Source organism: Thamnophis sirtalis, unplaced genomic scaffold, assembly GCF_051295495.1.
Source record: "Thamnophis sirtalis isolate CommonGarterSnake01/CBP01778 unplaced genomic scaffold, rThaSir2_p1.2 scaffold_11, whole genome shotgun sequence".
NCBI classification, from domain to species: Eukaryota; Metazoa; Chordata; class Lepidosauria; order Squamata; family Natricidae; genus Thamnophis; species Thamnophis sirtalis.
This window is the reverse complement of record NW_028261391.1, coordinates 11,042,471-11,111,507: the sequence shown is the minus strand read 5'-3', so window position 1 is coordinate 11,111,507 and position 69,037 is coordinate 11,042,471. Positions and strand designations below refer to the sequence as shown.

The 69,037-nt window shown below is 42.9% G+C and overlaps 3 protein-coding genes across 4 annotated transcripts; 2 read left to right on the top strand and 1 right to left on the bottom strand.

The window, feature by feature from the left end:
- Positions 1–5,727: 5,727 nt before the first annotated feature.
- Positions 5,728–10,405, bottom strand: LOC148043537 (uncharacterized). The gene is made up of 2 exons (XM_087726133.1): positions 9,190–10,405; positions 5,728–5,796 (listed from the first exon to the last, which is right to left on the bottom strand). The coding sequence occupies exon 1, from the start codon at positions 10,356–10,358 to the stop codon at positions 9,225–9,227; it is 1,134 nt and encodes a 377-aa protein (XP_087582259.1). The 5' UTR covers positions 10,359–10,405; the 3' UTR covers positions 5,728–5,796; positions 9,190–9,224.
- Positions 10,406–12,863: 2,458 nt separating this feature from the next.
- Positions 12,864–27,891, top strand: ZNF639 (zinc finger protein 639). Its single transcript, XM_014056530.2, has 5 exons — positions 12,864–12,976; positions 21,782–21,859; positions 24,470–24,577; positions 25,791–25,922; positions 26,551–27,891. The coding sequence occupies exons 2-5, from the start codon at positions 21,802–21,804 to the stop codon at positions 27,699–27,701; spliced, it is 1,449 nt and encodes a 482-aa protein (XP_013912005.2). The 5' UTR covers positions 12,864–12,976; positions 21,782–21,801; the 3' UTR covers positions 27,702–27,891.
- Positions 27,892–32,708: 4,817 nt separating this feature from the next.
- Positions 32,709–68,374, top strand: MFN1 (mitofusin 1). 2 transcript variants are annotated; one of them, XM_087725210.1, is made up of 19 exons: positions 32,759–32,852; positions 33,000–33,154; positions 36,798–36,919; positions 40,736–40,871; positions 43,837–43,999; positions 46,505–46,629; positions 47,739–47,847; positions 50,239–50,346; positions 52,972–53,125; positions 53,683–53,750; positions 58,288–58,409; positions 59,561–59,687; positions 60,426–60,530; positions 60,791–60,893; positions 61,789–62,018; positions 64,470–64,622; positions 65,840–66,036; positions 66,145–66,279; positions 68,024–68,374. In XM_087725210.1, the coding sequence occupies exons 3-19, from the start codon at positions 36,805–36,807 to the stop codon at positions 68,100–68,102; spliced, it is 2,229 nt and encodes a 742-aa protein (XP_087581336.1). In that variant the 5' UTR covers positions 32,759–32,852; positions 33,000–33,154; positions 36,798–36,804; the 3' UTR covers positions 68,103–68,374. The 2 variants fall into 2 exon arrangements, with proteins under 2 accessions (XP_087581335.1, XP_087581336.1); XM_087725209.1 differs by lacking the exon at positions 33,000–33,154 and having other exon boundaries at positions 32,709–32,852.
- The last annotated feature ends 663 nt before the right edge of the window (positions 68,375–69,037 follow it).

Sequence of the window (69,037 nt, the reverse complement as noted above, 5' to 3'; positions counted from 1 at the left end):
TTTGTTCATGTGATGTGAAAGGGTTTAATTCCAAATGGAAGCATTCCATTTCATACCCCAATCTTCACTCAGCAGTTCGTCCCATCCCCCATGGCACAGATATACCAGTACCCAAGCCCCCTGCTACCTTGGAAGAGATACCTAGCTCCGATGAAGGTGAAGTCATACCTGAACCAGATGACGAATCAAGTACTGACTTTGAAGATGATACAAGACCAAAATTGTTTTCTCAGGAGGAGATGAATGATTTGGTAAGAGACTTGAATCTTCCCAAAGATGCCGCTGAGTTACTCGGATCAAGGCTGAAAAGCAAGAATTTATTGTTGCCAGAAGTGTCATCTTCATGGTTCAGACATCGTGAAAGGAGTTCGTTCCTTACTTCGCCCAGGAAGACAAGTTGGTTTATTGCATCAATGTCAAAGGTCTGATGGGTCAATTTAAAATCCAATATGATTCAGAGCAATGGCATCTTTTTATAGATTCTTCAAAAAGAAGTCTCAAAACAGTTTTACTCCACAATGGTTTTTATGCTTCCATACCTGTAGGTCATTCCGTACACTTGAAGGAAACCTATGAGAACTTGGAATTGGTTCTTCGTAAACTTAAATATGAAGACTATGGTTGGCAAGTGTGTGGGGACTTGAAGGTCTTGTGCATGCTGCTCGGGAAACAAGCTGGGTATACCAAATACCCTTGTTTTCTGTGTTTATGGGACAGTCGAGACCGACAAAATCACTGAACCAAGAAGAGTTGGCAGCCGAGAGTGCTAACAGTCGGTGTAAAAATTGTCCTCCGAGAAACTTTGGTACCTTCCCATAAAGTTCTTCTACCACCTCTCCACATAAAATTGGGATTGATGAAGCAATTCGTAAAATCACTTCCAAGAGATGGAGAATGCTTCAAATACTTGGTCAACAAGTTTCCATGCCTGTCGGAGGCAAAATTGAAGGAAGGTGTGTTTGTCAGACCAGACATTAGAAGGCTTATAGTTGATCAAAAGTTTGTCAATACTATGATGAATCCTCAAAAAGGGTGGATTGCATTTAAAGAAGTAGTACAGAAATTTTTAGGCAATAACAAAGATCCTGATTACAAAAAGATCGTCGGAAGAATGCTGAAAGCATTTCAAGCTTTAGGTTACCTGATGAGTTTGAAAGTGCATTTCCTCCAGTCCCACCTTGACTACTGTCCTGAAATTTTGGGAGCTGTGAGTGAGGAACAAGGTGAACGATTCCACCAATCGTTTAAAGAGATTAAAGAGATGGAAAGGAAATACCAGGGAAAATGGAGCATTACAATGATGGCAGACTACTGTTGGATGCTTCAGAGAGACATTCCAGATGCTACTCACGAGCGTAAATGCACCAAGAGGAGCCTCACAAGGAAGATGAATCGAGTTTAGTGTGTAGGTGAGCTCATTTCAGTTAAAAAAAGGATTTTCATGAAAATATTGTAATAAAACTTTAATTTTATAAGTCTATTTCCATTTATTTTGAGGTATTGCCTTATTTAACATAGTTACCTAAGTTGTCAGGAAACGTGATATCCTATGACATAATGGAGGTCATTTTCAGATTCAGCGCACCAAAAAACATAAAGATTACGTGGAATAACCAAAACAGCTCTCGAAAATTTTTTTTTGCAGACCTGTGTAATGTGTGTGACAATTATGCACAGCTCCTTGAAAAAATCATAAATCCAGACATATTGAAAGCTAATGTTGGTACAGATGATACCATAGGGCAGGAAAGAGGAATCTCCCACCTTCCTAATGTTTATGAACTATAATACCTACATTTATTCATTTATTATTTATTTTACTCTTTGTGTATTTAAACAATTTACATGTTTGCTTAAAATATCCCTAATCATTGATCATTTAAGGTAGAGTTGCTTAGGAACCATAATTTTACTATAAATACCTGCACAGTCATTGGATCCCTTAACCTGCATATAGCAATAGCAATAGCAGTTAGACTTATATACCGCTTCATAGGGCTTTCAGCCCTCTCTAAGCAGTTTACAGAGTCAGCATATCGCCCCCACAGTCTGGGTCCTCATTTCACCCACTTCGGAAGGATGGAAGGCTGAGTCAACCTTGAGCAGGTGAGATTAGAACCGCTGAACTGCAGATAACAGTCAGCTGAAGTGGCCTGCAGTACTGCACCCTAACCACTGCGCCACCTCAGCTCCACCTCATATATAATTGTGGAAACCTGGAAGTGGAGTAAAAATATTTCTTGGGTTATCTGGACTACCTTTCAGCATTTTGATATTTGCCTGAGGCATAATCTATATGCAGTTAGGATTCACCCACCTGCTACAAAAAAGTACCACTAATTCTATGCCTTTGATTTGTATTCCCCCCGTCCCCCCAAAAAGAAAATTCCTTCATGCTATATTGTAAGTTGAATGTGAAAACAAATACTTCAAAAACATCTCAGAAATTACCAACTGACCATTGCAATCACAAAACATCCTAAGTAAACCAAAAGATTCAACAGCCCCTGGAGGAAAAAACAGGAATCATCCACACTATACAATGTAAGGACTGCCACAGCCACTATGTAGGACAAGCCAGCAGTCAGAAGACATGATGAAAATTCTTTAATTTTGCAACATACGGATAGAGTTAACTGTAATTTCCATTGGGACACTGTGACCATCCTAGACCAAGCCAAGTCCAAAACTGCAAGAGAATTCTTGGAAGCCTAGAAGACAAACCAGCCATCAATAGGCACATCTATATACCATCCAAAAGAGACAATCAACAAGACAAAAAAAAAAGAGACCAGAACACCTCCACACCAGCAATCAACACCCAGATGAGCAGAGATTAACATCATGCTTATCATTAGACACCAATAATCAAGAAACAAATATTACCCCAATCAAGGAACTGCCAAACAAGCTAACAGTAAACAGCCTGACCAAAGAACCACCAAGATTTCTCCCAACAACAGAGAAAGATACTGTAAAATGAGAACAAACCTCACTCCCTAGTGGTTCCACCACAAAACCGCGGTAGACGAAAGCGCGCTCGACGAAAGCGCGTACCTGACGTCATCACAGCGCGACAAAAACATCACGCTGTGAGCGGTAAAGTTAAAATTAACGCGAAAACCTTACCCTAACCCCCCCAAACCTAACCCTAAACCTAACCCTTAACCTAACCCTAAACCTAACCCTTAACCTAACGCTAAAGCTAACGCTAACCCTTAACCTAACCCTAAACCTAACCCTAACGCTTAACGTAACCCTAAACCTAACCCTTAACCTAAACCTAAACCTAACCCTTATCTTTACGTGAATCGGCTTGCTTTAAAAGCGCTTTTTAAAGCGCCCTTTTTTCTCCGCGGTCGTATTTGTCGCGCTGCTGATGACGTCAGGTATGCACTTTAATCGGGCGCGCTTTAGTGGACCGCGGTTTTGTCGTGCCACGTCCCTAGTAGCACTGATTATATTACCCAGTTTGGGTGATGGAACATCTGCAAGAAACAACCAAGCTCAGAGAGGATCAAGATCCCCTCAAAACAAATCGACTTTCAAAAGCAAAATTTAATATGGTATTCTGGACTAGAAGGTTGTTAATCTATTTTTAGGTATCTAAAATTACAACTTTTCTTTCTTAGTCAATGTCTCCAATGGCTGCCTTGGAAAAGATCCTCATTTTGCATTACTGTTCAGTTGTGATTAGGTTTGTTTCTTTAATAAAACAGATACAAACTGTCTTTAGGAATTATTTATTTAAATGCCACGATGTGCCTGTTCCTACAAAGACAAGAATCATGCTAATCATATTCCCCGTGATATTCTGTGGAAGCAAAAGTTGAAGAAGCTGGATAGAAAGATGGACATCCTTAGAAGTTGGTGTTGAAACTGCTGGAAATATCCTGGACTGCCAAGAAAAGAAATAAATGGATTAATAAACCAACCCATAGTTCTGTCCAGAGGCACAAATGACCAGCTCAAATTATCCTTCCAGCACATGTTGAGACTTATCTCGTTGGACAAAGTGGAAGGAAAGGTGAAGACAACCAGAAACAAAGTGATTAGACTCAGTAGCAATGAGTAAAATTAGTGGACCAGAGGAATACTCTTCATATAATGTACTTGGACTTCAGTAAGGCATTTGATAAAGTAGACCATAACCTACTACTAGATAAAGTAGTTCTCTGTTGAAAGAGCTGAAAGGCCAGGTTAAGAACAAATTATGGAGAAACGGTTGCTAAGAGGTAACAAAGACCCATACATCTAATGTGGCATGTATGTATTTGCTTTATAGGAATAATGAAAATTACCTTATACCAAACTAGATATTCTATGTGCTTAAGTATTTTACTTACAGTATTTTACTTACAGTATTTTTTTTTGTACTAGTATACCGGATGTATCCAGGATTCTTTACATCTTTATCTGGAAACACCAGGAATTGAACCTATGAATTTTCTACAGGTCATTGCAGCTCTGCCGAACTAGAGCTCTTTCTGATCATAATGTATTTTTATCTATCATAAGAGTTGTGTTCTACTTTTGTACACTGATTGACAGCATTTTTACTTAGGAAATTATACATAAGTGCTTGAAAATATAGCTCTCCCAATATTAAATGATCAGTCATAACCTATAATTTGCTTTCTGGTGAAGGATTATTTTGGATAAAATATATAATATCTACTGAAAATCATTATAAACCTGGTTTGACTTCCACTTTCCCATTTGGTGTTCCAGTGAACAGAAGTATTTTATGGGCACTCCAAGTGCAGTTTAAAATTTGACATATATTATTGTGATATAGTGTCACATTATCACAGTTCTCAGTATTTTTTAAATAATATTTTAATTCCTTAATGCTGTTATGGTAACCCTTTTAAGGACTAAAAGGCAGTATTGAGATGTATGTAGGCATCGTAAGCAATAGTAAAGATTATCCTGGCTACAGTTTAATTTTAAAACAAAAATGAATGTTAGAGTGGTATTATTGTCTTTGAATATTCCATTTGATTTTTAAAAATTTCCTAGAAAAATAATTACAAAGTGTGATTTAAATTTCATTTCAGTTACAGCAACAGATATTACAGGTAAATCTTGACATACAACATAGTCCTGGAGCCTGTCCATTATGATTGTAAATCATAATCATAAAATGGATTGGTCATCTGACCAACCTGATTTTGTAACACTTTGTGGTCATTAAGCAACAGTGGTTGTAAAGTAGCCACCATGGTCATTAAGTGAACTAACCAGGATATATTGAGCAAAACATCAATATAATACACTTTAACTATGTGCAAATAACTCCTGGAGAGATGCAAAGAGCCATTCTCCAGGAAATTAGTCCAAACCAGTACTATCCAACCCCTGGTATTAAGAGCTAGGCTTTTTCATAGTAAACACATTTTTCAAGTCAAATTGATGCCAAGTGAGTTTCCATGAAGTGGAACAGAAATTGTTCCACTTCAGAAATTGTTTACTACTGTTTTGTTCCTGGATGGATGGATGGATGGATGGATGGATGGATGGATGGACGGACGGACGGACGGACGGACGGACGGACACTTCCCAAACTAGTCTCCAGTCTTGGAATCCCTGAGTCTTTCCATTAACCTTTAAACAGGCCTGACCTTGCTTAGCAAGCCCAGACAAGAACAGCTTGGTACTGCCACCTGTTGAGACATTTTCATATTGGTAAAAACAATTCCAAAATTAAAGAACACGCAGAGAACATTTGGAGGGAATAATCTGAATTTTAAATGATGTTCCAGGGATGGTGAGATCTTGCACATTACTGGAGATCTGTAAAGAAAAATGACAGACAAAAACATGATAAAATTGAAAGTTTAGGGAAGAAAAATTATTCAGCAAGGCAATTGTGCAAAAACTGAAGCTGACTCAACCTTAAGCTGCTGGGAATCAAACTTCTGGCAGTAAGCAGTCTGCAGGAATTAGCCTGTATTCTAACCGCTGTGCCACCATGGCTCACATCACCAGTTCTTCAGTATCTGGAATACAGATGTGGGTTCCTACCAGTCCGCACCTATTCGGTAGAACTGGTTCGTCAAATCTACTGAACCGGTTAAAAGAGGTTCCACCAGTGGACCCGGAAAGCAGGCCACACCTACAGAAGAGGTTCAAAAAAATTTTGAAACCCACCACTGGCCCTTGGATATGATTATTCTACACGATCATGCTCATATTTATAAAACTCAGTGCCTCTGTGAAAGGTAAGGATGACTATTGCGTTTGTGGTGCAATCAGAACATTGCGTGTGTTGAAGTTGTTTTAACGCAAACCAAAGATGCCTTTTAAAAAACAAGTTTACATCATATTCGTATGCATGCCAGTGCTGTGTGTGAGGTAATTTAAGGTGGCTCTGACAAGTGTCGTCGGCATCTTCATACCCGGTCACATGGGCGGCAAGCCTCTCCCATCCAGTCACATGGGTGGCAAGCCACTCCCACAAAGGCCACACCCACAGAGTAGGTTCGAACAATTTTTGAAACCCACCACTGCTGGAATATCAAGTCTCTAAAGTTATAATGGCAACAGCCAGCACTACGAAACTAAGGAAATTCGGCACTTTCTTCTCTGAGCTGTAGGATGAGATGAGTTATCCGAGTTTCCCAAATATATCTCTCTGGACACACAGGAAAAGTACACACAGCCGTTTAGTGACGGCTCAAAGTTATAACGGCACTGGAAAAAAGGTAATTTATGATTGTTTTTACACTTATCACCAATACAACATCCCCATAGTCACACGATCAAAATTCACCCGCTTTGCCAATATCACAGTTGCAATGTCCCATGGCCATGTGCTCCCCCTTTTGTAACCTTCGGATAAGCAAAGTCAGTGGGGAAGTCAGATTCACTTAACAACTTCCTAATTTAACAATTGTAGTGATTCACTTAACTCTGGCGAGAAAGATCATAAAATGGGCCAAAGCTCACTTAGCAAGCATTTCACTAAGCAACAGAAATGTTGGGCTCAATTGTGGTCACAAGTCAAAGACTGCCTGTAGAGAGAAGCTCCGCCCACCCACCCAGACGTCATCACGGATGCTCTGCACATGTGCAGGAGGCTCTGTGCATGAATACTTTTTTAAACTGGCTCTGACAGAGGATGATGCCTGAACCAGCCACCTTCGGTCTACTGCCGTGAATCTTTCAAAATAGGCATGGCCTAAGTGTGTGGATGGTTTATTATATTTCTCTTACCGCACAAAATTATTTCAGTTTCTTTCTCATTCAGATACCCGGTTGGCTCTTATTAGAACTGAGCACTTGCTCGCTACATGTTCTATGTCAGTGTTAGGTTCCGGCCGGTACGCCCCGGCACTGCGTACCAGTGCCTGCTGCTCCCAGCAGGCACCGTTCCGATACGGTGCTTCGGAGGGCCCGCCCGCCCTCCTTCCCTGTATTTGACCCAACTGAGCCATTTGCGCACGTACATGGAGCATATGGCACCTGCGCGATGCTCTGCCAAGCAGCTGGAGCATTGCGGGCAGTGGGTGTGCATGCGCATGCATGTAGACGCCCGGCCCCATCGCAGCGTACCAGTTGCGACGGGATCCAGAACCCATCATTGTTCTATGTCCTTCACTGATGTTAGGATTTTATTTATTGGTATCTTGCCATTATTATTTCTACAAATAACTCAGGGTGGTTTAAATATCTAACACATTCCCCTCCTCTGATCTTCTTTAATGCAACTCTGTGAGGTAAGTTGGGTTGAGGGCAGTGGTGGGTTTCAAATTTTTTTAGAACCTCTTCGGTAGGTGTGGCCTGCTTTGTGGGAGTGGCTTGCTGGCCATGTGACCGGGTGGGAGTGGCTTGCCAGCCATGTGACTCAGTGGGCATGGCCAACTTGTAAAATGTGGTGAAACTCACTTAACAGCGCTTTTGCTTAGCAACCAAAATGTTGGCTCAGGAACTCTGGTGTTTGAAGCACGCAAGTGTTAAAGCTGTCAAGTTACAAGACATTTGTACCCCTAACCCTTTAGGAAAAAAAACCAGGGGTGTTCAAACTTGACAGCTTTAAGACTTCAAGGTTTAGATAGGACTCTTAGAAGTGAGTGGGGCGATTGGTGAGCCAGCCAATCAGTGAGCGGCGGGCGGGGCAAATGTGGTGCGGATGGGCAGGGCGAGGGAGCTGGAAGCGGTTCTAAACAGCACAGTAGATTTGTGAAACATCTTCTATAGAAGAGGTTAGAACTGGCAGGAACCCACCCCTGGTTGAGGGAGACTGTCTGGTCACCCAACTGGCATTCATGACTAAGGCAAGACTAGAAATCACAGTTTCCTGCTTACTAGCCGGGTGCTTAAATCACTAGACCCAGCTGGAATATTAATTATTTCTGTTAATAAATCCCAAATTTGCTTGATATTGTGGGGCCCTTGGTAATCTCTGAGCTTGAGGGTTTTTTTCATGCAGAAGTTCCATTACCCAACAAGGTAACATCATCAGTTCTAGAAGCAAATGACGGTGGCTTGACATTGCCTTGGCATGTTGTAGATGCTGCACTGAGGTTTACTCAACAAACCATTGTTAAAGCAAACTGTTATGGCCCGCCAGTGGCCAGTGGAGGTGGCAGCAGATTTGGACAGTGAAAGGGTTGGGGAGGAACATGGGCCAGTCTTGGAGTCTGGGGAAGGCTCGGACGAGGGCAGAGATGGGGCCAGGGCCGACTGACAGTTATCAGCTGCCTTTGGAGTCAGACATCAGTGAGGCAGGCGAACAGCTGGAGCCTGTTCCCAGTGTGCGCATGCACAGAGTTGCCAAATGAAGGGAACAGCTAAGGAACAGGGGTCGACTTGGGAGTAAAGCCACAGGTGGACGGTGACTGGCCCTTCCCATAGGGAATAAAAGAGGAGCGAAAGGGGAGTGGAGTTTGCAGGAGTCAATTAGTTCATTCCTGCATTCTTGCCAAGTATTGTGGCGTCTGAAAGATATCGGCCTGGCCACTCTCCAAGCCTGATAAAGGTCGGTAATTGTGAACTACCTTGAAAGACTGCGGGAGAGGAAAGACTTTGCTGGAGAGGAATTCACTGTAAATTAAATAGAAGGGGTTTATCGGGACAAGGACTCTGCTTCCTCTCTGCTGGGGAAGCCTAGGTCAGAACACAAACTTTAGCTCACCATAATGTGAGACCCAAAGGCACACTGTTATTCCAAGTCTTCGAGCTTACCTCATGTGATCAGAGTGGTCATCAGTAGTGCCCATTCAGAACTTCAGGGCTGCTCGAATTGCCTGACAAGCTGCTCTCTTGACTTCTAAAGCTCTTTCTGGTTGGCCTGACTGATAGACTGCTACCTGGACTTGAACTTCCGGTTCTGTCCCATCGTGGTCTAACAACAAATCACAGCAAAAGAACCCATCAAGCAAGCATCTCAGCCAGCGCCGTGCCCGGGCCTCCTGTTCTGCATCCAATCCTGGGTCTGGATCCACCTGCACAATGACTCCAACCAAGGCTACCGGGTTGTAATAGATGCAGTTCTTCAGCTTGTGTAGCATTTCGGCCAGTCGATCCAGTTGGTCCCAAGACTTAAGGAAAGGGGCTCGGCACAGGAAGAAGATGAGCTGGGAGTAGATTCTTTCTTGTTGTCTGGAACAGCCGTTTTCATTCAGGAGCTGAGACCTTTCAGGCCACTGGCTGACAGCTTGATCACAACAGATCACCGAGCTGGTCACGTGGAAAGCTGGTATCGGGAATTTTGCAAACACTTCCTGCCGGAAGTTCTCCACCACCGCCTGGCTTTGCAATTCCCCAAGTAAATGCACGTTGCCCCCCATCATGAACTGAAGGGTCACAAATTCCAACTCCAACTTTTCCTCAAGTGGGAGGTCAGACCTGGTGACCACTGTCAACAGGTCTCTGACTAGTTTTAGACCTGCCTCTTGGCCTTCGTGGTCTTCTTCTGCCGTCCGGCTCTGTCCTGTCCCCACTCTCTCTGTGACTTCTTCCCAGGATCGCCCAGCCTGCCTCAGGATCTTCTTGTGAGGTCCGACTGAAAACCCTCGGAACAAATCTTGGCCTGCCCCAACCAATTCTTCGTTCCTTGTTAGGACTTCATCCGATGGCTCTGTCAATTCTTCCTGTCCGCCTTGAACTTGCTCTTTGATCTTTGGGCGAGCTCCAGCCACAAACTCACAGTCCCTTCCATTCTCCTCTGGGATGTCTCCATTCAGCTCTATGCTATCTTCTGGTATTCCTTCTTCTTGCTCTAGAGTATCCTCCTGGTTGGTTATCTCCAGCTCTGTGATCTGCTCCTGAACTGTTTCATTCATCTTCCTACTCTTCGCTGCAGCGTTTGTCTCTTGGTCTAAAACCACTTGGATTCCTTCTTCCTGCTCCATAACCCTTAGCTTCCTTCCTCCCCCTGATCATTTCTCCAGATCCTCCCAGGTCTGACCTGACTCCTTGTTGCCTAGACCCCACTGGCTGTCTCGTGTCACAATAAGCGCTGACTCACTGATTCATCGGATACTGACTGTGACCAGGTTCATCTCTGTGAAACTTATATTTCCCTTTTCAAACAGCAAACTATTTTTTTTTTTACATAATAAAGGGGGAATAAGTCCACCAGAGCTTCTCAGGCTGCATTTATTAACAGGGATAATTCTAAAGCAAAGGACAACTGGAACGAAGTAAAAATATGGGGCTAATGGAGTTGACTGTTGCAGATTCTATTGTATTCATTTCAGCACCCAAATGAAGTCTGTGTAGCAGGGGTGGGTTGCTGTCGGCATTCCTGCTGGTTCGGGGCACAAAAAAATAGAACACATTGCAATAATTAAGGTTGTGCGTAACCAAGCTAAAATTGCCAAATCAAACTAATCCAGGAAGGATTGTAGCCTGAAGGGTCATGACTGTAAACGTTGCCACAACCACCATCTGCAAATCCAATCACAGCTGACGATCAAGGACCACCTTCCAGATGCTGTACCTGTTCTTTAAGTCAGTGTTTCTCAACCTTGGCAACTTGAAGATGTCTGGACTTCAACTCCCAGAATTCCCCAGCCAGCATTCGCTGGCTGGGGAATTCTGGGAGTTGAAGTCCAGACATCTTCAAGTAGCCAAGGTTGAGAAACACTGCTTTAAGTTACAGAAAATGCGATCACATCCAATATATAGTAGATGCCTTGAATCTTAACTTATTTACGACAGCTTTTCCATTGTGGCTGGATTTGATTTCAACTTGTTCTCCATTAGCATTATTATCTTTTTATCCTGCCTTTTAGATATTTTGGGCAATTCAACATACCTAGCAATACGGGAGGAAGAGCTAGATGTCGCTGTGAAATGACGGACTTTCCCAGGGCTCTGGGATCGCCACCGAATTTGGGTCGCAGGACGGTCCAATCCAGACCTAAACCGTCCCAGAGAGACGGTGAAAGGGGAGGCATATCCTGTTGATCCCAGAGACATCCGCAAGTCTCTGGTGATCCGGGAAAAAGCCCCATTAAGCTGCTGGAACGGCTGACAGTTCCATAACGTAGGGGCAGGAGAGAAGCATGTTGTTTGGGTGAGAGTTTTAAATCTTTTTTATTGGAGCGAGAACATTTGGAAATTTATTTTAAAATAAAAACATACCTAGCAATACATCATACAGATAGTCCCCCTTAATGATCATTAATGATCATTTCCAATTGTTGGCAGAAATGTCCTTCTGGGTTCAGCTCCAAGTTGGGGGGGGGGGGAAGACAATGGAGACATGGAGGCTGCTTGGAAGGATGGTTTAATGCAGGACAGGTTCACATGGCTTGAGTCCTGAATAGAAAAAGTGATCACATACTTCAGCGTTGGGTGATGAAGAAGAAAGAGAAAGAAGGGCCTGGCTTTATACTCTCTGTTTGGCCTCACCTCTCTCTTTCCTGTTCCTGTGTAAGAAATGTATTCTGATTGGTTTTCAGACTCCCATGGGGCCATGCAGGGGCAACTCTCTAGGCTGTGTTTTAAGTTCCAAGTTTGAGTTTCCAGATGCCATGTGGTGAGTGGGGTAAAGAGCTAACACTATCATGCCTTAATCCCATCACTCTGGAGCTGAAGGGGGAAAGTCTTTGTTATGTAGAATAGACTGGCTTGGGCATTTTAATGAGCCGTTAAGAAAAGTGGGGGCTATTAAGAGTGAGTCTCTTTTCCTGCCTAGAGCCAAGGTGGCGCAGTGGTTAAATGCAGCACTGCAGGCTACTGCTAGATCAGCAGGTCAGTGGTTCAAATCTCACCGGCTCAGGGTTGACTCAGCCTTCCATCCTTCCGAGGTGGGTAAAATGAGGACCCAGATTGTTGGGGGCAATATGCTGACTCTCTGTAAACCGCTTAGAGAGGCCTGAAAGGCCTATGAAGCGGTATATAAGTCTACTGCTATTGCCTAAAAACATGTTTCTCCATTTCTGATCCAGAGAAATATAATATTCTGACTTTTCCATATTTCCCAGGATATTTCATTTTTGCAGGAGGGTGTGTGTGCTAACTTCCTACCCCAGCATAGCTGGCTGGAGAATTCTGGGAGTTGGAGTCTACCAGTCTTAAAGTTGCCAAGTTTGGGGACCCCTGCTATAAATGCTAAAAGAAGAAAAGCAGATTGGTCATCTAAGGATTTCACCAACTCTATTTGGATTAACATTTGGTACCACTGGAGGCTTCCAAGAAGAGATTGGACTGCCATCTGTCAAAAATGGCGTAGGGAGGGTGTCCTGCTTGGGCGGGGGGGGGGGTGTTAAGACTCCCTTCCAACTCTTGTTATTCGGTTAACCTCACGCCTGACCCAGGTCGAAGAGACCTGGCGCGAGAGAAAGGAAGGCAACGCGCCTGCGTATTGGCAGGCGCGCGCGCCCGCCTTTCCCAGAGGGGCGGGGCCTGGGCGGGGCCAAGCCGTTCCCTCGCGCTCGCCAGGCTCCTGGCGCGCGCTCCCCGCCGGTCTCCCGTGGTTCCGACGGTGCATGAGGCGACGCTTGCGGCCTTCTCTTTTGAGGTGAGTCTGGTCGCGTCTCTCCCGCTCGAGTGCTCTGGGGGGGGGGCGCGCTTCAAGGCCGGGCCTGCGGAGGGAATTTGTTTCCCCTCCCCCTCCATGGATTTCCCCTTCCCAGGAGCTCGGAACGCCCGACTGGTCTTTCAGGGAGCCCCCGACCGCTTTCCCAGTATGGTGGTGGTGGTCTTCGCGGCGGGGAGCGTCATACCTTCTCAGTCTCCTCAGAAAGGGCGGCGAGCTTTCTCTGCTCGGGATCGTGGCGGTTTTTCCCCCCACGCTTTCCCCGCGCTCCAAGGTTAAATGGCACCCGCGCGAACCGTTTGCGCCGCCTTTCCTTTTAAACAACCCCAGGTTGTTTTAATGGGAAGTCTCTTCTTCTTCCCGCCCGCCAGGCATCGGGTCGCCTCGGATTTCCCATTCTCATTTCCCCATAAAGGAATCTCGGGTCCGAAATACGATGCAATCCGAGCAGAAACCAGATTGAGGGTGTTTTTTTTCGGGGGCGGGGGGTAGAGGTCTGAGTTGATGGAGGAGGCTGGATTTGGAGGAGATTATTAAAAGTGGGGGGGGGATAATTCATCCTTCCTATAAGAATATGGTGTATGATTTTTGCATCATCTCTGCAACGGTTGGGACATATCTCTATATTTTCTGCCGATTGTTTTTTTTTAATGATAACTTAAGCTTGCTAAAACAAAGAGGGATTTTTTATTTTTAAAAAAGTAAAATTAAAATAGGAGTGGTTTAACTGCTTTCCCTTCTTGCACTTCTCCCCATTTGAAAATGCCCCAGAAAGGAGATTTTTGAGGATTGTTAGTAGATCCCTCTTATTTCTCTTGTCTTTGAAATAAGTCTGCAAAAATGGATGTCCTTTCCCACTGCCTTCCTCTCTCTGTCTTGGGTAAATATGTTATACCTCACCCGAGGCAGATAATGGTAGCGCCTTGGTGTTGTAAAAATGTGTGGTGCCAGTTCAAACTTTCCTCATTCAAATAAGCCATCTTTGTAACACTTTAAAATCTTTTAAAATGGTAATGGCCTTCCTTGCTCTAAAGGTTTTATTTGCTGAAATATCTGAAATCTATTTTCCACTTAGAGCACCACCTTCCTCCCCAGATTCTGCATGGCTATTTTTTCTGTGGTCTATAAATTAAAGTTAAAGACAGTGGTTGTATGTGAATACCAAGCAAAACTTAGTTTTATTGCAGGGTGGGAAGAGTATTGTTTTAATATGATGTACAAACCAAGGCCCCTTTCGTTAGCTTATGATTCATTGTAATATGGGAGTTCAGAAAAATGTAACCAGTTTATGTATATTGTGTGAATCCAGTCAGAATATATCTGATTTAAATGTAGGAAAGATTGATTTCTTCTTCTGTTCTAAAATAACTCCATTCTTCTATTCAACCTGAGAATTTTTGACAGAGAAGGTTATGGATCAAAGCACACAATCTTTATTTATGGCTATTCATTTAATTTAAAATATTTATATGACTGCCCCATCTTGCAGTACAGTACCTACAACCTGGGAGTAGCTAACTAAAGTGATGAAATCAAAAACAATAAAATGCCAAGAAATATATCACAAAAAACCAAGTACCCAATCCATCATATACATCACATTCATTTATGGTATGTTATGGGTGCCCAACCTCTCACCTTGCCTAGGCCACATTGAGTAATGAGCAATTTTCTTGGGACACATATAAAATATATAATATGGTTAATGTATATAACTATACTATATAATATTCAAAGTTTACAAGATTCTGGGGCCACATTTCTAGCTGTCCAGGGCCACATACAGGCGATGGATTTGAAATGCCTGAGCTATGGAATCCCAGAAGTATGTATGTATGTATTTGGGGGTGAAAGCTTGCTAGTTCTCAAAGGGGAAGGGTGTTCCACAGCAGGTCTGCCATGGAAAATGCATGCTTCTTAGGTTCCACTACATGAAAACAAATCAAAATTCAATCCATCTCTTTGAGGAACATTTATTGTTACGTTTCTTTCTTCATATTTTATGTAAAGGGCAGGTCATCTGCACTACTTTTATACAGTATTACTGTGTCATTTACAGATCATATGGTAGACACTCACTCACTCACTGTCAGAGTTCCAAATAACATCCAAAAGTGAATCGGAGTCTAAGGCAACATACTGCTCAAAATTCCAATTTATTAAGAGAGCCATGTTGGCACGTTTGGGAAAACCCGAATCAGAAAGCTTCCTGGTTTTCCCCACCTAGTTGAAAGTTCAAGATCTTGCCTCCCACCCACAATTCCATCACATGGTCCAATCTCCCACTGCCATGCTGGCAGTTGCACCCATCCAGTTCCGGTCAGGTGCAGAGAGAAAGGATGACCTTGGCTTTCTAGAATGAATTTTATTTTGGCTACACAGTGGGTATCTCTGTATAACCCTCCTCCCATTTTCCCACAATAGAAAAAGACATAATAGAATAATAGAAAGTGTGGCAGGCTAAAGATCCAAAAGAAAGCTGCAGGCCTGACATACACACACACTTCCGTTGGCATAAAAGGAAAAGAAATTGAGGTTTCACTCGACATGACTTTTGGGTATTTTTAGATGCAGCTTTCCTTCTGACTTCCAGCTGATCCATATAGCCTCATATATAATCCAACCCACCACCCAAATTAGTGGAAATTTCACAGACCAGGGTGATCCCTAAGATATTGTGGTGATGGGAATTGCCTTTGGCAAACACAGAAATTTTTGAACTCAGCCAAAGGTTATTCATTTGGAAGCAGAGATGCATACTTGAGAGTGGTATGTCTGCTCTCTTCCTGTGCAAGAGTTGTCTTTCTATTAAGGAGGTCAGCATCCAAGGTCTAAAAACTTGAGCAGTGCAGTTAAGAAGGTAAATTCAGCAGGCAATATCTGAAAGTGAGAAAAGCATGCAGCAATACTTCTTCCCATTCCCAAGTGCTTTTTCTGATCGTAATATTTACCATTGATATAGTCAAGATAATCTCGACCCATTGGATCATTGTTTCAAAGATATTTCTTTGCCTAAACAAAGAAACAAAATACCCCTGGATGAGCAAAAATGCACTGGGAGTGCAGGGAACTTCCTGCCAGATCCCCAGTTGACTTACCTTAAGGAAAGCTGGCAGGGAGAATTGGAAATGTCAATCACATGACCACAGATGGGCTTGGCAGTCCTGAAGTGGCTATAACCTTGCCAAATTTCAATCCCAGAAGAGTCCTCGATTCTTGGATGCATTCTTTAAAAGTGAGCCCACCTGAGGTTCACGATTCAAACATTGTTGCCATATAATCTCTTTTTGCTCAATTGAAGGTTACAAATGATGAAACAGATAAGAGAGATTTAGCAGTATATAGATTTTAGAAAGTTCAGGTTCTTTATGACTACAGCTTCTCTGAACCCCATCTATATAATAGAATGTAGTTCAAAGGTTTATGAGGAAACCAATCCCTTCTTAGCCTATTTAACACCTCTGCTAGTTTCATTGTACACAAATCCCCATTACTCCAATAAAAGGTTTGCCATCTAGTGACTTGATGGCAGGGCAAGATAGAAACTTCAAGGACTTTTGTCATTGACTGTTCTCATAGCTCTTATGAGGGGCTTAACAGGTGCTTAACCAAGCATAATTCTCCCTTTGAAAAACATCTGCCTGCGCATAGATGATCTTTTTGAAGATTACCTTGTATCCTGCACAGTTCAGGGTATTCTTTTTAGTGAATTTCCTTTAGGACATTTCAGTGCCTTGGGAACACTTCTATTTTGTGAACCAGGAATTAGAAACCCTTTAAGATTTCTTAAAATAAATTCAGTTTCTTAAGAAATACATTATGTTCACACACATACATAGATATATTTGTAAATTTCAACCTTCAATTTAGTGATAGATAACTCTTTTACTTTATGTTTATGTTGGAGGGACATGTCCAATTATAAAATAACTGCCATAATAGCATGCCAATCACAAATCAAAAAGCCAAATTAGTTGAGTGTGGGAAAATCAGTTCTTAGATGAGAAGAATTGATTAAATGGTGTTGATATATAAGGCTACAGTTTGATACCTTTTAGGATAATCTCTTAGATTTGCAATTGGAAATGTTTTTCTTTTGGTATCTGGCATTCCCAAATTTCACTCTACTCTTTATTTATGGAATATGTTTCCTGCCCTATTTTATTGCTTTATTGTCCCGCTTCTTAGTTTCTAAAGGAAAACAGTGCAGAAAGTGGCCTGAGGTCCATTACTTGTAGTAACATAGATCCAATACCTATGAATATGTATGTTTACTGTACATAATGTGTTGTTTATGCATTAGTCTCTACCATCTTTCTGAGATGTATAAATATGAGGGGGTGGGATTTCTCTCAATATTCTTTGGAGGAAGTCCCACTAAAACGTATTATTTAAGAGTGGCCCCCAGCCTTTTGGGCACCAGGGACCAGTTCTGTGGAGAGAGGTTTTTCTGTGGACCTAAATCAAGGAGCTACCAAGGAGAAAATCACACCACCACCAAGACTGGCATTATATTATAATACAAACAGGGAGCAAATCCCACACTCACTAGCCCTGATAATGTTAACCTAGTTGGTAATGAAATGTCTACAAGCAAACAACCAAGCTCAGAGAACACCAAGGACTCCACAGTTCAACCCTGATCTATAAATATTCTTTTCTATTAATAGAATTATTTGTCCATGTTTATACAAGAATTGGAGCTGCATAATATATTCCATTGGGAATTAAATAACATCCTTATTTTTAATTTTGGACAATTTGTAGTTCTCAATCACTTGATGTTATTTCTTTTTCTAATATTCAGAAATTCTATTTAGTGCCCTCAAGATGGCGGGAAGTGGGTGATTTCCCCCCCCTCCCACCGATGAACAGCTTATTTTATTGCCAAAGTTGGTTATTTGGTGGCTACGCTCCCTGTGTTTTGGAAGTGGAGACTAGGAAATACCCAACATGACCTTCGGACAGCCATGCATTTACAGAGGAGGGGATGTTGAGACTGCAATTCTTGGAGAGGAGCAATCAGAACCTTATCAACTTTTATTTGTGGATGCTGGTTTGCGACTTATCTGTTTCTCATGTCCTTGGAAAGAACTGTGTTTCTCAAATGTCTCTAAAAGACGATATAATTTTCTGGGAAGCATTTGAGAAAAGAATGCTCTCCAACCATTTCATTTGAAAATATAAGCAAAAAATTTTCTGGGTCAACAGTGAACCACAGTCAAGACCATATCCTAAAGCAGGAAATAATAATGGTGTCAACTTTCAAAACAACTCTGGCTGAGGCATTGAGGATTTGATTTGCAACTTGATGAATTGGAATCTAATATGTTGCTGTCAGATGTGAAGAAGAAAGCACTTGGTTTGAAAAATATAGATATGCCAGAAGAAATTGGAAGGAATATGAATGCAAGAAATTCTGAGATAATGGAATTGATGAACAATAGACTGGACTTCCTTGGCAAGAGGAATGTGTTTTTAAGGATAATTTTGCAAACATGGATGTTGCAGAGATATTTACAACAGAGACTTATGAATTATGGAAATGAGAAGAAATTATTGGGAAAGTTTCAAATTAAAAACCTAAGGAAAAGTTTCATTATTAAGAGCCAAACGAGAGTACAGTATTTGATCCTGGACAGATTAGCAATAATGACTGGGGTGATTTGTAATAGATAAGAAACTGTTGTACTCTGAGTAAATTACAATGGTAGACTGTTTACAGAAGGCCTTTACTTTGCTATTGTTTTTCAGATATATATAACATATGACAGGTCAGTTAGGTTGCAGAGAGATGTAGAAATTTATAAATTGTGGACCTGTTTTGCAAGGGGGGAACTATTGCAATAGATTTGTCAGTGCTCAACTAGGGTGAATGACATGGGGTGGGTTTTTTTTGTCCTTTTTACTTTTTTTAATGTTCTTGGCTACTTTTGTTTTGTTTTTGTTGATTTTTTTCTTTTTCTTTTAGAATTTTTTCTTTTTAATTTTTTGAATAAAAATATTTTTAAAAGAAACTTGAATGTTCTTTCATATTTTTATTTTACAGATTTGGAGATGCAAACGGTTAAATGAAAATCTAACCTGAAAAAATCATATTGCAAAGGATTCATTATAGTTAGAGGAAAATGCTCAGACAAATTTTCTTTCGGATCATTTCATTCTGCCCACAATATTATTCTTGAACATCAAAGAGGAGGAAAAAATGAGATGTTCAAAACAGCGACAGCCAAAAGTTGTATAATTCTTAGAGAAGATGCTTACATTTTGGTAAACCCTCATAGAAATTAACAAAAACTACGATGAATACACTCACTCCAATTTCAAGAAAAGGCTGACCCTTTATTCCCATTGGCCCCTAAACTACAGAGCTTCACTTTACATCACAATGAAAGCTTTGTTGTTCAGCCCTCAGAACAGGGAGTTGCATTGGTGATAATGACAAATTTCAGCTAACTGTCAAAGCTTGTCGATAATCTAAAGCTTCTGAAAAAAGGAGTTTCTTCAACAATAGAGAACCAAGACAGAGACCTACTGTTTATTCCTGCTGGGTTTTAAATTCCACTTGTAGATAAAATACCATCACAAGTGTACTTCCACTCAGTTGGGGAAATTTTTACTATAGTGTTCTCTTTCATTCAACATTTTGTAGTGTGGATAGAGAAGCATTACGTGATTTTTGTTTTTGTTTTTTTTAAAAAAGTTTCAGAGAAATAACTTCATAATCCCTTTTCACTCACATCTCTTAAATAGTGCCTCTCACTAGCTTACCTGGGAAGAATGGGTCATTTTGTTTCTGATCGTGCTTTTTCCCAGGTGCATGCTTTTAGGCTATAGTTTTTTAAGCCACATATGTAGCCTCCAGCCACATATGTAGCCTCCAGCCACATTTAAATAGGATCTGTCATTTTGTTTATAGATCTCCAGAAATCAGAGTCTTATAAATGAGTTTGAATGTCTGAACATTCTCTGCAGGTTTACTGATATTACCAGATTTGTGCTGGAAGGGGGAAGCTTTTGTTTAAAAGTAATATCAAATCAAGAACAATTTATTTTATAAGTAATATACAATACTAAAGTAAATTGCCTGGTGAGAATTGAGAACAGTCTAGCTGGGTTCTGCCATATCAGGATCACACTTATGAATTATGCATTGAAACTGACAGAAACGAATCACCCTGAGCAAATATTGTCATATCTTTCTCCGTAGTGAGGGGAGGAGTATCCAGGATATGTTGAGCTTATTCTCTCGTTGATTGGACTGAGTCAGATAAGCTCTTGGTATACGCCCCTGGTCCACCAGGCTCCGCCCAGATATCAACTCAGTCCCTCAACTGGATGGATTGCCATCCTGGATCTCCGATAATTTGGAAAGAATTTTAAAGAAAGACATAGGATTAATTCATTTCCCTACGGCAGCAGCTCCCTGAGCTGCAAGAAAGCCTGCCAAAAGCCCCCTTGGGGGCAGCACGCTGCCCAGGCATCTGAGTGAGATAAGTATTACTCAGAAAAGGAAATCTGCCAGGCAAGCAGGAAACAAAGGGCACAAGTCTTCCAAAGGCAAGCCCTGCCGCAGAGGCTACAGCGGCGCCGGAGCACCCAAAGCCTCCTCTGACCCACTGAGATACCTCATGCGTTTGCTTCCCCCCCACCCCATCCTGCCACACTGTATAACTTTCCTTGTGAAGATCTAGCAAGCTGTCTCCTATCCAGCCTCTCATTCCACGCAAGATCACAGCCCCCAGAAGCTTCCAGTCTCCACGCAAAACATTTGCAAGCCGGTGGGACCCTTTGAGGGAGTGAAATCCTGCTGCCTCAAAGCATCCCATCAGCTTGCAAAGGTTTTGCATGGAGACTGGTAGATTCTGAGGGCCGTGATCTCGCAGCCTGAAATCCTGTGAGATCACAGTGCCCAGAAGCTTCCAGTTTCTGCCCAAAATGTTTGCCAGCCGATGGGACACTTCGAGGCAGTACAATTTCTCCAAACAAAAAACCCCCAAACCCCTTGGCAGAGAGGAGACAGATCTTCGCATGGTGAGTCCGGCAGGGCAGAATGGGAGGGGGAAGCAATTGTGGGAATGCAGGGGGGGGGGAATAGACAGGGTGAATGTTGTAGTGCCTCTGCGGTTGTTCATAAGGGTGAATGACTGCCGTTGTGCTGCACGTTCGAAATTTCAGGACTGTCGTAAATACTTGCGGGGTCACTGCGTAACTTTGAACAGTCACTAAGTGAACTGTCATAACTCGAGGATTACTTAAATACAAGACTTCCGGGGCATTCCAGAGCTAGATTAAAAAACTTCTGAAATTCATCCAAAAGAGAGCAGTGGCGAGTTACTAAATATCATTGCCAAAAAAAACAGGAGTGAGCTCAATTCTAAGTAATTTGTGTTATTGTTGCCGCAGCTGCTGTTAAATAATTGGTAGCCTAGATTTATTAGACATTCTCTTAAAAAATATCCAGGGATCAGTTAGCACTGCCACTTCCAACAACCTTCTTCCCAGTCTGTTGAATGGCAGTTGCAAAATTCTCAGCAGATCAGTATTTTTGGTGCCCCAAATTAAGAGCAATTGTACTTGGGAGATCTGGGTCTGTATTTTAACTGAACCCACCTGAAAGAGCACTTGGTGGGTGTTTGGGCAGATAGATTAATTGTGTTGGGTCAATGGAGTGGGGTTTGGGTTTCTCTTTTGAGGATTCCATCTATGTTTCCCTTTACTCTTTATAACTGCAAATTGACCAGTAGTGCATTAACTGAAATGTTTCACTTTGATTGCTGCCTGCAGTTATTTCAGACTAAAGCAAAATGAATGAGCATCCAAAGAAAAGGAAAAGGAAGACTCTGCATCCTTCACGCTACTCAGGTAAATCAAATGTAGCTATATTTACCCAATTTCAGTTACCATAAATTGCATTTCCCCCAAATGTGTTTGTTAAACTTTGCAGAAGCTAGATTTTTTTAGATGAAATTGGTTAATTAAAAAACGAATTCTTAAAATTCTGGGTATAGACTGTCTATAATTCATTGTTACATTGTATAAGTAACAGGACAAAGTAATTAGTTGTAGTACAAATGTTGATGTCTGTATCCTAGAATGTAAATGTTGAAGGTATCTTGGAGATCATCTAGCCCCATCATCTAGTGACACGCGGAGCCATTTGTCAGGGCATGCAAAGTGTTGCTGAGTTCTGAACTGAAAAGCTGAGTTCAGCCTTTTTTTAAATCATTTTTCGCCCTCCCCAGGCTCCAGAGGTTTTATAGGAGCCTGGGGAGGGCGAAAAGAGCCTCCCTCCCCCCCCAGGGGGGGCCCTCTGGAGGCTTCAGGAGCTTCCCTGAAGCCTCTGGAGCACACACAAAAATGGCCCTATGGGCAAACCGGAAGTTCGGGACAGGCTTCCGGTTTGCTCATAGGGTCGATTTAAGCCTTGGACTAAAAACAACATTTTTTTGCCCTCCAGAGGCTTTGGGAAGCCTCCTGAAGGTCCTTGAAGCCTCTGGAGGGCCTCCGTGGTGGTGTGGGGAGGCTGTTTTCGCCCTCCCCAGGCTCCTATAAGGCCTCTGGAGCCTAGGGGGGCAAAAAAAGCATGGAAAAATGGGGGGAGCACCTCATGCACACTTGGGGGGTCGTGCATTGCATTATGGGTGTGGCATGCCTGCGCATGACCCCCTTGCGCTTCACCCCCTTATGGCACGCGATCCAAAAAAGGTTCGCCATCACTGATCTAGCCCAGTCCCTAAATTTAACCCAGTTCCTATACATTTTATTTGTAACTTGCTATTGGGGGTCTGAGTGCAACAGAGGGGCTGGGTGCTTAGCAACACAGGTATTTGCCCGATAGAACCCTGCCAGGCTACGACATACCCTGCTTCTTGTTTGAGATATGTACCGGACTCCAAGTTATACAAAAAAACAAGGTAGCAGGAGTTAGATCACTGGTAGATGCAATTCTAATTCTTACAGGAGCAAAGCAATTCTTACAGAAGCGAAATAGCAAATTGTTATTATTATGTCCCAGTAATTCTACCTATTCTATTACTATTATGTCTCTTCAATATTCTGGCAAACAGAGTCCTGATAAAATTCTTTATAGAGAGGATAGTGATGCCCTCTGGGTCCTGTCTTTTTTTTTTTTAAACCAATTACCTGTGAGTACTTCGAATGACCTCAGAGAACTGCTACCTTTCTTTGCTTAAATGAAGACGAGAGCAGCCATAGATTACCCCTCAAAAAGAAAATGAATCAAAGGACAAGCCACTGTGCAATAAAGGGCCATCAGATTTAGAGACTAGCAGAAGAATGGATAAAGAAATAGTAGTGATTTTCTGACACAGAAGGAAACCAAGAGACTAAAGTTGGGCAAACCTGGCAAAGAAGAGGAAAATGCAAGGAATCTGAGACTTCTGGGTAGGGCTGGTAGGTGCTAGGAGATTAGATGCACAAAAGAGAAAACAGGAAGGTGTCCCTGTATATATTCTGGGTGTCAGAAGTGGAAGCCATCTACTGTGGAGAAATGGGAGGAGGGATTATATTATATGGTTGATACATAGTCAAAATAACATTCTTTGTCAGAAAGTCAAGGCCATCTTGCCGTGCAGCTGCAATGAAGTGACTGGCAGGCATCTCCAGTTTTGGATGGTGCCTGATTGGATCATGTGATGGACATGTGGTTGCTGGGCAGGGACTTGGACTTTGGATTTTCCCAGATGTGCCAATATGATATCTCTAATAAAATGGAACTTTGAGGAAGTTCAAGCCTCGTTGGGGGTGTTATTTGGAACCTGACACTGGGTAGAAGCAGATAGATAGCACTGAAGAATTTTTGCAATTAAGAAGGCTGGAGGAGGTAAGAAAGAAAATCAAGATTGGCCTTGATTATCTTGGGTATAAGGAGAGGAAAAGAAACTTTCAGGCTTTCAAGTTTTTGTTCTGATAGGCTATATCATCTACTATCAGAAAAGTTGAATTTTAAAACTGGAGGGAAAAGAGTTAAGAGAGAGATCTGCATGAGAAATAGAATTGTGGATTCAAAGATACAATTTTATCTACAGGAGCACAAATCCCATTTTTGTTTTGCATTCAGCTTCAGTATTAAGCATTGTTATTACTTATCTCTTTCTTCCATAAATATAATAATACCTGGTAAAGGGGATCAAGAGAAGAGAAATAATTCTTCCTCTCTCATATATATAACAGGCCACCTACTGGTTTTATGTTAGTTGAAGTTTATTAGAGTCATAGACCACCATCCAATTTTTGTGCATTTATATATTCCTTTCTTGGTCTGCAGTTCTGTAACACTTAACTAGGAATAAATGTGGCCTATCCGGTATTTTTTAAAGAAACCTATTAAGAATTTTACTATATTCTCTATAACATCAAATAATTTAGCCACAAGAAAATTGATGCCAATCTCAAGAAATATATTCCATCAGATATTTTAAGTTCATACTTTTGTCTTTTTTTCTGTCTTAGATTCTTCAGGAATTCCAAAATACATAGATAATAGTGGCATATTTTCTGACCATTGTTACAGTGTCTGTTCCATGAAACAGCTAGACACAAAAGTTCCTGAAAGCCGAGGTAAAATTTGCATTTTGCAAATTTATTTGCAGGTATATTTTTGAGCAGGTTGCCTATCTCCTTGTACGTGTTATGAAAGATTTGAATAGTATTTTGCAAAATATCCTATTTTAAGGACTATGTAGCGGGAACCAACAAAAATTTATGAAAAGATAACTATAAATGCTGTCAGGATGTGTTAAAAATTGTAAGACTGCAGAAGTAGATGGTGTAACTGGATGGGAAAATTGCTTTTGATATGTCTATGCTGCTTAATATTTGTTTGCATTTGTGCTTGACAATTATTTTGAACAAAGGAAAAGATAAAAAGGGAATGCAAAATCTACAAGGACATTAGTTTGTTTGAGGATTGTTCGCCCAATTTTATATCAAAAGGTTACAAGATATGCAGAATTGTGAGTGGTGTACTGTGGCTTTGTGTTGAATAGAATCTGCAGAAGAGATTTTTATATGTGCAAGTGAAAAAGAAAAGTTTACTGCATGTGTGATGTTTAAAATTTATGATAAAATGAAAAAGGCATGAAATGTAGAGTGATTTATGAAAATATGTTTGATGAATTTTATGCACATACACATACATATATAATGGAATTAAAAGTTGGGGTTAATTAAGGGTACTTGAGCCATCATAATGTGTCATGATTGCACAAGGCAACAACTGGCAACTCCATTTTTATAGACAACTACCTTTTACTGATATAGGTGACTTCAGAAACATTTGACAGGATTACTAATATTTTTGAAAGAACTTCTGCCTCTGAGTAGATATGATTTCAAGTAATCAGTTCAGATTGGTATGTTAAAATATGCATTGGAAATTTAAATATTTAAGGAAACAGTAATGTTTTAAAACATGTGGTCATGTTATATCATCACATACCATGCATGACATAATAAATATGGACAAGTTTAGGAGAAGCAGGCATAACTTAGCAGACTTTCTCAGTGTCTGTAGTTATTCTATCTGTACAGAGGAAATAATGTTAGTTTTTTTTTTAAATGTACTACAGTGTACTCAAGTAGGAAGGAGCCATATTATTTGTTATGAGTCTTGTAACAAAGTATGAAACATGCTCTGAATTGCATGTTGTAGAGCTACTGAAAAGGAATGAATTGAATTAGGAGGCTAACACAGGAATGCGCTGAATTGTGTGCTGAATAGGTGCCTATATAAATTGATTAAATTAAATAGAATAATCTCTTTTCTCCACAGGTCGATTTCATAACACGACGTCTAGTATAGATACTGAGGAGGATGGCAGCCCGGTGTATGCTGGGACATCTCAGTGGAGTGGGATCCAGTCTAATGTTCCGGGGACACATTTGATGGACCCTAAGAAAAAAGGTAAGAGAAAGGCGATTGTGTCGGTTCCTATTTACTCTCCCTATTCTTAATAATGCCAAAATGAGAAAGGGGGTGGGGTGGGGAAAATAGATGTCAAGTAATAAAACCCCTTTCTGAACATTAAAAACTTTAGAGCCTAAGAGCCTGTGCATTGTAGTCATTAGAACAAAGGTAGATCATCTCATGCCCTCCAGATGTTTGGGGCTATAAACCAGAATCCTTTGCTACTGGGCTTGTTCCCAAAGCATGTGAGAGTTTTATATAACAACATATAGAATATAAGAAAGCTATCTTCAGCTTCTTAATGAAGGACAACACACACCTTTGAGATTCAGATTTGCAGTTCAGATGAGTTCAGCAGAACTGACAAAATAAATACGCAAAGAATATAGTACTCCAACAAAAATAATGATATTGCAAGTAAGCTTTTATTTTCTATCATAGCATTCAGTACCTCCCTCTACTTATTCTTAGGGAGATCTGGCACTCCCCCCCCCCTTAGGAATAGAATTAAAATCTGTCCCCTGGTGGTGTTGGTTGTTTTGATAAAAGAAATACTCCATACATTAAAATATAAAAATGTAATAGAGTCCATTCTTTGTAAGTTTGGTCTTGGCTCCTTTTACAGATAAAAACAACAATAACGGAGTTTTTAAAGATTCGTGCGAGTCCCCCGTCTTCAGTGACAGTTTGACAGAAGAGGAGAAGCCTTTGGACATTCAAACTGTAGAGATCTCCACTACTGAAGTCCAAGCTGTAGAGGTCCATGACATTGAAACTCAGACCGTTTCCCCCGAGAAACTTGAAGCAGAAGAGGCAGAGGAAATCCCAGTTGGAAGTTGCAAGGGGCTTGACAAAAATCCTCCTTCGAACGCCGCCATTCCGCCCAAATGGCCCCTGCTACGAGCAAACAGCAGCGGTTTGTACAAATGTGAACGGTGCACATTTAACAGCAAGTATTTCTCTGACCTGAAGCAGCACATGGTGCTAAAGCATAAAACCTGCCCCGAGGGCAACATCTGTCGCGTGTGCAAGGAAACCTTCTCTTCCAAAAAAGTGCTCATCGAACACTTGAAACTTCATGACGAGGACCCCTACGTTTGCAAATATTGCGACTACAAAACTGTGATGATTGAAAACCTGAGCCAGCATATAGCGGACACGCATTTCAGCGACCATCTTTACTGGTGTGAGCAGTGTGATGTTCAGTTCTCTTCCAGTAGCGAGTTATACCTCCATTTCCAGGAGCACAGCTGTGATGAGCTCTACCTGTGCCAGTTCTGTGAGCACGAGACGAGCGACCCCGAAGACTTGCACAGCCATGTGGTGAACGAGCACGCGGGCCGGTTGATAGAGCTGAGCGACAGCTACAACAGCAGGCAGCCCCAGGGCCATTACAGCCTGGTCAACAAGATCAGCTTTGACAAGTGCAAGAACTTCTTTGTGTGTCAAGTGTGCGGCTTCCGCAGCAGGCTTCACACCAATGTCAATCGCCACGTGGCGATAGAGCACACCAAAATATTCCCTCATGTTTGCGATGAATGTGGGAAAGGCTTCTCGGGCATGTTGGAATATTGCAAACACTTAAACGGCCACCTGACTGAAGGCATTTATTTGTGTCAATATTGCGAATATTCGACAGGACAGATTGGAGACCTCAGAAGTCACTTGGACTTCAGGCATTCAGCTGAACTGCCTCACAAGTGCACTGATTGTTTGATGAGGTTTGGTAACGAAAGAGACCTTTTGAGTCATCTTCAGATACACGAAACTGCTTGATTGTGGTTGTGTGAATTTTCTCGCCTGTCCTAGAATAATAGCATTTCAGAGTTTCCATCAGCATAAAAAGCAGCTGAGCCTCTGGATGGTGTATTTCATCAAATGTTTAATGCATAATAGATAACATGTACAGTTGTCTGGAAACAGCATTAAATTCTATGACAGAAACAAACATAACCAGCCAAATGTGTATTATTTGTGTTCATATTACTACTTAAAAATCAAAACAGAACTTATTTAGATATGTGCCCTGACACGTGACATGAGTTTGTCATCTGAGCTTACTTCATGCGCATGATGATCTTTCTACCTCACAGATTTCCTAGTATTTGCTTTTATTTATAGAACCATAGGACTTTGAATGTCATTCTTATACCCAGATACCTTAAATCTAGCCATTAAGAGGTTGGTTTTTTTATTTGCCAGTATCTCTGTATAATGATAGTATTGGAAATACCAGTTTTGGCTAAAGAGCGAAATAAAAAGAGAATGAACAAATAGGCACTATAACTAATGAGTTTTAAATACTCTTCAAAAAAATCTTTCATATCATTTTTACTTTTGTGATTCATTACTCTGTTTCTGCAAGAATCCTCGATTTAAACACATATATTTCTATCCACACTATCTTTTTTCCATTTATTTTATTAAAAATAAATATCCCATATTCAGTATGAATCAGCCCTGAGACAAAAAAACTAATTAGCCTAAAATATTATCAGCAGCATAATACTCTACAGTACTAGACATACCTTTTCAGAAGTAGGTTCCATTGAGTTAAACGGGACATGTGCCCAGGACAGACATTGTCCTCTTATCCAGTGTTTTAATTTCCAAGCCTACTGTAAAGCAGTTTTGTTTTAAGAATGAAACGTTGCTATGTAAAGCATCAGTAATGCTAGTTACTGAGTGAATCATTTCTAACAACCTGTTTATGTTGAGCTATTTTAGCAGTTCTGTTAATAGAATGCTGTGGCCCCAAAAGATTCTTCATTTTAATGAAAGGAACATCTAACAACATCTAACAATTGCCATGAGTATTGTAGCTGTGGAGAGATAATTCTTTTCTTGGTTGATGGTTAATGTGATTTTATTCAGTCAAAAGCCCCCTTAACTGCCCAACTTCTATAAAATTCACTTAAATTTTTTTAGGTTTCAACATGTACATCTTGGATTTGGATCTGTCATACCATGGGGAAAATAAGGCTATACAGGGAGTCCTCAACAGTTCATTTAGTGATTGTTCGAAGTTATACCTACTGAAAAAAGGGACTTTGAATGTTTTTCAGTTATGATCTGTGACGTATCCCCATGATCATGTGATCAAAATTCAGATGCTTGGCAACTAATTCATACTTAGACTATTACTATGTCCAACGGTTATATAATCACTTTTTGCAATTCTTTGACAAGCCAACGGGGAAGCCATATTCACTTAACAACCAGGTTACTAACTTATCAACGGCAGTGATTCGCTTAACTATGTCAAGAAAGGTCGTAAAATGGGGGGCAAAATGCACTTAACAAATGTTTCACTTAACGTAATTTTGGAGCTCAGTTGTGATCGTTAAGTTGATGACTACCTGTACGTTATGCAGCAGTTACTTGTTACAAACACATAACAGAAGTCCATCATTCCCGTTGTCTAAAGATAGCTGTTTCCCCCATATGAAAAATCCAACCATGACAGAATGTTCTTGAATGAGGAGATATGCCACTTTTGGATGAAGCTAAATAAAAAAAATGCTAGAGAATTACTGAAAGTCTGGCGCTTGATCAAATCAGCCATCAACAGGCACATAGAACTAAACCACATATACATACAAAATCATTCATTCATACACACTGGTTAGAATGCAGTACTGCAGGCTACTTCTGCCTGCCTGCCTGCAATTTGGCAGTTTGAATTTCACCAGGCTCAAAGTTGACTCAGCCTTCCATCCTTCTGGGATCAATAAAATGAGGAGCCAGATTGTTGGGGACAATATGCTGACTCTACACATCTTACGGATGTAAAGCACTGTGAAGCGGCATATAAGTCTAAATTCTATTGCTATTTTACCACACTCGTGAGGCAACAGATGGAGTACTACATACAGTTCGGGTCACCATGAAAAAAAATGCTGAAGCTCTAGAAACTATAGAAAAGAAAAAGATGATAAAGGATCCAGAGGTTAAATCTATGATGAACTGTTGAGGGAGCTAGATATGTCTAGGCCAGGGGTGTCCAAACTTGGGAACTTTAAGACTTGTGGACTTCAACTCCCAGCATAGCTGGCTGGGGAATTCTGGGAGTTGAAGTCCACAAGTCTTAAAAGTTCCCAAGTTTGGACACCCCTGGTCTAGCCTATCAAAAAGAATTCGGATGAGATATGATGACTGTCTTCCAGTACTTTTAGGGGATGTTACAAAGAGAGGACTGACTCCCCAAACAACCAGGGAGCAGGACAAGAAGTAATGGGTGGGTGCTTTTCAAAGAGAGATCTAACTTGGAAGTAAGGAGAGATTTTCAGACTGAGAACAATTAATGGAATAATGGAGGTTTTAAAAATCAGACTGGACAGCCATTTAATTAGGATAGCATAAGGTCTCCTCCCTTGCACGGGGGTTGAACTAGAAGATCTTTGAGATCCCTTTCAGCCCTATTATTTTATGTTCTATAATACCATTCAAAAGAGAAATGTTTTGAAAGAAAAACTAGAAAGTCTAGCTTCCTCTTGAAAAAGCTTATTTGACCTGGATGACTGAGAATTTTCATAGACATTCAAAAAAGGGATAATCCAAAAGCTAACATACCACAATAACTCCTAACCAGCCACTAAAGCCCAGATAAGCAATGAGCAATAACCCAATCAAGGAATTACCAACTGGGTAAACAATCTAGCCTAATCTAGGAATTGAAGGGTGGCCCCATAATATCAGTTTGGAAGTGGTTGGTTTGATAGAGAAGTCTTTGTTATTCCTGGAAAGCGTGGAAAATTATAGCCTCTCTTAACTAGAAAGCACATCTGGTTTGGTAGGGAGGAAATGCAGCTTGGCTCCCTGTGGGGATTTTGCAATCTTTATCTTTTGTGACCTCAGATAGAGGTGTGTGAAGAAATCTCTTAATGAAATGAGGAACTTCTAATATCTTGAGATTCCCCCTCACATCCCCAGTTTTATTTAGATTGTTGATATTTGCCAATTTCCCTATCTAAAGATAGGCTTTATCAGTTTCAGCCTTGGAGGCTTAGGAGTTCTTTTGTCCTATTGCCTGGAATTCATTTGGAGGTCAGGGCTACCTGTAGCCTCTAGACACCTCCACATCCTGAGGTCATTAGCAGATCAATGAGCCAACAGATTTAGCAACTCCATGAGCCTTCTAACCAACAACTACCTCTCCTGTGTCTGAGTTTTCCGTACAGATTTTAAATAAATGAAACCTCATTTAACAAATTACAAGCTTCATCAAGGATGTGCCAATTTACAAGAAGCCTAAAGCTACATATAAAAAAAGCCAGTAAACATTAATATGTAAGCAGGACACCCAAGAGAGAAAATGGCAGGAAAGATAAGACTTCATAAAGGAGAGAAAGCAACACTAAAAAGCTAATATCAATCTAAAACTTTGGAGTCTATTTTCTTTATCCAAATTACCTTACTGATTCTATTTTCCAAAAGATTTGGAAGAAAAGTACTATCTCAGACCCATTCAGGAAATAAGCTGTTTTGGTCTTTGTTGCTGTTTTCAGTCTATATGAGAGAGAAGAAAAAACCCTAAGAAATCCTGGCTTCTTTTCTTCGACTAAATTTAATAGTGTATTTCATGGAAAAAGAGAAGTGCATTTATGGAGCTAAGGAATAGCTTCTATGTTAAACTACTACACGCTTTATACCAGTGTTTCTCAACCTTGTCAACTTGAAGATGTCTGGACTTCAACTCCCAGAATTCTCCAGCCAGCGAATGCTGGCTGGAGAATTCTGGGAGTTGAAGTCCAGACATCTTCAAGTTGACAAGGTTGAGAAACACTGCTTTATACAGCAATGTCTCTCAATCTGGGCACGTGACATTGGGCTGGCTGAGGAATTCTGGGAGTTGAAGTCCACCCATCTTATAGCTGTTGGAAACTTCGCCTTACAGATGCCAAGTTGCAGAAATGGCAAAATTGGCTTGTTTGATTAAGAAAGTATAATTATTTATATAAAAGACTAAAAGCCCTTTCTGGACATTTTTCTGAAAATGGACAAAAATGAACTGGTGATTCCGGGATTTATTGATTAAAAGTTTGTCTATGGGAAGAAGAGAATCAGGATTGTAATATTGGAAGACAATATTATATAGGCAATTGCTATGTTTGTAACTGCCACAAAGATTGAAAATCACTTCTTTAGGTATCTTAGTTTTCTTTCCTTTTTCTCATCTTTCTCTTTTTCTTTCATCCTTTTACATTTTCTTTCTTTTTCTGCTTTTTTTTTTACCGGTATCTTTCTATAGTTTTTTTTTAAAATCTACATAAAATCTTCTTTAAATAAAAGTTTTTTTTAAAAAAGAGAGAAAGATAACACTGCTTTACATAAACCCTTAATTGGACTCAACTACCACTCCAATATCTATCTCCGTGGACAGTCAGGTTGGAGAACTGTCCTTTGCCCCGCATAGCCAGCAGTCACACGGCAACCTGAAATAGATGGCAGTTCCATTTACCCCGGCCTCTTAAGATAAACCTATGCTATCTGGCTGCAAAAATCCAGACGGGCACGAAACGGTACCCTAAAAAAAATATTTAAAACTCTGTTTACTGCCACCTGGTACGGGTCCGGATTTTGAAGGAGCAGAGAAAGGGGGACGGGGAATGAAGAGGAAGAGAGTTTGGATCCCTACTACACTTCAGGCTGTCGTACGAAGAAGGCGAGGGAGACCGCGAGATAGCACTCCGAAGCGTCCTGCGCATGCTCCGGGGGGCGCGGGGCGGGAGGAAACCCCGGCGCGTAAGTACCGGGAGTAAAGATGAGGCAAAAAGCACAGCCGGCGTGGGAAGAGGAGCCGGAAGTGGCCGCCGTTTCCTCGTGATTGGGCGAGAGCGGGAGGCGGGGCAAAGCCGCCTCTGAGGTTCTGAAGCGGGGGGCGCGAGCCCCGCGCGTCCTGCCAAAGACCCTCGCGCGTCCCGCCAGGTAAAGGGGGGGATAGTTAATTAGCCCCTTCCTCTTAATTAGTGAGGCGGAGGGGGGTCATTGGTGGAACCTAGCGCGGGCGTGGCGGGGGGGGGGCTTCGTTTTGGCAGCCTTTCTCCCCCCCTCCACCTCGTGCTTCTCCCCCAGGTGCGTTGGACTACAGTGCCCAGCGGGTTGGGCGTCCGGGAGTTGTAGTCCCAGTCTCTGGAGCGGGGGTGTCAGCCCGAACTTTCCCTCGCTTCCTCGTTTCCCACCTTTCCTGGGCAGCCCCAAGCCTGAAATTCCAGGGGGAAGAGGTCGAGGTATTTGCAGTCACTAATATATTTCTTTTTTAAAAAAAATCTGATCAGTTTGGGGTGGGGGAGGGAGTTTAGGGGGCAGCTGTTTTTTATTGGGGGGGGTCGTTTCCAAAAGAAAGGGGGACAGCTGATGTTGCGGGGTTCAATCTAAAAGGCTTCTGTTGTTTTTGGTTGTGTTTTTTTGTTGCACACCTTTTATTGCTGAGGGCTAAGCAGTGAAAAGTTTTCTGGTCATTCTGAAGTTTACAACTCTTGAGAAAAGGGTGGTTGTTGTTGTTGTTGTTGTTTTTGCCAAGGCTTAATGCCCTTAAAGCTTTGACCAAAAGTCTCTTTGCAAAAAAGCTGGCCCTGGATACCCCCACGCCATCTCACCCATCCTTGGCTTGAAACTTGACTTTGGGAGGATGTTGCCTTGGGGAGAGGAAAGCAGCCTGGTGAGCTGACGGCCATAAAACCAGAAACCCAGTCTTGCTTTTAAGGAGCAACAGATGGAAACTTCTGGATGGGAGAGAAGACCAGACAGATCAGTTAAAAAATTGCAGACCAAAGATTATGCTCTTACATTTTTTGAACTTCCAGAGGGATATCTCAATAGTTTGCTAGCTCCTCATCTTTATTTTCATCTATTTGCTGCAATTCAGTTCAGTTCAGTTCACTTTATTTGTATGCCACCCTTTTCCCTGCGGGGGACTCAGGGCGGCTCACAGTTCAAAAGGGGTGGAGGAAGGACAAACAATTTACAACATAAAAACATTACATCATTTAAGAACTCAACAGTCATACAATTCGAGTAGGGGTTAGAATCTTTAATCCCAGGCCAGCCGGGATAGCCAGATTTTAAGTGCGGCGCGGAAGGTCTGGAGGGTGGTGAGGGTCCGGATCTCCACGGGGAGTTCGTTCCAGAGGGTCAGAGCAGCCACCGAGAAGGCTCTCCTCCGAGTAGTTGCCAGTCTACACTGGCTGGCTGATGGAATTCGGAGGAGGCCTAATCTATGCGATCTTATCGGTCTAGTGGAGGTGATTGGCAGTAGGCGGTCTCTCAAGTCAAATTGAAAGATAAGGTCAATCAAACTCTTCAGCTCATTGTCTCCTTAATGCTCATTGACCCCCAAACATTTATTATAAGACAATAATTTAATCACTACTTCTTTAATGTACTACTAATAATAATAAATAGTCCCCTGGGGCCAATATTGGCACTTTGGAGAACCCAGCATAGACATTAGATCTATACAAGAATATAGTTGTAAGAGAAGTAGATCTGAGCTTCCTAGCAACCTTCTGTAAAGTAATATGCTCTGTATGTGTTGCATAAGTTATCTTTTTTTGTCAAAGTCCAGCTGGGAGTAGTTTTGACCATTGGACTGCATTCCATATGGGTTTAATTTTGGTTTGTGCTTTGCACATATCACAGCACACTAGTGTTAGGAATTAATGTGTGAGACGTGGCCTCTGCTGCCTCTGCTCTGATTAATATTTTAAGCTGTTCCTTGCTATTGCATACTCCTTTGTTTCTGTTTTAGGCTGTATGGAAATGAAAGTTTCGTTTCCTCGAATGAGATATCTTAATTTGGGCAGCATCAATAGCATTTGTGCACTATTTGTTAATTTGATACTAATATATTTTCAAATAACACGGGTTGGTTAGCCACTGTTGCAACACGATCCATTTCCGGGAAAACAGATTCCATGTACAGCATTAAATTGGCGGTGCTAGTAGGCAGGGCGCATACACTCTGAGTATCTAGGTCAGTGTGGCACTAGGAAAATAAGACTCTAAAGCTTTTTAGCCCTGCTGCATTTTCCTGGTTTCATCCTGGACTGAAAAAGCTAGTCAGTTTCAACCACTGTTTGACAGTTTTAAGCAATAAGGTGTTTTAAAAAGAGGGTTCCAAATCTCAGCTACTTTGCATTTCATTCCCCCCTCAAATATTGATAATATATGCAGAAGGAAAACTCCATTGCTAAGGTGAAAAAATTAGCTGTTGGGTTTATGAAACAAAAAAGATAAATATGAGTAACTGCTTGGTCTTCTAACTATATATCTGTCTTGAATTAAAAGCTGAATCTAGGTTGGTTGAAGTGGATGTCTGGTTTTACACTGACTTTTAATATATTTTACAGTTATGAATTAATTTATGTATCTCACCTTGCCCCACCTCTCCGAGGTATGGCAATTATCCACAATAAAATGAATGCACGAAATGCCACAAAATATATATTTAGTCTGAGAGAATTTTATGGAGAGATTACATAGCAAAATTGATTGTCTGTCTGTCTGTCTGTCTGTCTATCATCTATCTATCTATCTATCTATCTATCTATCTATCTATCTATCTATCTATCTATCTATCTATCTACGGTTATCTGTCTGTCTGTCTGTCTGTCTGTCTTTCTGTCTATCTATCTATCTATCTATCTATCTATCTATCTATCTATCTATCTATCTATCTATCTATGGTATCCTATCTATCCATCCATCCATCCATCCATCCATCCATCCATCCATCTACAGTATCTATACATACATACATCATCTATCTATCTACGGTATCTATCTACGGTATCCATCCATCTATCTATCTATCTATCTATCTATCTATCTATCTATCTATCTATCTATCTATCTATCTATCTATCTATCTATCATCTATCTAGGTATCTATCTAGGTATCTATCTAGTTATCTATCTATGTAGGCATCCTATCTATCTATCTATCTATCTATCTATCTATCTATCTATCTATCTATCTATCTATCTATCTATCTATGGTATCCTATCTATCCATCCATCCATCCATCCATCCATCTACAGTATCTATACATACATACATCATCTATCTATCTACGGTATCTATCTACGGTATCCATCCATCCATCTATCTATCTATCTATCTATCTATCTATCTATCTATCTATCTATCTATCTATCTATCTATCATCTATCTAGGTATCTATCTAGGTATCTATCTAGTTATCTATCTATGTAGGCATCCTATCTATCTATCTATCTATCTATCTATCTATCTATCTATCTATCTATCTATCTATCTATCTATCTATTATCTATCTATCTATCTATCCATACATTCATACATCCATACATCCATACATCCATACATTTCCCACAATCAAGGAAACACACTAATGGAGTTCACCAAAATGGTGTCAGTTTCAACTGTCCCTGACTTCTCATATTTGCTTTGATCGGGGGTGGATACATTTGTCAGTCTATCTAGAATTCCATCTCCCTTTGGACAGGTAGTTAACCAGCCATGTTTCTTCCCAGGTCATCATGGAGTTAAAACTCTGTTTATGACCATGGAAGACATTTTCTGGGTGGGATTTATTTATTTCATGTCTGACCTTTATTATTTATATAAATAACTCCAGTGGGTGAATATAATGTTCCTTCTTCCTCCTATTTTCCCAACAACAAACCTGTAAGGTGGGTTAGGCTGAGGGGAAATGACTGACCCAAAGTCATCCAGCCAGTTTTTAATGCCAAAGGCAGAACTAGAACTCACTGTCTCTTGGTGATTGGTCGGAAGTCATCCACCAGCTTCCATGCCGAAGGCAGAACTAGAACTTACACTCTCCTGGTTTCCAGCTGAATACCTGATTGTTCACTTCAATATCATTTCAGTTCCATCATGGCGGACTCTAATACCTCTCCACTCAAACACTTTGTGTTGGCCAAGAAGACAATTACTGCCATTTTTGAAGAACTGCTGAATTTTGTTACTGAAGGAGCAAACTTTGTTGAAGGTTGGTTTTAAGTCCAGATGGAGAAGGAATGCATATTTGGGGGAGAGTAAGGGTTGGGGGGGGGAGGGCAGCTGCACTGGCCCATGTACGGGAAGATAGGGAGCAGCTGCATGAACCTCGCAAAAGCTTAAATGATTCAAAGAGAAATGTTTCACGCTTTGGAATATTCCTGTGGTGTCCCTTTGGAAGGTGTTTGTTTCATCACTCTTTTAACAGTCGTTAAAATTCACAAATGTTTTATTGTCCACAAGCCGAATATCAGATTCCTTACATTTTGGTCAGCCAATAAATTGCTGGCAGGTTTTCTGTTTCTTATAATAACTCTATAAAGAAAGAAATAGCCAAAAATTGGTGCCTCCACACACTATAACCGGAAAAAGGCCTCAAGCTAATTGTATCTTACTAATGTTGGTGCATGGGACGCAGTGGCTAAGATGCTGAGCTTGTTGATTGAAAGGTCGGCAGTTTGGCGGTTCGTATCCCTAGCTCCGCGTAACAAAGTAAGCTCCCGTTACTTGTCCCAGCTTCTGCCAACCTAGCAGTTCGAAAGCACGTAAAAAATGGAAGTAGAAAAATAGGGACCACTTTGGTGGGAAGGTAACAGCGTTCCGTGCGCCTTCGGCGTTTGGTCATGCCGACCACATGAGCATGGAGACGTCTTCGGACAGCGCTGGCTCTTCAGCTTTGAAACAGAGATGAGCACCGCCCCTTAAAGTCAGGACTACGATTAGCACACATGTGCGAGGGGAACCTTTACCTTTAATGTTGGTGCTTTGATCTTTGTCCACCTATTATCTCTTGAATCATTGTTTTAGTTCTGAAAATTGGCCTGAAAATGACACATGGACTCAGCTTCATTTGATTGATTAACTGCTCTAATGTCACAGAAGTATTAAAAAGATTTAGGTTATGAAACTAAGTGGCAGAGAGGGGGTTTGAGAATGGATTCATATTAATACAATACAATAGCAGAGTTGGAAGGGACCTTGGAGGTCTTCTAGTCCAACCCCCTGCCTAGGCAGGAAACCCTATACCGTTCCAGACAAATGGCTATCCAACATCATCTTAGACTTCCAGTGTTGGGGCATTCACAACTTCTGGTGGCAAGTTCTTCCACTGATTAATTGTTCTAACTGTCAGGAAGTTTCTCCTCAGTTCCAAGTTGCTTCTCTCCTTGATTAGTTTCCACCCATTGCTTCTTTTTCTACTCTCAGGTGGCTTGGAGAATAGTTTGACTTCCTCTTCTTTGTGGCAACCCTGAGATATTGGAACACTGCTATCATGTCTCCCGTAGTCCTTCTTTTCATTAAACTAGACATACCCAGTTCCTGCAACCGTTCTTCATGTTTTAGTCTCCAGTCCCCTAATCATCTTTGTTGCTCTTCTCTGCACTCTTTCTAGAGTCTCCACATCTTTTTTACATCGTGGCGACCAAAACTGAATGCAGTATTCCAAGTGTAGCCTTACCAAGGCATTATAAAGTAGTATTAACACTCCACGTGATCTTGATTCTATCCCTCTGTTTATGCAGCCAGAAATGTGTTGGCTTTTTTGGCAGCTGCTGCACACTGCTGGCTCATATTTAAATGGTTGTCCACTAGGACTCCAAGATCCCTTTCAGAGTTACTACTATTGAGCAAGGTACCACCTATACTGTACCTGTGCATTTTCGTTTTTCTTGCCTAAATGTAGAACCTTACTCTTTTCACCATTGAATTTCATTTTCTTAGTTAGTGCCCAATGTTCAAGTTTGTCAAGATCCTTCTGTATCTTAAGCCTGTCTTCTGGAGTGTTGGCTATTCCTGCCAGGTTGGTGTCATCTGCAAATTTGATGAGTTCCCCATTTATTCCCTCATCCAAATCATTGATGAAGATGTTGAAGAGTACTGGGCCTTAAACAGAGCCTTGGGGTACTCTACTGCATATTTCCCTCCATGTAGATGCAGTTCCATTGAGGACTACACGTTGAGTGCAGTTGGTCAGCCAGTTACGAATCCATCTGGCGGTGATGCTGTCCAACCCACATTCTTCTACTTTATCTAGTAGTAGGTTATGGTCTACCTTATCAAATGCTTACTTGAAGTCCAAGTAAACTATATCGATGGCATTCTGTGGCTCCTAAACAGCATTTAATAGCTGTAGTGCTTCATCAGAGAATTTCGATTTTAGTGACACCAATTAAATTAAATATTAGGAGCTTCTTAAAAATTGACAAGACAATAATAATTCAGAATTGAAAACATCTGACTAACTGTGTGACACATAATACTTTATTGATGAACTGTTAGGCCATATCAGAATATAAAATACAAAATATAGAACAATAAGGATAGTTGTTAGAAAGGAGCATAAAAGACATAAGTAAAAGAAAATGCAAATCATATTTCTGTGTCATCTCTACATTTTACCCAAATGATACCCTAGGCCATTTTTACGTAGAGCAACAATTCATTTTTTCAGATCCTCAGAAAGTTCATTGCCATGTGGTGCCATGTTGAACTTCCAGTGACCAGTAGGGGAGAATGGGAGTGATAACACCAAATTTAACACACCTGCTCCCCCCCTTCACACCTGAGACCTTGTAACACTAATGAATCACATGACACCAGGGTGGGAAAACAGCTACTAGGACATTATCATTTAGGGGTGTACTCACTTTTGTTGCCAGCAGACATTAATGGCTGTGTCAGGGGTGGGTTTCAACCGGTTCGCACCGGTCCCTGCGATCCGGTTGGTCGCCGAACCCGGAAGTAAGTAACTTCCGGGAATGGCGAAGCCCCCCCCCCCCCGCGCCTGCGCGCGCCTGCACACCCGCGCCCGCTTCTTACCCGGTTTTTACGAATTCTGCGCTTCCACGCATGCGCAGAACGCATACAGCGCCTGCGCGATCCTCCAGGAGCAGCTGGAGCATTGTGTAGACGCTAGTACGCATGCGCGCGCCATGTGCGTGCGCGAGGACGCCGCGTGCGTGCGTGAGGACGCCGCACACGTGCGCGAGGACACCGCCGGCCTCGTTCCAACCGAACCGGTTGGAACGGGGTGAGAAACCCACCCCTGGGCTGTGTGCTGCATTATTTTGAGAGGACAGCACGTTTACACTGTTTTACAAGCTGTATACTCACTACTTTACATTGTAGCCAAGTGTCATTTCTTCAGTGTTGTCACATGAAAAGATATACTTAAATATTTACAAAATGTGAGAGGGGTGCACTCACTTCTGTGATATACTATATGCTGTGTCCGCTACTTGGCTCAGACAAAATGAGAAAAAGAGCCAGAGCAAGTTCCCACTTTGCCTGTTCAAAACTTAAGTTTAGAGAAATGTTTGACACTCCATTCTCCTCAGCCTGGCAGGTCCTGGCCCATAGTCAGGGGTGGGTTTCAACCGGTTCGCGGCGGTCCCTGCGAACCGGTTGGTCGGCGAACCCGGAAGTAAGTAACTTCCGGGAACGGCGAAGGGCCCACCCGCCCGCCCGCGGTGCTTACCCGGTTTTGACGAGTTCTGTGCTTCCACGCATGCACAGGACGCATACAGCGGCTGCACGATCCTCCAGGGGCAGCTGGAGCATCGCACAGACGCTAGTACGCATGCGTGCACGAGGACGCCGCCGGCCCCGTTCCAACCGAACCGGTTGGAACGGGGCGAGAAACCCACCCCTGCCCATAGTCCTTTGAAAACTCATAGTATTGGCACAAGGCAGCTTTTTGAGAAAATGTTTTCCCTTAATATTGCATGGATTTAGTAAAATTGCATGGAAAAAGTACTGTAGTACTGCGGTAGCTTTCTATAACTCTTGTTTTTCTCTCCGATGACAGAAACCCACAGAAACCCACAGCTTGAATCCATAGCTACCATGGACGAACTTAAAAAAATACAGGCCTATAAAAACAAGCTGGCCGTAATTGGTGAAGTATTAGCACGACGGCATATGAAAGTAGCTTTTTTTGGCAGGTAAGGAGTTGCCGTTTGTGGGAATAAATGGGTGAGGTTCTTCTCTTGGGAAATACGTTTTATATTATTTCAAACACATTACCTGAGAAGTCATTAAAACCATACTTCACGGGGAAGTTAAGCTCAGAATTAAGAGTCACCCCAGTGCAGTTCCGTAGCCAATTTTCACTCAATGCTTGTACAATATGATTTCTGAGTAGATTATATCAGTCTCAGGATTTTTTCCTCCCAAAAAGGGCCCCAGGCTTTAGTTGCAGCTGCCATCTTGACTTTTCTGCCTTGCCTGCTCCTGTAGATCCTCTTGCCTCTGGCACAGTGCGTTTGCCATAAAAATAGAATATCTGCAACTTAGCGTTTACAGTGGCTTTGCTATCATTAGAAGTGAAAGCAACTTTGTAGTTCTTGCCCTCAAAGTTGTAAGGTAGATAGCCCTCAACACCTACCTGGGGGAGCCTTACAACCCAGTTTGAAGTACCCCACAAACAATCACATGATGTCCCTCCCCCTGCAGTCCCATGACCACACTTCAGGTGCCCAGCATCATTAGAGGCATCCTGTAGGCAGGGATGGGTTCCGGCAGGCACTACTGCCGGTTCGCTTATGTGCGCGCATGCGCAAAACAATAAACATTGTTCTGGGCATGCACAGAATTAAACAAGATGCCGCTGCCGACGGCACCTCCCAGGTAACCAGTTCGGGGGTGTGGCAGGCAGGCCGCCAAACCACTACCGATTCAGCTGAACCAGTCCGAACCGGTAGGAACCCACCACTGCTTGTAGGTCACTTGACCATATTTTGCTACAGTTTCACAAAAAATCTGCCTTTACTTCCAGCCTGTAATGAATCATTAATTTGCTTACCGACCCCCACAAAAAAGGTCATAAAATCCGTGACCCGTCAAAAGCGCGGACGGCAAAAGCGCGATCGACAAAATCGCGCCTTTGACGTCATCACAGCGCGACGAAAAAGATCGAAAAATTCAAATAAAAATTAATAAAAATTAAATTAAAGCAAGCCGATTCACATAAAGGTAAGGGTTAGGTTTAGGGTTAGGGTTAGGTTAAGGGTTAGGGTTAGCTTTAGAGCGTTAGCGTTAGCATTAGGGTTAGGTTAAGGGTTAGCGTTAGGTTTTTCGTTACTTTAACGGTTAGGTTTAGGGTTAGGTTTAGGGTTAGGTTAAGAGTTAGGTTTAGGATTAGGTTTAGGGTTAGGTTTGGGGGGCTTAGGGTAAGGTTTTCGCTTTATTTTTACATTTTTCGAACTTTTTCGTCGCGCTGTGATGACGTCACAGCGCGCTTTTGTCGAGTGCGATTGTGTCCAACGCGCTTTTGTGGTGGAACCCATAAAATCTCTGATAAAATTTACAACCATCACAACTTATGGCCGTGATGGGCAAAGGCTCCATTTTGATCATAAGGATTACCAGTATGTTAAACTAGGTGTCTGAGCAATTTCCATTTTTACATTAGCAATGTTGCAAAGGTTTCTGTGCCTTTCCTTGCTACTTTTCTCTCCCGTCATTACCCAAACCACAATAAATTAACAAACTGTTGGAAATTGATGGAGTTAGGTATAATGGGAAGAAAGAATAACCTTGAGGAATAAGACGAGAAGCCTCAAATGAAAGAAATCTGAGTCTGGGCAGAAATATAATTTGAGAAAGCATGTCAGGCAGGACCGTCCCTAATTCTCATGCAGATAAATAAAGGAGGGAAGAAGGTCATTCAGCCTTCCAAGATTATGTTACTATAACCTTATGAAATTAGTATTAGCTAATACTAATGAAATAGTTGGTTTCCTAGTCTAGTCTACTTTGAAGAAGTAGCTGTCCCCTGGGTGTATAATTACCATATTTTTTGGAGTACAAGATGCATCTTCCCCCCCCCCCCTAAAAGAGGGTGAAAATTTGGGAGTGTCTTATACAATGAATGTGGCTCCACCCACCCACCCACCGGGCCCAACCTTTTGGCCTCTGACGCCCAGCAATTTACCTCTTTGCAGCAAACGGGGGCTTGCGAAGCTTCAATAGACTATAGCAATCCCTGCATCGGGAGAAACTGAAAGTGAAACTTGCTGTTTGCTCCTCCAGTCAAATTGCTGGGAGGCAGATTTTTTTTCTTGTGCTAATCAGGCTGTTTGCTGCAAGGAGGTAAGCCAACAACTATAAATGCCTATAGAATGTTCAAATTATTAGACTTATTCTTTAAAGACTGCTTTATTATTGTTTTAAGACAACTTAACAAAATGAAGAAGCTTTTTAAAATAAATGCTTGATCTGAAGAGGCCCAGTGCTATTGTTTTAAAAAGTGCTATTCTTTTAAATAGCAGAGAATAACTATACTTCCAGAAAGCACATCAATTTTAACAGCATCTGTACAAGTATGGTCTGAAATACAACACTACAAACTGTATATTGTCTGTACTGTTTGCTGTTTGTTGCAAGGAGGCAAATTGCTGGGAGGCAGAGGCAGATACTCTTCCCTTGTTTTGCTCCTCAAAAGCTAGGTGCGTCTTATACTTTGGAGCGTCTTATACTCCGAAAAATATGGTAATGATACTGATATATAAGATTGTTACAGTGGCCTACAGGTGGAGTTTTTGCCTCACAATCAAGAGGCTGTGAATTTGATCCAAGGTAGAGACAGACATTTCTCTCTCTGGGCACACTGAGAATGTATCTGCTGAACAAAACTCCTCATTGGTGACAGGAATGGCATCCAGCCAGTAAACACTCTGCTAGCTCCATTCAGTTGCCCGGGCTCCACCCCGCAAGGGATTATGGGGCCATTAATGAAGATGGTGAGGATATATGAGATGAAGGCAGCAAATGTACACAGTTTGCTTCAGAATCAAGAGTTTCCAGACTGGCATCTGGAATTATTGCCCAGACAATTCATAATCTTGGCTGCAGTGTTTGATTTAAAATTTCATTTTTTTCCCGTTCTCTTCCTGCTCTGTCGCACAGAACCAGCAGTGGGAAGAGTTCTGTGATCAATGCAATGCTGTGGGACAAAGTGTTGCCAAGTGGCATTGGGCACACCACGAACTGCTTTCTCAGCGTGGAAGGAACTGATGGTGATAAAGCTTACCTGATGACTGAAGGCTCAGACGAAAAGAAGAGCGTCAAGGTGAGTCTTCCTCACGGCTCTTTTGCTGGTAGCCCCTTGAAATAAGGCAGGTCAGGAAACAGGCACCCTGGGAGATAAAAGAAGAACTCTGCAGTATTTTATCAAAACAGTAGTCCTTGATTTAGAGAGGTATGGTGGCCTAGATGTAGAGCTCTCATCTCACAATCTGGAGGCTGTGAGTTCGATCCTAGGTAGAGGGAGATATTTCTCTGGACACAATGAGAATATATCTGCTATGGGGGGGGACGAGGACTCTTCATTGGCGACAGGAAGGGCATCTGGCCAGTAAACACTCTCCTCCATTCAGTTTCCCAAATTCCACCCCGCAAGGGATTATGGGGTCATCAAAAGAGGAAATAGTGGAAATGCAAATCAATACTCAGAACATATTACCATTTATAGTGGACCTGTGAGGAGGCTAACAAATTTTGGAAAAGGTTCAAAAATTGGCTGGAGGCAATAACGGGGGTTAAAATAGAATGGAAACCTGAAGTTTTTTTTATTAGGAATAATGTCTGCGAAATACAAAAAAGAAATCCAGTATTTAATACTACATATAATTACGGCGGCAAGGATTGCCTTTGCCCAGAAATGGAAAAACAAATTAATTCCAAGCGAAGATGAAATAATAAGAAAGGTTATGGTTTGTGCTGAAATGGACCAACTAACTAAAGAAATACAGGGAAAAGAAGAATCAGAATTCTACCAGATATGGGATAAATGGTATAGGTGGATGGAGGAAAGAAACAAGAATCAATGAAGGAATATAACAAAACTCAAAAAATAATAGTTACGAGTAAAATAAGAGGGTTAAGAATGGTGAAATCCGAATGAAATACAATAGAAGGGGAAGTAATATAAGGTGAGCGGTATCGATTGATAATTGCTATTAGAAAGAACAGGAAGCTCCTGTTCGTATTGTATTGTGTAAATGTGGTGTACGTCTAGGTTTTGTGTGTGTGTATTTTACATGTTAATAAAAAAATTAAAAATTTAAAAAAAAAAGAGGAAGTAGTCCTTGACTTGCAACCTTCTGTTTAATGACTGCTCAAAGTTACAACAGCACTGAAAAAAAAGCGCCTTATCGCCATTTTTCACACAACCATTGCAGCTTCCCCACGATCCCCTGATTAAAATGCAGGCGCTCGGCCACTGGCATGTGTTTTATGATGGTGGCAGTGTCACCTTTTGCAACCTTCTGACAAGCAAAATCAATGGGGGAGCCAGATTCCCTTAATAATGGTGTTACTAACTTAGCAACATAAATTTGGGAGCAAAACTCTGGATGCAAGTCAAGGACTATCCGTATCGACTCAAATAACAAAATGTTGAAAAGTTGATGGAGTTTCCTCTCCCGTCTCCTTTATACCAAAAAGCATCAAGACAGGACAATTGAAGATTTCTTTTTCCCCGGCAGAGCTCATCTTTTGCTAACAGCTGTTTCATATCTGCTCCAAGGTCATCTCTGTAATCCTCTCCATGTTTGGTAGAAAAGTCGTTAGTCATAGCTACAAGCAGTTTACTTCCTCTTTTTACAAGCAGAGATTGGTTTCTCACTATCACAGAAAGCTTCTCCATTTTTTTAAAAAGATCAGAGGGTTTGATGTAAAATTGTATTTTCTGTGATAGGAAATAGTGCAGAGCAGTGTTGCCTTAACTAGGCAACTTGTAGAGGTGTGGACTTCAACTCCTAGAATTCTCCAGCCAGCATACTGGTAGTCCTTAACATACAACCATTTGCTTAGTCGCTATCCGAAATTACAGTACCATTGAAAAAAAGTGACCTATAACACTTAACGATCATTGAAGCCTTCCCACAGTTACGTGGTCCAAATTTGGTTGCTTTGGCAACTGGCATGTATTTACGATGGTTGCAGGGTCACATGGTTGCCATTTCCAAACTTCCCAGGGGGCTTCGGACAAGGAAAGTAAATAGCCTGGAGGCCATCTTTTTGCCCTATAAGATGCACTCCCCACCCCCCAAGGTGGGTGGGAATGTCTGTGCGTCTTACAAAGTGAATATTATGGTGCGGGAGGGGGGTTGGTGCCTGTCACCACTGCCACCGGGGAACGCTGGAGCCTTCGCTGCCGAGCAGCTGATCGGAGGTTGGATTGACCTCCCAGAATACCGCCAATCAGCTGTTCTATGCGGCGAGGATTGCCACTGCTGTTCACTGCTGACAAATGGTGGCGGCAATAGGTGGTGGCAGCAAATGGCATTGCCCGGCAGCAGCAATAGCCCTGATGAGCCATGTGCTGGGGCTGCAATAATGTGCTGAAGCTGACCAGGCTGTTTGCTGTTTGCTGCAAGGATGCTAGCCAGATGAATACCAGATGGATGCTTGGTGGCAAAGGCAGATCTTCTTTTTCTTGTTTTCCTCCACTAAAGTTAATCTGCACCTTGAGTGCATCTTATACAGTAGTTTGTTGCTATTTCAGGTAATATTCAAGCGTCTTCAAGTTGTCATGTCACTGACCTTATCCTAACTTGTTCTTCCTTTGCAGACAGTCAATCAGCTCGCTCACGCGCTCCATATGGATAAAGACTTAGAAGCTGGTTGCTTAGTTCATGTCTTTTGGCCTAAAACCAAATGTGCTCTCTTGAGAGACGACTTGGTCTTAGTAGACAGGTATAACAACTCTTTTGGATTCATTCCCAAGGTGTCTTCCTTTGAAACACACACTCCGTCTTGGCTGTAGCTTCCCATTGTTTCATTGTTCAAACCAGTCTCTGAAAAGACTAAGCGATGAAGCCAACTCTAGACTGCAGCTTAATATCCTGGCTTGTTCAGAAACGTTTAATCATAGGATCCAAAAAGAAAAGAAATTGTAATGAATGGGAAGTCTTCTTGACTTGTTTATTGAGACTCTGGAAAGAGTGCAGAGAAGGGCGACAAAGATGATTAAAGGCTTGGAGCGGTGGTGAAATTCAAAAAAAATTCCCTACCAGTTCTGTGGGCCTGGCTTGGTGGTCATGTGACCAGGTAGGCATGGCTTGGTGATCATGTGACCGGGTGGGCATGGCTGCACAACTGACTCACACACAATGTGGAAACAGCTGGACTTCACGCAGAATGGCCCCTGCAACAAGCAGGAACCTCATAGTCAATCAGGCACAGCTGATTGTCGTGCAGCTAATCGTCATAACTTTTAAAAAACTTTTTAGCATTTTTTACTCCTGATTCGGGGCGAACCAACCCGAACCAGTAGCATTTCGCCCCTGACTTGGAGAGAAAAACATATGAAGAATGGTTGCAGGAATTGAGTATGTCTAGTCTAGTAAAAAGGACTAGGGGTGACATGATAGGCAGTCTTCCAATGTTTGAGTGGCTGCCACAGAAAAGAGGGAGTCAACTTATTTTCTAAAGTACTTGAAGGCAAGACAAGAAACAATGAATGGAAACTAACTAAGGAGAGAAGCAGTCTAGAATTAAGGAGAAAGTTTCTGACAATGAGAATAATTAATACAATGGCTTGCCTTCAGAGGTTGTGGGTGCCTCATCACTAGAGGCTTTTAAGAAGAGACTAGATGGCCAATTGCCTGGAATACTTTATGGTCTCCTGCTTGAGCAGGGGTTGGATTAGAAGACCTTCAAAGTACCTTCCAACTCTGAGGATGTTCTATGTACAGCCCAAAACACATTCAGACTTTATCTTACTAAGCTATGATTGCAGATGTTTCTCCATATTTTTCTACCTTTTCAAATTCCATCTATAATTCCCTTCCCTCATTTTGTAGTCCAGGTACTGATGTCACCACAGAGCTGGACACCTGGATTGACAAATTCTGCCTGGATGCCGATGTTTTTGTTTTGGTTGCTAATTCAGAGTCAACCCTCATGAATACAGTAAGTCTTCACCATTTTTTTAAAGTGAACCCTTCATTTCTTTTATTCACATTTCCTCTTCTCAAAGTAGAAAGCATATCTTGTTTTAATAGTCTTAAGAACCCTCTAAGTTTGAGGCAACTGATCCAACAATTCACATACACTATATTGCCAAAAGTATTCGCTCACCCATCCAAATAATCAGAATCAGGTGTTCCAATCACTCCCGTGGCCACAGGTGTATAAAATCAAGTACCTAGGCATGCAGACTGTTTTGACAAACATTGGTGAAAGGATGGGTCGCTCTCAGGAGCTGAGTGAATTCCAGCGTGGAACTGTGATAGGATGCCACCTGTGCAACAAATCCAGTTGTGAAAATTTCCTCACTCCTAAATATTCCACAGTCAACTGTCAGCTGTATTATAAGAACGTGGAAGTGTTTGGGAATGACAGCAACTCAGCCACAAAGTGGTAGGCTATGTAAACTCGTCCAACATCAGTGTGTGACCTCACAAATGCGCTTCTGGAAGAATGGTCAAAATTTCCCATAAACACACTCCTGAACCTCGTGGACAGCCTTCCCAGAAGAGTTGAAGCTGTTATAGCTGCAAAGGGTGGACCGATGTCATATTGAACCCTATGGATTAGGAATGGAATGTCACTTACAGTAAGTTCATATGCGAGGAAAGGCAGGTGAGCGAATACTTTGGGCAATATAGTATAGGTATAAAATATCCCTGTCAAGGATCATTACCTGCCTTTAATTGCATTATTCTACTACACCCGTCACCCTTCTAAGCTAGCATCGTGAATATTCCTGTTAGCTGATATTAAATATGATCCCATAGGAGGGAAATCTTGAATTACCATATTTCTGGAGTGTAAGAGACACTTTTTTCCCCCTAAAAGAGGGTGAAAATTTGGGTGCATCTTATACACCGAATGTAGCTCCGCCCGCCCACTGGCCCCCCACCCTTTGGCCTCTGCATCCCGCAACTTTCCTTATTGCAGCAAACAGCCTGTTTTCAACTTCAGCACAGCCTGTTTAGCACAAGAATAGCAATAGCAGTTAGACTTATATACCGCTTCATATGGCTTTCAGCTCTCTCTCTCAAGCGGTTTACAGAGTCAGCATATTGCCCCCAACAACAATCCGGGTCCTCATTTTACCCACCTCGGAAGGATGGAAGGCTGAGTCAACCCTGAGCCGGTGAGATTTGAACAGCCGAACTGCAGAACTGCAGTCAGCTGAAGTAGCCTGCAGTGCTGCATTTAACCACTGTGCCACCTCGGCTCCCAGCAAAAAAAATGCCTCCCAGCAATTTGCCTCCTAGCAGCAAACAGCCTGCTTCAGTTTCAGCTTCAGCACAGCCTGATTAGCACAAGCAGCTGATAGTCTGTTAATTCCTCCTCCCGACTATCAGCTGTTTCAGGCTGCAGGGATTGCCATTGCCTATTCACAGTACTTTTTCAGCCCTCTCCAAGCGGTTTACAGAGTCAGCATATTTGTCCCCAACAATCTGGGTCCTCATTTTACTGACCTCGGAAAGATGGAAGGCTGAGTCAACCTTGAGCCTGATGAGATTCGATCTGCCAAACTGCAGGCAGCCAGCAGTCAGCAGAAGTAGCTGGCAGTGCTGCACTCTAATCACTGCACCACCATGGCTCAGATAGGAGGGTATAAATTATAGGATACAATTATAGGGTATAACTAAATTAGATGGGAGCTTTTCAGGGACTCCTGTTTTTGCTCTCTGTTTTATCTTTTATAGTTGTTTCTTTTCATTTCTGATTATTTCCAATTTTAAGTTCCTTTGTAAGATTTTACACAGTGGAAAAGCAGCACAGCTGGAAAGTATCATCTTTGCAAAGTAAAACGTCAGATGTTTTGGAAATTTATTGGGACAGAAAGTAAATCGAATGTCAACATGACTGTAATTTCGATTAGCTACCTGCTGCTGAACGATCAATTTGAGTGAAGTTAGGAGATCTTGTTCGTATCTTCTTTGCAATTGGATCCCAGACAGAATTATGACTCTTTGGATCTGCGAGTCAATTACAAACTCAGAAATCTTTATTTTCTGCAGTGAAGTTCAGAAACTCCTCGGTGGCTTGTCTGGGGCTTGTCTAATCTGAAAGACGGGAAGTAAAATAAAATAAAAAGGGGCGATAAAATACTATTTCAGTCATCCATCCTTAAAAACGATTGTAAACAATTCTTCTTGGGCCTCTAGAAGCAGTTCTGCAGAATAAGGAAAGTAATGAAGCCGTATTCTTTGCCAAATTGATGAGTAACTAGCTGTTCCCCAAAAGCTCGTTCAATAGATCTGTGTTTGTTTATATCGACTCTACCCTGAATTAAGGGATTAAGACAAGTTTATATCGAGATCCATATCTGTGTCTCTATTTTAGGAGAAACATTTTTTCCACAAAGTGAACGAAAAACTTTCTAAACCAAACATCTTCATCCTGAACAATCGCTGGGATGCTTCTGCATCAGAACCTGAATACATGGAGGACGTGAGTTACGGATTCGTCATTTTCTTGGGGAAAGGAGTTGATGGGTGCTTAGAGTGGCACTTAAGTCCTTACATTCATTTAAGGCAGGGGTGTCACACTCAATTTCACTGAGGGCCGCACATCAGGGTTGTATTTGACCGCGGGGGGTGAGGACAGTTCAACGTCACTTGTGTCCGGGGTGCCTGTGGTGGCCTGAAGGCTCTGCCAGTGAAAATAGGCTCCCAAGCTCCGTTTTCGGCTGTGACGGCTTCCTGCAACCCTCTGTCAGGGAAAACGGAGCTCAGGAGAGCTGTGTACATCCTCCCAAGCTCCGTTTTTGGCTGTGAAGGCTTCCTGCAACCCTCTGCCAGCGAAAACGGAGCTCAGGAGGGTTGTGCACATCCTCCCAAGCTCCGTTTTCGGCTGTGACGGCCTCCTGCAACCCTCTGCCAGCGAAAACGGAGCTCAGGAGGGTTGTGCACATCCTCCCAAGCTCCGTTTTCGGCTGTGACGGCCTCCTGCAACCCTCTGTCAGGGAAAACGGAGCTCAGGAGGGCTGTGCACATCCTCCCAAGCTCCGTTTTTGGCTGTGAAGGCTTCCTGCAACCCTCTGTCAGGGAAAACGGAGCTCAGGAGAGCTGTGTACATCCTCCCAAGCTCCGTTTTTGGCTGTGAAGGCTTCCTGCAACCCTCTGTCAGGGAAAACGGAGCTCAGGAGAGCTGTGTACATCCTCCCAAGCTCCGTTTTTGGCTGTGAAGGCTTCCTGCAACCCTCTGCCAGCGAAAACGGAGCTCAGGAGGGTTGTGCACATCCTCCCAAGCTCCGTTTTCGGCTGTGACGGCCTCCTGCAACCCTCTGCCAGCGAAAACGGAGCTCAGGAGGGTTGTGCACATCCTCCCAAGCTCCGTTTTCGGCTGTGACGGCCTCCTGCAACCCTCTGTCAGGGAAAACGGAGCTCAGGAGGGCTGTGCACATCCTCCCAAGCTCCGTTTTTGGCTGTGAAGGCTTCCTGCAACCCTCTGTCAGGGAAAACGGAGCTCAGGAGAGCTGTGTACATCCTCCCAAGCTCCGTTTTTGGCTGTGAAGGCTTCCTGCAACCCTCTGTCAGGGAAAACGGAGCTCAGGAGAGCTGTGTACATCCTCCCAAGCTCCGTTTTTGGCTGTGAAGGCTTCCTGCAACCCTCTGCCAGCGAAAACGGAGCTCAGGAGGGTTGTGCACATCCTCCCAAGCTCCGTTTTCGGCTGTGACGGCCTCCTGCAACCCTCTGCCAGCGAAAACGGAGCTCAGGAGGGTTGTGCACATCCTCCCAAGCTCCGTTTTTGGCTGTGACGGCCTCCTGCAACCCTCTGTCAGGGAAAATGGAGCTCAGGAGGGCTGTGCACATCCTCCCAAGCTCCGTTTTTGGCTGTGAAGGCTTCCTGCAACCCTCTGCCAGCGAAAACGGAGCTCAGGAGGGTTGTGCACATCCTCCCAAGCTCCGTTTTCGGCTGTGACGGCCTCCTGCAACCCTCTGCCAGCGAAAACGGAGCTCAGGAGGGTTGTGCACATCCTCCCAAGCTCCGTTTTTGGCTGTGACGGCCTCCTGCAACCCTCTGTCAGGGAAAACGGAGCTCAGGAGGGCTGTGCACATCCTCCCAAGCTCCGTTTTCGGCTGTGACGGCCTCCTGCAACCCTCTGCCAGTGAAAACGGAGCTCAGGAGGGCTGTGCACATCCTCCCAAGCTCCGTTTTTGGCTGTGACGGCCTCCTGCAACCCTCTGTCAGGGAAAACGGAGCTCAGGAGGGCTGTGCACATCCTCCCAAGCTCCGTTTTCGGCTGTGACGGCCTCCTGCAACCCTCTGTCAGGGAAAACGGAGCTCAGGAGGGCTGTGCACATCCTCCCAAGCTCCGTTTTCGGCTGTGACGGCCTCCTGCAACCCTCTGCCAGTGAAAACGGAGCTCAGGAGGACTGTGCACATCCTCCCAAGCTCCGTTTTTGGCTGTGACGGCCTCCTGCAACCCTCTGCCAGGGAAAACGGAGCTCAGGAGGACTGTGCACATCCTCCCAAGCTCCGTTTTCGGCTGTGACGGCCTCCTGCAACCCTCTGTCAGGGAAAACGGAGCTCAGGAGGACTGTGCACATCCTCCCAAGCTCCGTTTTCGGCTGTGACGGCCTCCTGCAACCCTCTGCCAGTGAAAACGGAGCTCAGGAGGACTGTGCACATCCTCCCAAGCTCCGTTTTCGGCTGTGACGGCCTCCTGCAACCCTCTGTCAGGGAAAACGGAGCTCAGGAGGACTGTGCACATCCTCCCAAGCTCCGTTTTTGGCTGTGACGGCCTCCTGCAACCCTCTGCCAGCAAAAACGGAACTCAGGAGGGCTGTGCACATCCTCCCAAGCTCCGTTTTTGGCTGTGACGGCTTCCTGCAACCCTCTGCCAGCAAAAACGGAGCTAGGGAAGCCTGCAGAGGCATTGTGATCCAGTTCGTGGGCCTTGAGTTTGACACCCCTGATTTAAGGTGACAGTCAAGGAAATCTTATGAATTCAGAGATTTTCTTCCCAAAGTACAGAGGCAGTACAGAGAAATTAGAAGTTGCTTTTTGTGTCTTGTAAATGGATGGGAGACTGACTGATGATCCCGTGCACTATCATTGTCATTCTGCAGGTACGCAAACAGCACATGGAGCGTTGCCTGACTTTCTTGGTGGATGAGCTCAGGGTTGTGGACCGTTCTGAAGCCCAAAACCGAATTTTCTTTGTTTCAGCCAAGGAAGTTCTCAGTGCAAGGAAACAAAAAGCTCAGGGCATGCCTGAAGGAGGTGTGTATTCTGTCAGACCTGGAAGCCATATTTTGCCTTGGGCCTTCAGGCCTGCCACATTTAATACTGTGGGAAACTGGGAGGGGGGTTTATATGGAGCATGGGAAATGTAGTCAAAATAATATTCCCTTCTCCAAGAGTCGAGGACACCTTGCCCTGCGCCTGGAGTGGTGTGACTGGGAGGCTTCTCCAGTGTTGGATGGCGCCCGATTGGATGATGTGATGGACATGTGGGAGCTGGGCAGGGACTTGAACAATCACTTGGGTGGGGAAAACCTGAAAGCTTTCAGATTCGGGTTTTCCCAGATGTGCCAATATGACATCTCTAATAAAATGGATCTTTGGGGAAACTCGAGCCTCAGAGTCTTCTTTCGTTAGGGGTGTTTCTTGGAACCCTGACAGATTGCAAATTAGGTCCGCTTTCTAGCGGTGATGGTCCTTAACATCTTTTGAAGGTTGGCTATTTTTTTTTCCACCCCTGAAGCACCCGTCAATCCTAAGTCTCCTGCAGCTTCAAGAAATTGTCTCTTCACCCACTTTTTTGTCTTCCCTTGTAGGTGGCGCAATCGCTGAGGGATTTCAGACACGGTTCCAGGAGTTCCAGCATTTCGAAAAAATATTTGAGGTAAACCTCCAGAGTGTCTAAAGCAGATTGGACCTATGTACATATAGTCTATGTCATCCATAAATCTGTCCATTCCAGGATTATCTGCAGAAATAAAGGCATTTTGAGCTTGGTGGGTTTTCTTAGAGAGACAGAAGAGAGCTGCATTCAAATAATTATGAATGACTCTTACATTCAGCTAGCTTTGCACATTAGTGCAACGTGTAGTTCTGTTCTCTTCCAGTGACTATCTTGTTCATCGGAAAGTCAAGAGAATCCAACTGTTTTTCTATCGTAGATGTTTCTAGGTTACGCTTATTATATTTCTGTGTTCTCCAGGGCTGCAGTTTTATTCTTGCGGAAATACAATTTCTTTTTTCTATTTTTAGATTCAGTCATAAAAACATGACGTAACTGACCTCTTTCTCTCTGCCCGCCATGTTTTACTCTGAATATGACAACAACGGATGTACTTCCTGTATCCGATACTTGGCAGCTAAGAGTGAATTTATATTGAACTACTGCTGATAACATGGCATTACCCGGGCATTTATTTATAGGGGGGAAATATCCAGATCAAATATAATTTCTAATGTTGAATTTTCCCCCTACCAGAGGGAGCCCCCCTGTGGAGTACTGTGAAGCCGTTACCATGGCAACTCCCCTGTGCTGTGCAGTAGAAGCCATTTTACGGTCGTACAGTAGAAGCCATTTTAAGGCACAGCAGGCTGTAGCTTAACAGAACACCCACACAGTATTTATTTCCAGGGAGTAAGTCTTCTGTGTACCAAGTTTGGGGGAAATTGCTCGAAGTGTTTCAGAGTTATGCTGGGACACATGCACACACACACACACACACATATAATCATTCTTAAAATGCTTCTGGGGTCTGTGGGACTAGTAGGCAATGGTAAAGCATGGTCTTCATTGTAATGTGAGAAAACTTGGATGACCGCCATTTCCTTCCCCGTTCTAGAAGGCAGCAAAGGTTGATATGAGACATCACAGAAGAAGCGTTGCGGTTCTCACAAATTAGGAACTAGTCTGATCCTTGTTAGCTGCCATTAGACGCTTAATGCTGGATGGAGAAGCTGGATGGCCATGTGACTATATGTATTGTTGACTATCATTGGTCTTGTGGTGTATGCCACCATGTCCTATCATGGCGTGTCTTTTTTGTGGCAGCCCAGCCTGCATCACCATTGACTGAGGTAGTTTGCAAACACTGTTTAAGAAATAAAAGAGGAGGAGGAGGAAGAGATGTACGACAATCACGTTTCCCTGATTCAGGTCTTGCCCAGCTTCAGAGATCAAAATTCTTGACTAAGAAGGAACTTGAGTGTTCTCTCAAAAAAAGCTGTAGTGTTATGAATGCTTTGCTAACACCTTTTGTAGAAAACACAACCCAGAATCTTCTCTTTGCATGAAAATCAGTTCTCAGCATCTCTAAGAAGAGTGGAGAAATGCAGGGTGGGTAGAATGGAGGCAAATTTGAAAAAGGATAAAGGGCTGTGGACGTCTTCAGGAGAAAAACGAACCAACTGTAAATAGCCAAGCAGCCTGCAGGGAACTGGTGGCGCAGTGCTTAGAATGCGGTATTGCAGGCTAACTCTGCATTCCACTGCCAGGAGTTCGATCTTGACTGGGTCAAGGTTGACTCAGCCTTTCATCCTTCCGCGGTAAAATGAGGACCCAGATTGTTGGGGGCAAACCGCTTAGAGAGGGTTGTAAAGCACTGTGAAGCGGTATATGTGTCTAAGGGCTGTTGCTATAAATGATCACATCTGCTATATAAAAATAGCAATAGCGCTTAGACTTATATACCGCTTCACAGTGCTTTACAGCCCTTTCTAAGCGGTTTAAAGAGTCAGCATATTTGCCCCCAACAATCCGGGTCCTCATTTTACCCACCTCAGAAAGATGGAAGGCTGAGTCAACCTTGAGCCGAGTGAGAATTGAACTCCCAGAGTGAGCAGTGAGTTAGCCCTGCAGTACTGTATAATAGGCACGTGGTGGCTCAGTGGCTAAGATGCTGAGCTTGTCGATCAGAAAGGTCGGCAGTTTTAGCGGTTCGAATCCCTAGCGCCGCGTAACAGAGTGAGCGCCCATTACTTGTTTCAGCTTCTGCCAACCTAGCAGTTCGAAAGCATGTAAAAAATGCAAGTAGAAAAATAGGGACCACCTTTGGTGGAAAGGTAACAGCGTTCCGTGCGCCTTCGGAGGTTAGTCATGTTGGCACATGACCACGGAGACGTCTTCGGACAGCGCTGGCTCTTCGGCTTTGAAACGGAGATGAGCACCGCCCCCTAAAATTGGGAATGACTAGCATGTCTTACTTACTTACTTACTTACTTATCTTACTGCATTCTAACCACTGCCCCACCACAGCTCTTATTTATCGTCTCTTAAGACCTGGAGGACTTGTGACTGACAGCCTTGAAGGAAATAATGAGAAATGTTCTGTCCTTTTTTTTGTTTTGCTTTAGGATTGGCGGTCAGTTTAGAAAGCCAAACACCTGTATTAAGCCAGGCCACCCAAAATCCAGGGAACGGCTAGCCAAGTCGTTCAACTGACCTCTTGAAGATGGGCCTGGCTAGAGATGAACTCTTAAAGCAGGGGTGTCCAAATTTGGGAACTTAAAAGACCTGTGGACTTCAACTCCCAGAATTCCCCAGCCAGCATGGCTGGCTGGGGAATTCTGGGAGTTGAAGTCCACAAGTCTTTTAAGTTCCCAAGTTTAGACCCCCCTGTCTTAAAGTGTTGGCTGAAAGGTTTTCCTGCTCCAATACAGACCTCTCTCTGTCCTGATTCTTGTCAATGAGAGGGATCGTGTGAACTGATTGTCTGCTTTTATTATCTTCTCTCTTTTTTTCAACCCTGAGGTATGGCTAATGTTTCTTATAGCTTCCTACTCTGGACTTGTTTGTTGTATAGTCTGCCCTCTTCTACCTGTTTGCTGACCTGGAATTGGACTTTTCCTGCGAATCTCGTCTAGCTCTAACAATGTGCTCTTGTTCGTGTGAATCACTTGCTTTTTCATTGCTGATTTCTAGATCTACTTCGTCGAGCGTAATGGCTCTTGTCTATTATTTCTATTTTATATCTCCTTTGCTTCTTACTCTCTCTTTTTTTTTTGGCCGATAACCCTTATTAAGGTTGAGAGTGTGCGCTGCAATTTTAGGTTCTGTTAGGATACATTCAAGAGTCTAGGAGAATGCAGTGAAGAAGAAAATAAACTCTTTCTCTTGGTAAATGGGAATAAACACTTGAACTGTTAATACCACTTTATAATGCCTTGGTAAGGCCACACTTGGAATATGGCATTCAGTTTTGGTCGCCACGATCTAGAAAAGATGTGGAGACTCTAGAAAGAATGCAGAGAAGAGCAACAAAGATGATTAGGGGAGTGGAGGCTAAAACACATAAAGAACAGTTGCAGGAACTGGGTATGTTTAGTTTAATGGAAAGAAGGACTAGGGGAGACATGATAGCAGTCTTCCAATATCTCAGGGGCTGCCACAAAGAAGAAGGAGTCAAACTATTCTCCAAGGCACCTGAAGGTAGAACAAGAAGCAATGGGTGGAAATTAATCAAGAAGAGAAGAAACCTGAAATTAAGGAGAAATTTACTGATAGTTAGAACAATTAATCAATGGAACAGCTTGCCTCCAGAAGTTGTGAATGCTCCAACACTGGAAGTCTTTAAGAAGATGCTGGATAGCCATTTGTCTGAAGTGGTGTAGGATTTCCTGTCTAGGCCGGGGGTTGGACTAGAAGACCTCCAAGGTCCCTTCCAACTCTGCTATCGTATTGTAAAATGTTTAATGTTTTACTGAACCGCCAGTAACTGTTCAGATGTTACCCTAGCCTTTGGCAGTTCGAATCTCACCAGCTCAAGGTTGACTCAGCCTTCCATCCTTCCGAGGTGGGTAAAATGAGGACTCAGATTGTTGGGGGCAAATAGGCTGACTCTGTAAACCGCTTAGAGAGGGCTGTAAAGCACTGTGAAGTGGTACATCAGTCTAAGTGCTACTGCTACTTCTAGCTGCAGACTTTCAAAAACTCAAAATGGCAGCCCCTCTGGCGCAAATTGAAGCTCCTCCCACTTATGTGCTTTACATATCCCTCGGACACCTCCAATATATGCATTCTCCTCATTTTCCCACTAGCTTCTCAGGAGTTCATCCAATCCGTAATATAAATCACCCATAGCAGCTAATTCTGTTGAGATTCCCAATTGCTGGCGTTAAGTGGATTTATTTTATTTTTTTGGTTAATTGTTGCCTTTATCGTTCTTTTTACTTTCTACACATTACTGTTAGCTGAACTGTAAAAGAGAGCAGGATTTCACTGCTCTAGAGTTGGGGTTTTGGTTACTGCTTGTCCTTTTTTTGTTGTGGTTCTGTGTGTTTTGTTTTTCTCCCCACCCCCTTTGCTTTATTTTATACCCATGTATACCTCTGATCGCATCAGAGCGTTCTCTGAAAAGCTCGAAATTCCCCAGTGTTTTTGATGACGGAATTGCAGTAATGTGTGTTGTGGCTTGGGCCCCTCGCAGGAGTGTATCTCGCAGTCAGCTGTGAAAACCAAGTTTGAGCAGCACACTATCAGAGCTAAACAGATCCTTGAGACTGTGAAAAACATTATGGACAACGTAAATGTGGAGGCAGCCCATCAAAGGTAGGTCTCTCCTGTTGCATTTGCCTTGTTGCCCAAAACCGAACAAAACCACCAGGTTGCGCTGACCTTTTCTCACCCATTAGTAGGAGGGGAGTAGAGCAGAGGAGGAAAGCAGGTTTGGAGACTTTGCCCGTGACACTGGAGTGTTTGTTTGTTTGTTTGTTTGTTTGTTTGTTTGTTTCATTTGTATGCCGCCCTTTTCCCCAAGGGGACTCAGGGCGGCTCACAACTCAAACAAGGGAAGGGGGATACAGACAATTTGACAACAACACAAAACAAAACATAATTTAAAAGCGCAACAATCATACCATTTGAGATAGGGGCAACGATTCTTTAGCCCCAGGCCTGTCGGAACAGCCAGGTTTTAAGGGCTATGCGGAAGGCCTGGAGGGTGGTGAGGGTTCGAATCTCCACAGGGAGTTCGTTCCAGAGGGTCGGAGCAGCCACAGAGAAGGCCCTCCTCCGGGTAGTCGCCAGTCGACACTGGCCGGCGGATGGAATTCGGAGGAGGCCTAATCTGTGGGATCTAATCGGTCTGGTGGAGGTAATTGGCCCGTTCCTGAGTTCCTAGAGTCCCATGGAAACACGGAACGGTCTTCAACTCACGTTTATTATTAATATTCATTCATTCAAGAGCCATGGTGGCGCATGTGGTTAGAGTGAAGTACTGCAAGCTACTTCTGCTGACTGCTGGCTGCCTGCAATTTGGCAGTTCGAATCTCGAATCTCATGGCCATTTTTGCGAAGGGAGAGGGGGGGTTTCAGGAGACCAAAAATGCTTTATTCAGTGTATGACACATCCAGATTTTCACCCTCTTTTTTGAGGGAAAAAGCTGCATCTTATACTCCGAAATAATTAAGTAATGAATGCCTGGCTTCAGGCAGGGAGTGATCTACAGAATTATCTGGGTTCCATGATAATCAAAAGGTATATGTGACCCTTTAATATCAACGTTAAGCACATTGCTCAAAGGACCAGGATTAAGACCAGAGGAGAAAAACAGTCTTAAAATGGGTTTGAGCTGCAAATTGAATTGGTTCTCCCTGCTCTTAATTTTGCCTGGAATCTACCTAGTAGGGTTGGTAAGTCCCTCTGTTAGTCTGAGTTCATGTCCACCAGAGGCTGTTGGCTGCTTTTCCCCCTGCCTTAGAGTGCATTCGATGGAAGAGCGAGAAGACCAGAAGGACAGGTTGGAATTTGTACGAAACCAGCTCAACCTTTTAACAGATGAGGTTAAGAAGAAAATTAAAGATGTTACGGAAGAAGTTGCCAACAAGGTAAGTAGCCAAGAGATCTGTCCCGAATCCCTAACTCCGTTCTCAGCACATGGGTTTTCCACATAACCACCCCAATGGCAGGATTCAAATATTTTTACTACCAGTTCTGTGGGTATGGCTTGGTGGGCATGACGTGGCTTGGTGGGCATGACAGGGGAAAGTTACTGCAAACCCCCATTTCCTCCCGATCAGCTGGGACTCGGGAGGCAGGGAATAGATTTGGCGTGGCCTGTCAGAGGTGGTATTTACCGGTTCTCTGAACTCAAAATTTCTGCTACCGGTTCTCCAGAACTGGTCAGAACCTGCTGAATACCACCTCTGACCCTCCCGGAGCAGTAACCATGGGTGTATGAAGCCATACCTAGTTCATTTGTCAGGGTTCCGACAAATGCCCTAATTAAATCATGAGCCTCTGTAAATCCATTAGTTGGCATGTACCCAAGTGAAGCCAGCTTTGACCCCACGGCCCGAATATGTGAGTTGGCACATGTCCTCACTGAGCTTTTAGCAGTGTTGGTACCTGCTCCACCACTACAAAATTCTTGTAGGCTAAGCGGTGGAAATCTCTCGAGTAATTGGAGGTAGGCTGCTTATCTTACATCAAATCTTCCCTCCCTTTTATTTTGGAAGCAATTATTAGCCTACCCTGCAGGGCTCTAAAGAGGTTATCAGGTTGTAGTGGAAAGATGTCACTCGTTTCTCCTGACTCCTTACTCAGTCATGTGTCATGTTTTCTAGGTGTCTTCTGCCATGACTGATGAAATCTGTCGGCTTTCAGTTTTGGTAGATGAGTTTAGCTCTGATTTCCATCCATCTCCACAAGTTTTGAAACTTTATAAAAGTGTAAGTTCTCTCCATTGGCTTTCCATTCCTTGGCTAGTGTTGATTTCTGTGGATTGGTTTTGGTGTGTGTGTGTGTGTGAGTGTGTGTGTGTGTGACTGACTTGCATATCAACTACTTGAGCATCATATGTACCAATTCCTGTGATGTTAATACGTAGAGTTCAGAACTGGTCAAAGTTGCATACTTGCCTTGTGATGTTTTAGCAAAAGGGGGAATAAATCTGGCTTCATGGTAAAGCTCATGGTTTTCCTTTTGCCAGGAACTCAGCAAGCACCTAGAGGAAGGATTGGGAAGGAACCTGGCAGTCCGTTGCTCCAGCGAAGTCAACAGCTCTATGCATCAATCCCAGCAAGAAATAATTGGTAAAGAAGAATGAATAAATACTGACCTTTTGACTTCTCCCCTTCCCTCACCCTGCATATGTGTGTGCTTATATATGGAATTCATTTCAAGAGTCAACTCTTGCCCTCAGTTACTTAAAACACCAAAAATTTTTTTTAAAAACCCTATAGTGTCATTTCTGAAAACGACGCTATAGGACACTGCACACCAGAAACAACCAGACACAAGGACAGTTTTTTCCTGAATGCCATCACTAAACAACTAATTCCCACAACACTGTCAAAATATCTACTGTATTACTATTCTACAATATCTACTGTATACTATTTGGCAGCTATCATAAAAGCCAACACAGTTCTAGGCTACATAAAACAAGGGATAGAATCAAGATCACGTGTGAAGTGTTAATACCACTTTATAATGTCTTGGTGAGGCCACACCTGGAATGCAGCATTCACTTTTGGTCACCACGATGTAAAAAAGGATGTGGAAACTCTGGAGAGAGTGCAGAGAAGAGCAACAAAGATGATTAGGGGACTGGAGACTAAAACACATGAAGAACGGTTGCAGGAACTGGGTATGTCTAGTTTAATAAAAAGAAGGACTAGGGGAGATATGATAGCAGTCTTCCAATATCCCAGGGGTTGCCACAAAGAAGAGGGAGTCAAACTATTTTCCAAGGCACCTGAGGGTAGAACAAGAAGCAATGGGTGGAAACTAATCCTCAGCTTTGTTGGCTGAGGAACTCTGGGAGTTGAAGTCCACAGGTCTTAAAGTTGCCAAGGTTGGAGACCACTGTTCTAAATAATGCCATCCTTATAGCTTTGGGTCTGGGTTTCTTGGAGAAGCAAGAAAAAAACCCCGTTTAATATGCTTTTTTTTTCACTCGAGGCTTTTGTTTTTCTTCCGCTCTAGAAAATCTGCAGTCCCTCTTGCCTTTGGAGGTCCAGAACAAGCTCCATTTGCTGATTCCATGCCGGCAATTCGACCTGAGCTACGATTTGAACTGCAACACCCTTTGCTCAGATTTTCAAGAGGATATCACCTTTCGTTTCTCCCTGGGCTGGGCGTCCCTTCTTAGTCGCTTCCTAGGATCTCAACACGCCCATCGGGTCCTGCTCACCATGGCCGAACCGGCTCTTTCGGTGAGTGCTTCAGGTGATTTCATTCTAGTGCTTGCGTAGATGGGGGTCTTCATGCATGCTATTCTATTCAAATGGGTTTGAATAGCGGAGATTGTTCCTGAGACCAGTCACGGGTCATGATTTTGAGCAGCTGCCAGAAACAGTGGTAAGGGAACCTTGTGGTACCTGAGTGCCACGGTTCCACCACAAAACCGCGGAGTACAAAATCGCGCTCGACGAAAGCGCGCATTTGACGTCATCACAGCGCGACGAAAACATCGCGCTGTGATCGAAAAATGTAAAAATAAAGCGAAAACCTTACCCTAGCCCCCCCAAACCTAACCCTAAACCTAACCCTTAACCTAACCCTAAATCTAACCCTAAACCTAACCGTTAACGTAACGCTAAACCTAACGCTAACCCTTAACCTAACGCTAAACGTAACGCCAACGCTCTAACCCTAACCCTTAACCTAACCCTAACCCTAAACCTAACCCTTACCTTTATGTGAATCGGCTTGCTTTAATTTTAATTTTATTTAAATTTTTAATTTTTTTTGTCACGCTGTGATGACGTCACATGCGCGCTTTCGTCGATCGCGATTTTGTCCTCCGCGGTTTTGACGGGTCACGAGTGCCACTGGTTGTGCTTGACTGTTCGGAAGGATCATCATCGTCATCTCCTTTTAGCGACCCCATAATCCCTTGCGGGGTGGAGTCTGGGCAACCAAATGGAGCTAGCGGTGTGTTTTAATGGCCGGATGCTCTACCTGTTGCCAATGCAGAGTTTTTTTTCAGCAGATATATTCTCAGTGTGCCAAGAGAGAGAAATATCTGCCTTTACCTAGGATTGAACTCCAACTCTAGGCCACCCCACCACTCACTGTTCAGAAGGATGCCCCTGATGAAATAGCAGAGAACTAGACTCTTTCCCAAATTTGATGCACCGGATATCTTCTTCAGACGTACCCTTGGTAGCATTTGATTGGCTCATGAAGGCACGAATGGAGAGCTCTTACGAATAACCCAGCACTCTCCCTGAGCAGACTTTCTGCAAAGTTTATTATTATGTAAAACATTTCTATAGCTACCCATCTTTTAATCAACGCTGGGCAACTCCCAGTCAAAAATTAGAAGAGATATAAAAGCAGCTTGCTGGCTGCCTGCAATTTGGCAGTTCGAATCTCACCAGGTTCAAGGTTGATTCAGCCTTCCATCCTTCCGAGGTGGGTAAGATGAGGACCCAGATTGTTGGGGGCAAATATGCTGCCTCTGTAAACTGTTTGGAGAGGGCTGTAAAGCACTATGAAGCGGTATATAAGTCTTAAGCGCTATTGCTGTTGCTATTTTAAAGCGAACTCAATTTATTAAAACATTGAAAGCAGCAAAACCGGGCGCCCATCTCTTCTAATGTGTAGTTATTCTCCCAAAGCTTGGGGAAAACGCTGGTCCTTAAAGCCTTGTGGAAGGCTAAAAGGTTCAAGGCCTGTTGAACATCATGGGATAGAGAGGGTTCCATGGGGCAGAGGCTGCCACAGAAAAGGCACGCCTCCCAGCTCCCATCAGATGACAATATTTAGGGGAAAGGAATGTAGAAACGTGCCCGCCCTATCTGACTTGGTAAAGTGGGTAGATGTCCTTGGGGGAAGGCGACCTTGCAGGTAGCCATTTAGGTCTTGAAAAGTCACGACCAACACCCAGCAAGAAACTGGAAACCAGTACCACTCCTGCGATGGGGCCAACCAGAACGCAGCCGCGCGAGCGATCGTGGGTGCACCTCGTTTCACCCACGTAACACCTATCCTCCGCAAGCTGCACTGGCTGCCTGTTGATCTCCGGGTGTGCTTCAAGGTGCTAGTTGTCACCTACAAAGCCCTTCATGGTATTGGATCTGGGTACTTGAGAGACCGCCTACTGCCAATTACCTCCACTAGGCCAATCAGATCCCATAGATTAGGCCTCCTCCGAATTCCATCAGCCGGTCAATGTCGACTGGCAACTACCCGGAGGAGAGCCTTCTCGGTGGCTGCTCCGACCCTCTGGAACGAACTCCCCGTGGAGATTCGTACCCTCACCACCCTTCAGACCTTCCGCGTAGCCCTTAAAACCTGGCTGTCCCGACAGGCCTGGGGCTAAAGACTTCAACCCCACCCGAATAGTATGACTGTTGTGCTTTTTAACGATGTATTGTCTTTATGTGTATAACTTGTTTTGTACTTCCCCTCCCCTTGAATTGTGAGCCGCCCTGAGTCCCCCCAGGGAAAAGGGCGGCATACAAATAAAGTTAAAATAAATAAATAAACCTAGAGGGTGCCTTTACTGTGCGCACTGCTAGATTCTAGACCGGGTGAAGTTTCTGGGTGGCCTTCAGGGGGAGTCCCATCACGTAGAGCGCAATGCAGCAATCCAGAGAGGTGGTGATCAAGGCATGAGTTGACCACAAGCAACAGGAGTTTGCATTCTTCTTCCCTAGATCCCTAGATCTCTTGCCTCCACTCCTTGCACCAGTGTCCCCAGTCTAAGCGCGGAGAGTGCTCCACAGGATGAGCTCATGATTTCCTTGGTCACCAATCTGGCATCATTGACATCTCGGACTTCCATGACTGTTATCATCGTTGGTGGTCTGGTGAGTGCCATGACCCATCTCTGCCTTAGTGGGGGGGGGGGTGTTCTGTCTTATACCAGCCCCTTCTGCTCAAACAACCCAACTCTCCTGATCTGGATCAAGATCTACTCATCTTTCCAGGTCGAAGCCTGTCCCAAAACGTATTTCATATAGCTTTTACTAGATGACTAGCAAGATGAACTCTTAGCTGTAGTGGCACAAAACTATTTTGCTATATAGCAGAATCACATTACATGCTGTACACACACACACACACACACACACAAAAGCCCCTATAATAACAGGAACAGGAAGTGCCTCACAGGAGCAGATAAGTCCTAGAGTGGCAGGAAATGCATCACAGAACAAGGGAGATGAATGCTAGAGAGGAATAAAGCTGCTTATCAGACAAACGTAACACCTGTATCTCACCAAAATACTTATTTTCTTATTATTTTCTTATTATAGGTCTTATTATTTTTGAGGTGCAGGAGGCGGCGAACGTGATCACTTGCTGTGTTGCAATATTTTTGAGGAGGGCTTATTTTCAGGGGAGAGCTTATTTTAGCACATGGTGTCAGCACCTCTCCATTAATTAATTAGGAAAGAAAGACCACAAGACTCCATGTGTGGAAATCAAGTGTACTTTTACTAATTAAGAATGATTAAAGGCATGGCGAAGCGAAGTCTGATTATTTAGGCACGAAAGCAATTGATATATAGAATAGCCCATTCCCCACCCCTTGGCATCACAGGTCCAGTCCAATCATAAGTCTTCCAAGTGTCAGGTGTGAGATAACTTCAAAAGGCATCACAAAGATGGAATGTTGGTGCCGTTAGTCCTGGCGGGAATCTCCTACGCATGCGTAGTCCGACAGGCAGCTGAGCTCCAGAACCTTCCTCCAGCACAATGAGTAACCCCTCCCAAATACCATGCCCTCCCTCCCTGTTTCATGGCAGCCGAAGCGATAGCAAAGCAGAGGCTGACACATGGGCTCAAAAGCCCGATTGGGCTTATTATCCAGGGAAGTCTTATTTTTGGAGAAACGGTAATAGTCTAGTCTAGACTAGTCTTTATTGTCATTGTATTTCATCTATACAGTGAAATTGGTTTTAGCCTCACTGGTGCAATGACAAAAAATGCAAACAACATAAATAGTATAAAGAATGATCCCTATGCAAGTGAAGGTCCACATTTTCCAATTGGAATGGTTTTTGATCAAGTGGTTCTCTTCCAGGTTTGGAGAACTGTGGGCTGGAAGGTCATCTCTCTTTCCCTGAGCATGTACGGGATGTTGTATCTCTATGAGAGGCTTACTTGGACAGCCAAAGCCAAGGAGCGGGCTTTCAAGCAACAGTTTGTCAACTATGCTACAGAAAAGCTGCAACAGATCATCAACTTCACCAGTGCCAACTGTAGCCATCAGGTGCAACAGTATGTCTGACCTCTTTTGTAATTGCATTACCCAACTCCCCCCTGGTAGCCGTATGGTATTACCTCTGGGCTGCTGATGGGATTGGGCGCTGCCGTTTTCTCTCCTAGGGAGATGGCCACCACGTTTGCTCGCCTCTGCCAGCAGGTTGATATCACAGAAACCAAACTGGAGAAGGAGATTGAACGATTGTCTCAAAAAATTACTCAGCTAGAAAAAATCCAGAACACCTCAAAGCATCTACGGTGAGTAAGCCCAGGAGTGTCAGTGCCTCGGATGAAAGATCAGGAATATTTGAATAGCAGACTATCCATCCATCCATCCATCCATCCATCATCTATCTATCTATCTATCTATCTATCTATCTATCTATCTATCTATCTATCTATCTATCTATCTCTATCCATCCATCCATCCATCCATCATCTCTATCTATCTATCTATCTATCTATCTATCTATCTATCTATCTATCTATCTATCTCTATCCATCCATCCATCCATCATCTCTATCTATCTATCTATCTATCTATCTATCTATCTATCTATCTATCTATCTATCATCTATCTATCTATATCTATCCATCTATCTATCTATCTATCTATCTATCTATATCTATCCATCTATCTATCCATCTATCTATCTATCTATCTATCTATCTATCTATCTATCTATCTATCTATCTATCATCTATCATCTATCTAATCTATCATATTTTTCGGAGTATAAGATGCACCTTTCCCCCCCCCCAAAAAAACAGGGTGAAAATCTGGGTGTGTCTTATACACTGAATACAAAATTTTTGGTCTACCAAAACCCTGCCCCCCCCCCTTCGCAAAAATAGATGTTCAGAGGGTTTGGGAGGCTTGCAAAGTGCTCCTTGGGTGCTGGGAAGGCAAAAACCAGCAAAAAACAGCCATTTGAGCTCATTTTTGGACCAGCCCCCAGAAGTACTCTACAAGCCTCCAAAGCTCTGCATGTCCCACCCCCCTTTATTTTGCAAAAAACAAGGTGTGCAGAGGGTTTGGGAGGCCTGCAGAGTGCAAAAACTTTTTTTTTTCATTTACCTCTTCAAAATCATGGTGCTTCTTATACTCTGAAAAATACGGTATCTATCTATCTATCTATCTATCTATCTATCTATCTATCTATCTAATTATCCATCCATCCATCATCTATCTATCTATCTATCTATCTATATCTATCTATCTATCTATCTATCTATCTATCTATCTATCTATCTATCTATCTATCTATCTATCTATCTATCTATCTATCTATCTAATTATCCATCCATCCATATATCTATCTCTATCTACAACAGTGCCAGAGAGGGGGGGGGAGGGAGAGAGAGGAGAGAGAGAGAGAAATTTTCTACTGTTTTATTATTATTAGCATATGGAATTGTTACAGTAATCAGGAGATCAGTGCTATTGCAGAGTAGGAGTTTGGCTTGCAAAGGTACCCAGCCCTGTTATAGGACACACTTGCACGCTTCCCATGGTGTACCACAGGAGGACGAGCTGCCTTTGCTCCAGAGAGAAAGACAAGTGGCTCCACCTGCAGCAATCAATCAAGGCCTCACAAGCAGGCACGGCAACTGGGAAGGTTCAGAGCCCTTGATTGCCTGCACAGAGCATCAACTTATCTCCCTGCTGAAGTGGTACCTATCTATCTACTCGCACAGAACATGCTTTCGAACTACAAGTGAGCAGAAGCTGAGGCGAATGACAGGAGTTCACCCTCCCATCTCCATTAAGCCTTTGAGCCACTGCACTTCTTAGTTATGCGAATGAACGGGTATCTGTGTCTAATTTAGATTCATTTAGAGAGGTACTTTTAATTTTAATTACTTTTTTATTTCAAACACTAATTTACCAGTTTTCCTCAAAACTGATAAATTACCCAACTGATTTACCCAACTGACTTGGGTATTGTTAATGTTTGAGGTCCCTGGAGGACTAATTATTTTCCTCCTTTTGTCTCGTAGGAAGAAAGCCGTTTGTCTTGAAGATGAATTTGACTGTTTTTCAAAGGATTTTCTCCAGAAAAAGAAGAGTGGAATTTGAAAGATTAGCACTGTTTCCCTCACAGGGATTTATCACATGGTTTTTTTTTTTTCCTGCTGCTTTGAGGACTCAGTTTCTCTGTTGCCACCCGGCCGTTCTGATACTTAGGCTATGAATTGTGCCCAAGAACTCGGGATGGGAGCAGTATTTACTACTGATTGAATCATTTTTCAACTTTTCATAAGATGAACTAATTTGTATCTTCTGTAGTATATCAAAATTTATTTGGAAATGTAAAAAAGTAAAGTATATAAAATAAATAGAGACCCGTAGTATTTTGTATAAATGTTTACACAAGAGTCAGCTTCTCTTGCTGGCATCCAGGACGATTCTTGTTTCACCCCAGTCCTATTATCATATTGTTGTTAATTCTCTGTGGCGATTTTTTCCCCCTGAAGACTCTTGTACAAACCAATATAGTATTACAGAACTCTGCCAATTTTTGAAAGAGATTTGTAGTGTTTGGCTACAGAGACAATCCATTTTCCTGATGCCATTCTAGGGTTTTCATTTGGCCGAAAGACGAATTAAATCTTCAAAGTGGCGTATTTAAAGCTGTATATTTTTACTGAGGGAATTCCTGGCTCGAGTCAGATTGATTTATCAGAAAAGTCTGGCTGTCCTTTTTCACCATTTCTCAGAATAAGCTTTGTTAGGCAGGCAAATGTTTTTCCCAAAAAAGATCTAGGAAACCAGAGTATTGTCACAAATTGGTAGGGGTGAACAGGATAGTATCTAATCTACAAAACGTAACATGCCACTCTTGCCACATGTCTATCAGCAGGACTGTTATAATGCCTGGATAGCTAAAATGCAGGTGTAAGTACAGTGTAAACTACTAATGCAGGTGTGTGTCAAACTCAAGGCCCATGGGCTGGATGTAGCCCACGGGGTGCTTAGATCTGGCCTGAAGGGCCGCCCTGGAAACCACGAAG

What these genes read in the sequence shown, in the direction of transcription:
- MFN1 (XM_087725209.1), top strand. Translation starts at nt 36,805, where the DNA reads ATGGCGGACTCTAATACCTCTCCACTCAAACACTTTGTGTTGGCCAAG. An exon ending in GTGGAGGCAGCCCATCAAAG is followed by an intron (nt 58,410 to 59,560) that starts GTAGGTCTCTCC and finishes CCCCTGCCTTAG; the next exon opens with AGTGCATTCGATGGAAGAGC. An exon ending in TGGCCGAACCGGCTCTTTCG is followed by an intron (nt 62,019 to 64,469) that starts GTGAGTGCTTCA and finishes CTTCTTCCCTAG; the next exon opens with ATCCCTAGATCTCTTGCCTC.
- ZNF639 (XM_014056530.2), top strand. Translation starts at nt 21,802, where the DNA reads ATGAATGAGCATCCAAAGAAAAGGAAAAGGAAGACTCTGCATCCTTCA. An exon ending in AAAAGTTCCTGAAAGCCGAG is followed by an intron (nt 24,578 to 25,790) that starts GTAAAATTTGCA and finishes TTTTCTCCACAG; the next exon opens with GTCGATTTCATAACACGACG. An exon ending in GATGGACCCTAAGAAAAAAG is followed by an intron (nt 25,923 to 26,550) that starts GTAAGAGAAAGG and finishes CTCCTTTTACAG; the next exon opens with ATAAAAACAACAATAACGGA.
- LOC148043537 (XM_087726133.1), bottom strand. Translation starts at nt 10,358, where the DNA reads ATGGAGCAGGAAGAAGGAATCCAAGTGGTTTTAGACCAAGAGACAAAC.